The sequence below is a fragment of the Squalius cephalus genome (assembly GCF_949319135.1).
Source record: "Squalius cephalus genome assembly, chromosome: 12".
NCBI lineage: Eukaryota > Metazoa > Chordata > Actinopteri > Cypriniformes > Leuciscidae > Squalius > Squalius cephalus.
The window spans coordinates 19044594-19116682 of record NC_137133.1 but is presented as its reverse complement, the minus strand read 5'-3'; positions in this window follow the sequence as shown (position 1 = coordinate 19116682).

The window sequence follows — 72089 nt, the reverse complement described above, 5'->3', positions numbered from 1 at the left end:
AGTACAAAAAGAATACGTAACAAGACCAATGGGGTTAAACATAAATAGCAAAGAAAATGGAAAGGAAATACAGAAAGAAAGGACTAAATTATGTAGAAAAAAGATCATCTACTGGTCTTGATATCTGGTATAGGTTGTCTTTATGAAACAAGTGGAATTTTGGGGGCCTAAAAAAGCAAGCTTTTGAAAACGGGTTTTAAAGTGCAAGTTTTTGAAATTGAAACTGTGAATTACAAAAACGTGAATTTCTGAAAATGGTGACGCGTATGCGTATTACGTGTTCAGTCTATAGGTCCGTAGTGTTTCTTTACAAAGTGACAGCGCCAACTACTGGCCTGGCATGAATAATACTGTGTTTTTAATTGTTTTCATGGATTCTTGTGAACTGGGATTGTTTTTACAACATTGCCGTCTGTACATGAAAAACACAAAGGAAGATTTCATTTTTTGCCAAAATGCAAAAACTAAACACACACACACAAAATAGTAATAGTAATAATATATAGTCTATACTTGAGATTTGTAGACATGTCTCTGCAAAGTTACTTATTTAGTAGAATGTCTAATGTGGACCATCAAAATAAAGTGTAACATTTCATTTAATTTCCATTACGTAAAAACAATACAAATGGTGAAAAAAAGAAATGAAAGAAATTTACATTCAATCTTTTGCTTTAATAAAAGCATGATCATGTTATCCAGCATGATTTAATGTTTCAGAGAGCATTTTCAATGGAGGCAAGAAAATCAGAGCATTTGTACAAACAAATCATTGTCAGAAATTTGATTACATTTAATTATTAGAAGTGTGGTCTCTATCTTTTGGGTCTCTCTTCATAAAAGGGAAAAGAAGCAGAAATTATATTAAAATGAGAGTGATGTAAACCATATGGCGAAGCGTCCTTAGTTCTTATATCCGCCGGTACTTGACTGCCTCTCATTGTATCGACAGCCTCGAAAGCCTCTATAGAAATCTCAACACTCTGACTGTGACGACAAATCTTTTGCTAATTTTTCAAAAGTGTTAGACTACAAGAATATGGAAACTTCACAGCCCTGAGAGGCCAAACGAGCAATGCAAAGTGAGAATTGATTTGTTTTGGGGCTCGTCACATTCATCAGTCATCCTTGAAATGATGAGATGAGCATCACGGCACAACAGATGCCTTATGTGGTCTACAGCGTTTGGCAGACCTTGATGTGCGTCAACACGAAAAAGCAGAGCGCTTGAATTTCCTGCGTCCCTCTTGTTTGGAGATATATGAGTGTAATGTGCGGATTGAGTTCAGCGTGTGAACTAGGAGCCAGACCACATCTGAAGCGCTCTGCTGTGCAGGCGGACTGAGCGAAAGCATCTTCCTTTCTCTGACGCTCTGCCCATAAGCCTGTTGATTCAATTGTGATAATTTATGCTCATTGTGATGACTTTGGGTTTCACATGTGGAATAGCATGACCTCCCCTAATGAGAGCTGGAAAATTTGGGATGTGTATACAGCATTTGCAAAAATTTGCCGTCTCAGATAATACATGTCAGATGTCTTGGAAAAGGTGTTAATGTGTGATGAGAATGTGAAGGGCACTTTATACGGCCCCTAAAAAAACAGTTAGATCAATTGTTAACCCTCATGGTGTTTATTCAGGAAGTGTGACAGTTATATTTCCCAACATTCTAAGGCCAACTTTGGAATGCTTGAAATGCTGGTTTTCATAGTTCATCCAAATATGAAAATTATGTCATCATCGCAACTAACTGTAACACTTAAATCCCCTCTGTAGTCAATAATTCCATCCCTTAAAACTAATTTGTGTTCACCAAAATGACATATTTAAACGTTTGTTAATTCTTCATGCCTTAAAGGGGTGGTATAATGCCCTTTTCACAAGCTGTAAAATAAGTCTCTGATGTCCCCAGAGTGTGTGTGTGTGAAGTTTTAGCTCAAAATACCCCACAGATATTTTTATGTAGCATGTTAAAATTGTCTATTTTTGAGAGTGAGCAAAAACACACCTTTTTGTGTCTGTTCCTTTAAATGCAAATGAGCTGCTGCTCCCGGCACAGGGGGGCAGAGCTTCAACAGCTTGCACTCACACACACATACACTGAACATTTCAAAAACTTTCAGCCTTTTATGTTCAAACCGGAGTCAGACAATGATGGGAGACTCAAGAAGAAGTGACAACATGTAGAAGCAAGAGGACATTTATGAATGGTTAGTTGATGAATTTATGAAGCTTATGTGTAGTTATCTTCTAGTCATTGATTAGCATATTCTGTCTTGATAATCTATAAATCGTGTTCAGGGGGGCGGGGTTTATGTAAATTCTAGGGTTAATGATGACACTAACCCGGGAGGAATGTGGTGTAGTCTCTACCAGCCGTTTGTTGTAGTCCTTAAAAAGCGATTTCTTTAAAAGCAAATATCTCCCTTTGCTTTGAACTTTGAGTGTTGTATCTTTGCAGATGTTGTTTATGCTCAAACAGCAACATTACACACTAACTAAAGTTAGAAAAGTGAAATCATAATCAACCACCCCTTTAAAATAGCTTGAAAGCAACTCTACACCCTTGCCTTATTTAGTATATGCAGGTCTATGGATCGGTCAGATTACTATTCATTAACATCACAACAAGTGTGCCAATTTTCATAATTTTAGGGATGCCATAGACTCCCATTTGTGAAAAATATTAATAAAATAAACAATTCCTATTGGGGCTACATTCCCTTCAGGGTTTGGCCCCTAAAAATGTATGTTGTAAAGGTATTTATAATGTACATTATAATTAATTATATCTATTTAAATAATTGGAGCCAAACATAAAATGTATTGTAATATTTGCAGATTTCTGGTTACATCTGAAATTGGTTGTGTGTCATGTGTTTTAATGCATTATATATTCTAAAGGTGTGACAAGGAATAGATAAGTATTGTAATGTAAGATAACTGTGGTTACAATTATTAATAAGGACTTGCAATGCATTACAAGGTGCATTAAAAGGCATAGTTAATGCATAAAATACTTTTATAATGCATTACAGGGTAAAGAGTACATCTCTCTCTCTCTCTCTGTTTTTAAGACTTTGGTTCACTGCAGTTTTAAGGAGAAAATACTCAGCAATGGTGTTGACTTATGAATTTACACATGGTTTGTCTTAAGCTTATTAAAAACACCACATAGACATAAACAACATTAAGAGTTTGATTTTCACCACAGAGGGTCTTTAATAGAGCACCCAAGAGTCTAATGTCACTCCCTGAACATTTTAAAAGTGCTCTGATCGGTTTACATGAAAAACAATATTTAAGCAATTTTATGGCTATTGCTTCACACTCCTGTCCAGTAGGTGGCAGAAATATATGTTGACAATAAATGACAACACAATTTTCATTTTTGGGTGAACTATCCCTAAGACTAAAGGCGAGCCTGCAACATGAATGTTTGAGCCTCATTTATAATGATGTGCGTAGAATGATCCTAAATTTGAACTTATGCCAATTTCCAAAATGTTCCTACATATAATTTATCAAATATCCATATGCACTTAAAAAGTTCCTAAATGCATCTACAATTTAAATTGTAGTTCATACTAGTTTTTTTTATTTGTTTTTTATTTGTTTTAAGGGAATCATCCCAGCAAGCATTAGCTGTCATTTCACCATTTATGTTAACTATAGACCCGATATAGTCCGGCTATGAATAACCCACTTCTAGCCAAAATAAACTTGAATTTGGTTACATGTCGTTTTCGCCAAAATAACTTGCGAGATGTAAGATATTCCGTCATGTAAGCAAAGTAAACAGTGATTACAGGGTGTTTGGTTTCATTTCTTCACTCATTTCATTTCTTTGTTATCTAATTAATGACTAGTCTATTCTTGGGCTATGGTTAGATGTCTATTAAATTTTCACTGACAGCCTTGTTATTATTAATAATTTTGCCTTGTTTCAGGGCTGTGTTTGGACGGCTATTAGACGTCTTTTAAACGCAAAATTGCTTGCTGGGATATATGATTAATTAATACATTTCAGTGACATAATTATCACAAAGCAGTTGCTCATTTGCACATATAACAATATTAATGCATATTGTATTGTATGTATGAGCATAAACAATTTGTATGAATGCTCTTCAGTTGTTGCACGCTGGTGTTTTTCACGTCAGTTTTTACCTTTATAAAGCCTGAGTTGCTCCTCACTTTTGGTGTAGGATCAAATCCGACGTTTTATAAATTAGGCCCCTTGTGTTATGAAATCATTTTCCAGGCACTATTATCTCTGCAGTTGACCAATCACATCACCAGTCGTTTTTCCATTGCACGAGGCAGTATTCGGTACTACTTCAATAGCTCACACCTACAAAACTCAACCAATGAATTTGTGTTTAATCACCATGGCTGGATTTACAACCGTAAATCGTAATGTTCAGATGCAATCATGATGACAATACAAATTTCATGCACTGAAATGATTTATCCCTTCCCCCTCATTCCCTCACACGGTGCTGGGGTCGGTCTTCGGCAGATCTGCTTTGAAAGCTAAGCTCTCATTTGGGCAGAGTGGATTCAGATGGCTTGGCCTCAGCTCAAAGGCGGCCTGCTCTCTGGGTCAGCTCATTACTTCAAGAGAAGCAAGGGTCTGATGCTCTCAAGTGTGGCGGCTTTCAATCACTATCCAACAGCTCTAGTCCCTGGGTCATGACATGTGAGATACATGGGACAAAGATGACACAGTCCTGTTGTGTTTCAACGGGCTCTCTATGTCAATGGCTGGCCATCAAACTGTACGTTTTGGCATTTTCTGTGAATTGGTTACAATTTGGTGTCCCATTACTATATTCTAAAGTCTTAGAACTGCACTTGTGTTAGATATAATTATTATATTATTATCTAAAATTTAAATGAAGTCAATAAATATCTGTGTTTTGGACATCCCACACTCTCTTGAAAGGTCCCACCTCAGAGGTCTTGACCTTCTCAGCTGTATCTAAGCACTAAAATCATTCGAAAATGTCATTACATGATCTTTTGATGTGATCTTTAATTCATTGTAGAAAAATGTAAATATACATTTGTTAAATTTTGTCAAATTCGCAAACCTGTTATCCAATTTTAGCATGATTCTTTATTTTATTTATATTATTCTATACATTGTCTATAAATTATTTTATTAATTCACATTTATTTATATAGCACTTTATACAATACAGTATGGAAGCTTGTATCCACCACAGAATAAATTTAAATAGTTGCAACAAAGTAATAATTATGCGATGTATAAAGTTAGAATTGCGGGGAAAAAAGTCACAATTGCAGGATATAGAACTAGTCTCTCAATTTTTCCCAGAATTATGAGATATAAACATGCAATTGTGATTTGAGGGAAAAAAAGACACTTTATAACTCGCAATTCTGACTTCTGAGTTTATATAACGCAGTTCTGAGAGATTTTTTTTATGACATCTGATAGTATCAGTGCAGTTTAATTGATAATATTACTGAATATCAGTCTTGAATATTGTTTTTTAAACCTCTCAAGTCAAGTCACCTTTATTTATATAGCGCTTTTTACAATACAGATTGTTTCAAGGCAGCTGTACAGTGATAACAGGAAAATAATGCAACAAATATTGTTTTGGCTGGACAGCAGATCTAGAAGAAAGTAATTTAAGTAAGTTTTTAATTGCAATAATCTGAGCAATGCTTATTTATTAGAAGAAAACAAAATCATGCAAAAGGTGAATGTCATTGATCAACTGAAGTTGATCAACATCCATGAAGGTAAAGCATCTCCTTTTAATAAAAAATCTACATTTACTTTTTAGCTGCATGAAATCTTGCAGATTTGAACTGATTACTTGAATGAAGTATGCTGAACAATTATTTTCCTGCTATGTTTTAAAATTGTTTTGAAAATCTACTCATCAGAAACAAGAAGAACACAATTCAACTGCTTAAGTCCTGGAAATCATCTGTCGCTTGCTTTGCCCTCATCTCTATAAGCACATTTATATTTATAGCTTTAATTTGGAACAATGCCTCCAGTAAACTATTGTATCCATATGTATTCCACACTTGCACATCCACAAAACACTCAAATGGCCGTTCAAATGTTGATATGTTTGCTTAAAAATATGTATGGCTGTCGGTTACAGAATCTCTAGTCTCTAATTTTCATATTGATATAAACCTAATTGGTTGTTGTAAACATTTGCTGTCTGCAGGAATACATCTTGTGGCCCTACAGTTGTGTAATTCAAATCAAGCAAAACACGCCGTTCCCTTCCACGGTCTGGTGCCCACTCTTGCAACCCCTCAATTGGTTAATGTGGGGTTTAATGACGACCAATTAAAGCGGATCAGTGAGCAGGACGCACAAACAGCGCCATGTCACAGTCAGCTTGGACCTCTGGACACAGTCCTGGAGCGAGCCCAATTACCCCTTCAGACCACACACATCTTACCCCAAATGACTGAAAGCAGCCCTCTGTCTTTTATCCAATCTGGAGATCTTCCTATAGATTCATATCTGCGATTTTACAGGCTAATCCAATTTTGTGAGCTATCATCCTCTGGTCTGGTGACCACATGTGCAGTGGTGCTGGAGCGTGCGTTTAGAGGAATAACCTCAAGCACATCAAGTCGATGGTACGATCTGATGGCCAGTGGCTGAACCAAAATATAAAACAGCAAAAGTAAATAATCCTGACACAAGCCGCAGAGCAAACTCCAGCATATGAATAAACTTGGTTTTGTAGTCAATGTTTTAGAGACAATCTAGCACATTATCTAAAAGAAAGGAATGGTCAAACAAGGCTAATTTCATCTAATGCATGCTCTGTGGGGACTGATCGTGACAGCGAATCTGACGTGATACATTGCAGTACAATATGCTACAAGCGCCTGTGGTTATGTAGGGTAACTGTGCAGATTATCGTGAAATCTTTTATCCAAGGATATGCGAGATTGTATGTCAGAGATAATGCATGCGGCGGCTTTTCCTGATGAAATTATTAAGTCATAACATTGTAGAGATATTCAGACAGACGAAAGATAACAGGAAAAGTCTTTTTAGACATCACTTTATTGGAGTCGCTGCCAGTAGCAATAGTCCAAGATCAGAGGCAATATTAGCAATTGTATAACATTGGATGTTTCTTAAAACAAGTCAATTTCTCAAGCTTTTTCTGCATGGTATTTAACTGAATTTTATTTCAACGTGGACAATTGCTGCCTTTAAGTCATGTTGGAATGATTGTATGTATGAGTTGAGTGAATGACACCACAGTGTATTACCATTGAGGGAATCTTTGGATTTTCTTTAACCCCCAACTTTTTTGTGTTCAGAATAATAGTGGAAACAAACTGGTATAGTTTATAACCCCCCTTGAATATCCTTGGATATACCAATAGAATCTGGCTACAAAAAGCATATTTTTTTTTTACAAAACTACATTTTTCAGTATTCTTTGTGAAATAACAAGAACTCGAAACATGCTTTGTTCTTAATTGTGCTGCACCAGCACTGCAAAGTATCCAGTCTTTATGAGGTATGAGAAATATGAAAACTAATAATGGCCTAATTTGCCCAGCAAATTACCTCAAATGATTGCTTTGTGAAAATGTGGAGTCATACATGTGATTTCATACTTTTTTCTGCTGAATACAAAATACGATATATATATATATATATAAACAGTTGACAGTAGCCATTGACTTCCATAGAAAGAAAGAAAAAAAAAATACTATAGTCTATGGCTACCGTCAACATTCTTTAAAATATCTTCTTTTGTGTTCAACAGAAGAAAAAAACTCATACAGGTTTGGAACAACTTTAGGGTGAGTAAATGATGACAACATTTTTGGGTGAACTATCCATTTAAAGAAAGTACACTTAAGTACAATTTTAAAAAGTGCACTTTGTAATAATGTCAAATTAACTGTTCTCTATTTGTCAGTCACTTTGACATGGTGTTGATGACTGATACTAGAGGTTGCACTTAGGGCCCTCAAACTGTCAGGGTTGGGTTAAGGGATAAGGCAAGGAATCAAGATGCAGAAACAATGCAAAACCGATGCAATTTTTTTTTAATTTAATAATAAAATAAAACAAAAACTACCCCATGGGGGAAACATGACTGGCAGCAGGACTGGGCAGGCAAGGCAGGGCTGGAAACTGCAATTCAAGTCTTCACAGGGCTAGATACAATGGGTAAATTCGGCAACGATCTGGCACAGAACTGAAAACACAAGGAGAATAACAAAGCAGGTAACGAGGACAGGTGGGGCAAATGAACCAATAATCAGATATCATGAAGGGTGGGGCTAGACAATAGACAGGAGAGCACATGGCACAGAGAAGCAAACATGACAAGCCATGTGCTCACACCAAAATGACAAAAAACAAGAACACATGGCCATTGAACACATTCACAAGCCATGTGCTCAAACAAAACATGACACAAACACGCAGCCAATGAGAGCTCTCACGGACTACGTGTCCACACAGAACACGACAAAATGAAAGCACGCTGCCGAAATAAACACAAACCACATGCTACATCGAACACAGCACAAACGGAGCTGTACCGCAAGCTCTCACAACGAGACATGATCAGAGATGAATGCTCATCCTGTGTGCTCACAACAGAAGACAAACACACAAATCATGAATGTCCGAATCCTGACACAGAACCAAAACCAACAAGACCGAAGTGCTGAGATCCGAAAACCACGCCCCGCACACAAAACAACTCACATGGACAGAAGAGTGCACTCGGAACTGCACGCTCACCATGACAAGACAAGGCAAGACAATAGGAGTGTCAGAGCTCTGCACCAAACCAAGAATAAACAGAACCCTGACACAAACACCTCTGATACTTTGAGAAAAGGCTAATGAGAATTGGCGAGTGGAATTTGCATGCCACTCCCCCGACATAATGGGTTTAAATGAGGTGGCTTGCTCCACTCATTCAGATTTGTTTTTCAGAGCTGAGCGGTTGTGTATGCAGTCACTCTACACAAGGGAACCTTCTATTGAAGCTGGTGTACATGGCACATTTCAGTGTCTCTCTCCCCTCTCTAAAGTACAGATAAGTGCAGAGAGTTCCCCTGGGCGCCTCAGCAATAAAAGAGTAGGTTTCCCTAAAAGAGCAAAGACAGACGGAGAAGTCTTTTTAAAGATGCCTTTCCACCTGTGTGTTTCTGGGTGCGGTTGATATTTCTTGTCCTCGGATGGCCACAATCTCTGCCTTTTGGGTTTGGGTCATACCCTAGCAGAGGCAGTGTTCGTAGATGGTTCATGTTCTCATTGCAAGAATATGGCCATGGCAACATTGTGGTCGCGACTCTCTTTTCTGGCTCACTTCAGTCACTCCCCATACCTGTCCTTCTGCTATGCACAAGGTCACAGCGTCAAGTGCTGAGGGTGACATGAGGATAACAATAGGATATTTTGCACTGAGTAAATCCCCACGGATCTCCCTTTCCTCGTTTTGCACGTTGCACTTAGTGGAGGTCCTGGATGAGTTAGGCGGCTTGTTTCATTGTGTGTCAAATTTCTCATTCAGGGCTCCAGATGAGGACGAACTGTCGATTGCAGAATTGGAGGGCGGGCTTATGCCTTCCAATGCTGAAGACCTGGCTGGGCTTCCACTTGGGTGTGACAGTTCAGTCTGAGATTGACATAGAGTTGGCAGCCATGCTTTCCCTGGCTGCTGTGAGCATTGGGCTGGAGTGGAATCCCCCACCCTGTCCCGAGCATTCGCAGCTGGATGATTGGTATCTGTGTTCGGAGAGTGACTCACAGCCGCACCCCGCCCCAGTACCTTTCTTCCCGGAGGTACATGAAGAGCTCACAAAGTCATGGAAGGCACCTTTTACTCTCAGGTCCTGCTTCACAAACTTTTTCGCCCTCACTACCCTCGACAGTGTGGCAGCCAAGGGGTACAAGGAGGTTCCACAGATTGCGGTACATGTATACCCGCAAGACACTGCCGCCTGTCGGAATCGTCCCAGACTCCCGTCTCTAGCGGCGAAGGCTTGCAGCTCTGCTGGGCAGGCTGCCTCCGCCCTGCGTGCCATGGCCACCCTGCAAGCCAAAACATTAAAAAAAAGATCTGCACATGGATAGTTCTGAGCCGAGATTAATGCAGGAGCTGCACTCAGCCTCCGACTTTGCTCTACAAGCGACAAAGGTGCAGTGTGGGCTCTCGGCCTGTCGATGTCTCCTATGGTGGTCCAGGAATAGCATCTGTGGCTCAACCTTGCTGAGATGAGGGAAGCCAACAAGGTTCGCTTTCTTGATGCCCCCCATCTCACAAGGTGTTAAGAAGCAGACGTACATCTGGCCTCGGTGTGATTCCCGCAGAGGTCCCACGGTCCGTCTGCTCTTCACCGAAGGTGTCCACCTCTGTCCGCAAACAACACCAGGAAAGTGACGTAGCCTGTTCGTCAGGCGAGCGCTAAGAACCCCAAGAAGGCAGCTTCCTCACTCCCTGGTTTACACAGTCTGCAGCTCGGACATTTTGGACATAAGTTTATTGTCTCCTCGTGCCTGGTCGCGACACACCTGGGCGCCCTGCCTCCTTACCCGTCACCAGCCGGTTCCAGTTGGGGTTCACGGAGCAAGGTAGGTGTTCCAGTACACCCACTGCCACAGTTTCGATTTGCGATGCGATGCTTCCCGACATGCTTCGCTACACCACCCCACTGCAGATGTGTCAAACATGATTGCTCCTCTGATGCCACGAGTGCGGCACTCGTGCAGAGTTTGGAAGCCTGGCTAGTGATTTCCAACCCATCGCGCTGGCTCATCAGGAAAATCAGATTCGGCTATGTGACCCAATCATATGTTCAGCCCTTGGACAGACCTTACATTTCTATGGGCAGGAGTTCCCCTAGAACAAGTGTCCAGGAACGTTGTTGTCACAACAGATGCGTCCAAGTCAGGCTAGGGTGCCATATGCATTGGGTACGCAGCCTCGGGCTACTGGACAGGATCTCGTCTGTGCTGGCATTACAAAGTGGCTTGAGTTGCTAGCGGTGTTGCTGGCCATGCGGAGGTTTTGGCAAATCCCTCTGAGGAAGGTCCATCTTTCTTAGGGACAAGAATATCCATGTTCCTCTGGAAAATCTATGTATGGACAGGACGTGAACAGGACAGGATGTGGAATACTTGAGTGGGCTATCATCACCGGTGATAGACACTACCACTCAGGCTAGAGCCCCCTTTATGAGGCGGGTCTATTGCTTTGAAGTGGAGTCTGTACGCTAATTGGTGTTCTTCCTGAGGGGAAGACCCACAGAGATGCACAGTTGGGATGGTGCTTTCCATCCTGTAGGAGAGGTTGGAGGGACAGCTGTCCCCCTCCACCTTGAAGGTGCATGTGACTGCCATAACGGTTTTTCACTTATGTTGACTAACATACTAAAGCACATGTAAAGTACTTGATTTTTAATTTTATATTTCAAAGGCAATAGAAGTACTTCTGAAATTAAATATAAATAATTTCATATTAAGTGCTACTTAAGTGGGTCAAACAATTCTCTAAATTTGAGTTTATTTAATTTAATATACATTTAAACTATAATACATTTTCATTTAATTGCAAATAACATTTAAGTGTCCAAAAACATTACATTGAATTCACACTTAAGTATATTCTTTTTTTAATTTTATTTCTGTTATAAGTATTCTTTTTAAAAGTATGCTAAAGTGCACTAATTTTTTATAAGGGAAATTACTGAGATTGCTGTCTTTTGAATCTTCCATGACATTCCAAGGGACGTCACAGAACACCATGGGAGCACCATAATACACGTCCGAAAATTATGATAATATCAAGGACAGGTATACATTTTTGCATTTATGTTAATGTAAAACAGTATGATCCTCTCATTTCAATGTTGCATCTGGGTCTGCAGGCCCATGCAGAGATCTGTGGTTCAGTGCCTTGGAGAGGAGAGAATGACTTTTAATAAACAAACTAATGGATCCCATACGCAGCCCCTCACTTCTCTCTTTTTATTGCTCTCTCAGTACAAGCAGAAAAGCTGCATTCAGAGCATCATAATTAGAGAAAGGGAGAGAGAGATGGAGAGAGATAAAGAGAAAGGCTGAGAGAGATGGAGAGAGAGAGAAAAACCAACAATTAACTGGCGTCACAGTGTTTATAGCTAAAGTTTGTTTAAGGGCGATGGCTTTCATAACTGGGCCCTGACCTTTCAAAAGCATGTTCTAAATTAGCTTTTGATGCTGCGATACCACCAGGCCACTTGCATCAGCTATAAAGCATGTGATCTGCATTGGGCAATACAGCCTATTACTTTTAAAGTTTAGTCATTAATTATTTGTTAGAAGATAAATACAAAAGTCATGCACGCTACACCTTATAGCCCACCTTCTTCAGAAACACATTAATGATGACCTCAAAACAAATAATGAAGTTAACTGAATAAAAAAACAAATACTTGTTAGACTCAAAAATAACATCACTTGTCATCACCTAGTAGAGGAAGATGTAAATTAATCTTTTTCCATTTAGTTTTGACACACTTCTGGTTTTAGCCACATCTATTCTGATTATACTGGAATACAGACACAGGTCTATATAAATGACTGAATTGCCCATTGCGCTCTAAACTGCCAGCGGGCGGTAAAGCCACAGGAAGTGTTCAAGTGGCCATATTGGTATTCCCTACTGACACAGAGGGTATCATTGACTTACAGCCAAAACCTTGACCTAAAATCACACAATTTGCAGTGAATCAGTGGGACAGGATTAGTTTTTATGATATATATTTGTAAATGAATTGTTACTTTGGATGTTATCTGTAATGTTTATGGTCTTTTCGGGCAGGATAAGCCCGATATTTCTATTTCTATATAATATAAAGAAATAGTTAGGATGGGTGTGTCTACTGCACACTGCCGACACAGATAACTAGACTAAAACATAATATGTTAAATCAAATATACAATAATTATTGCAATACTGTCAAGGTTTGAGTCTGTTTGTCATGTTTTGAGTTTGTTTCTGATCTGGTTTTCGTTTCTGTGAATGTCTGTTTCTTAGTTAGCTTTCTAGGTTGCTAATTAGTTCTGTCCTTTGCCTGTTTGTTTCTTTGGTAACTGATTTGATTTGAGTTTCAGTAAAGTTAAAGCTGCTGCACTTAGATCCTGTTTCATCTATGCTGCAACCAACGCTGACAAATACATACAAGTCCTTATTATATGGCACTATATTGAATTAAAATCCAAGGTTTACCATGCATTCTCTTGCTCGGAGCGACCATATAAAAATTTGGAAGTAAAGCTTCATGATCAATGGTCTAAAATCCACACGCAGTCAGCTTTATTTCTCTGAATAAGTTGTGAAGTGTGTATATTATTTCCTGATTTCCTTTTTGTTGACCAACATCCACTTCAGACTCTTGGAAACCTTTAAAAAGCTGCAGGTCAAGGTAAATTTTATGGCCTTTTACCTTGCATGACATGAAATACAATAATGCAAAAAAGTTTGTTTCCAAAAGAAAATAGCATCACAGTCCAGCTTAAGTAAGTTCACTGATGTTTCATTTTTGTTTTAAAAAAGTTATTAATTTAGTTAATTTATATATATAGCCACTCTGGAGTAAACCATCCTAGGGCGTCATATACTGACGCTTTTGACATTTCGTCTACATTGAACGCACATGGCACCCTTTAGCGTCAATATGACACGCACAGAGCTTTGTTCGGTTATGGGTAGGTTTAGGTCTGGGGTAGGGTTAGGGTTAGACCGCTAGGAGGCGCCTTCTGGCCCATATCTATCTGCGTCTCATATTGACGCTAAAGGGTGCCATGTGCGTTCGATGTAGACGAAATGTCAAAAGCGTCAGTATATGACGCCGTAGGATGAGAATGCATTGCATCGTCCAGCTCAGTTCAGTTCTTGTATAACAGTGTCAATGCAGGCAGATCAATATTATTGTTGAATATTAAATTAAATGTTAAATTTAATGTCCCCAACTAAGCAAGCCAAGCCAATGGCAACAAAGGTGGAAAAAGGTAACAGTGGCAAGGAACCAAAACTCAATCAGGTGGGAGAATGGAGGAAAAAACCTTGGCAGAACCCAGGCTCAGTCAGGGGGCCAGTTCTCCTCTGGCCAATGAACGAACAGTGTATGATTATGATTCAGGCAGCATTATAGGTCAGAATTCAGATTGGCTTGGAACAATCAGAATATTATCCAGTTCCATGCTATTTTGGAACTGGATGAAGATCGGAGTCATCATGCCGGCATGGGACGAGGTGGTTGAGGATCAGTGTCGATGGCTGTTGTGTCGATGAGGCCTTCACAGGGGAGAGTCTAGTTGACAAAATCTCTGCTAACATTTCAGGGATGCATTGTGGTCGTGTATAGGTGCAGGTCCTCCATCTGGTCTGGATACGGCCCGGATCCGGCTGACTACATCATGTGTTGTGGTCATGTCTAGGCGCAGGTCCTCCATCTGATCTGGATATGGCCTGGATCCAGCTGATTACAGTAAACCTCGGGATAAACAGAAAGACTAACATTAGCGTAGATGCCATTCTTCTTATGATGTAACGGGTACATCGGGTGTTATAGGAAGCGTTCCCGGCTGACCTAATTTATGCAGCCTAATAATCATTTAACTGATTTGAATAATAGGAATGAATAATTTTCTATGTGTATGCCAGGTTAAAGAGATGTGTTTTTAGTCTAGATTTAAACTGACAGAGTGTGTCTGCTTCCCGGACAATGTTAGTAAGACTTTTCCAGAATTTGGGTGCTAAATAGGAAAAGCTGTAGTTGGACCAGCTGTAGTTTGTTTATTATGCGTGCAGGGCAACCACCCATAAAAGCTTTACAATAATCTAGCCTTGAGGTCATGAACGCATGAACTAACTGTTCGCGATTTTTCATTGAAAGCATATGTCATAATTTAGATATATTTTTAGTTATATAAAAAATTTAGTTATAAGTGTTATTTGTATATATTGTTGAGCTAATTATTACTGAAAACCCTGTTGAATCATTTCTACCAGAAAGACTCGGGAGAATAAATACTGTGACAATTGTACATTTATTAACAGCCCAGCAAGCAATAAAGTTCTTTGGCGTAGGCCCCATCCGTAGCTCGCAATCTGAGGGTCCGGACTCTGCATATCCTGCCTGAAGACAAAGGCAGGGGCGCAGCCGACCCCCTGTGAGGTATAGGAAGGGACCATCCTGGTGGTGGTGGTGGTGGGGAGGATGGAGGGAGGGATCCATCTTGGAGGTGGTGGGGAGGTTGGAGGTGAATGGAAGCGTCAGCATCTGCGAACTCAAACATGTGTAAGTACCAATCTTTTATACCACAAGTATTAGAATGTGACTGGATAGATGAGAAGGTAAAGTGATGTAACAATTGAGTCTTCCCAGCAGAACTTTTGCTAAAGCTTTCATTTACAATTACTATGAATAAAAACAATATTACATAACACAACATAATTACATAACCACAGTAAATAACTGTACATGGCAAATTAAGTTGTATGTGCAGTTTTGTGAGGTGTTCATAAAATGGGACTTTGACGGTAGATGATAACACTTCTTACCAGTAATTACAACAGAAAAGTTATTTTTAATCTTGTCAAATTGTCTTTCATTTTGAATTGTTTAAAGGTGCATTGTGTAATATTTAGGAGGATCTGTAGACAGAAATGCAATATAATATACATAACTATGTTTTCAGTGGGGTATAAAGACCTTACATAATGGACCGTTATGTTTTTATGATGTTTTATTAACAAAGTTCGGGAGGAGCACGTTCAAATAATCAAGCAATCAATCAATCAATCAACTCATCAAACAATTACCATGTCTACCCTATCAGCATGAGAGGAAGCATATATATATATTCACTCTGTCAACTCACCTAACTTCCTTGACAGTTTTCAGCATCCCTCCACCACCCCGACTCCTCACTCTTGGCTTGTTCTTCACAGCCAGGAATACGGGGGGAGTACTCTGGGTTCGGGCCAAATACCGAGCCCGGAGCCCTCTCCTCGGACAGCACGCCAAATACGCATTTATTCTATCTGACTTATTTGTAAGTGTGAACTCGTGAAATTACATTAGAATGAGCCATTTCTATCTACATACACTGCGGGTCCCCCTTACATTAAAATAGCCATTTTGCGCCTACATGTTTCTACAGTAGCCCTAAACGGACAAACGCGTTTCGTCACTATTGTTGCTTCTTCATGCAAAGAAGCTAGCTAAAGTCAGCGAATAAAACACTGATACAATGATGAACAAGTAACAATAATATTCGCAATAACATCGTTTTACTGAATAATAAAGTAAACAACATTTCTTAATTTATCTTAGTAAAGAAACCTCATTGCTTAAATGGCTACTCTCTGCTGTCTCAGACGATGACACCTTTTCCTGTCGGCCACCGTAACTTTTGTTGGTTGCAATTCGCAACCTCACCACTAGATGCCGCTAAAAATCACACACTGCACTTTTAAACGCTTCACTTACTATATCATCCCAGTGTTTACTTAACAGTCGCATGTATAACTGTCATGTCCTGTTTTATTCAGGTACTCTTATTTTGATATTCATTTAGTTCCATTTTCTAGTTTCCTGTGTTTAGTTTCCTTGGTTGCCTTGGTTTCTGAATGTGTCCGGATATAGCAACTGAAAATGCATGAGATTATTTATATAAATATCAGGTTTCTGTCACGCCGGTTGGACTTTTTCTTAGTTTGGTGACAGAACCCTGACACTCATGCATCACATTGTCGTTGTGTAAGCGTGTGGCTTTGACTGTGATTGGGCCGTGCGCTCTATTGTATGCTTTATGTGTTGTGTGCAAAGGTTGGTGTCTGAATTCTTCCACTCCTGTCTAGTTTGGTTTCGGTTCAGTGTCAGGGGGCTGGACATTCATGCTACATGTTTTGTATGGCGTTATTTTTAAGTCAAAAGTTATGAGCGTGTAAGACATGCTCACGAGCACATTATGTTATTTCACACGCGCAAAAATGAACCTTCAGCTGGCATGATAAAAGTACTCGCGCACAAATTCAACAACCGAGAGGTGTACAGGTAGCTGCGAGCGAGCGCCTGGCATACTCTCATAGGTTAACTCTGCTTGTACAGTGGAATCCTGCTCGCGCGCAGCGGGCTTCTGCTCGCAGAAATCTGTTTTGCTCGCGCAGTGGATTTCTGCTCGCTCAGCTGATTTCTGCTCCCTCGAGTCTACAGGACTTTTGACAATTTGGGGGCGGAAACCAAGGAGGGCACTGACCCTATTATGATTGGTCACTTTCATCATGGAAAATCTTGGGAAATCTTAACCCCGCCCACCTTCTGACGCAGCGCGCGTCACTCAGCTCGCTCTGCTACTCCGGTTATCTCTGTGTATATTTTAGGCAACGAAATATGTGATAAAACACCATACTAACTATTTTCGTTTTCATTTAAAGAAATCTTAAACATGATAGCCACACAAATGTGGTTCATGCAACGCGTATTGATTATATTCACTGCACATAACGTTTGCCTATTTATAACAAAATATATAAAAACATATTAAAACAAAATATAAAACACAAACCTGCCTCTTTTCATTTTAAATATATTATAAAAACATTAAACATTTTAATATGGTCCAGGCAATATGTGCATTTGTACTAAACAACAGATTTTGCAGTAAACAACATTACATATATTTATAATATAAAAACATATAAAAACAAAATATAAAACACAAACCTGCCTCTTTTCGTTTTAAATATAATATAAAAACATTAAACATTTTAATATGGTCCAGGCAATATGTGCATTTGTTCTAAACAACAGATTTTGCAGTAAACAACATTAGGCTACAGTTTTTAAATTTTTAAATACAAGTATTACAATTTAAAATGACAAAACTCAACCCAGTCTCTTTTTGTTAAATTTCAGTTTTATCAATATTAGCCATGATAAAAGTATAAGTAAAAGGTATAAGAAGCTATACAAATAAAGCAAACAATTCAGTCAAACATACAAAGTCAGCGCTCTAGTCTAACCATACAACGATGACCGGGCGCTCGGTGCTCATGTACCCCGCCTGGAACAGCCTTTCCTCGGCTATAGTCGTTCTGACGTTCGTCGCTTTCTCTGGCGTCTCTGTAGTGGTTAAACATGAGATATAATTCGTCTTGTGTATATCTAACGGGCGATTTTTGGTCTCGTGAATCTATAATTTATTCCCTGGCCAATCGTTTTGGCTGAGGGGAAGTTTCATAACTTTATAAGCTATTTAACTTTACCGTTGTATGGTTAGACTAGAGCGCTGACTTTGTGTGTTTGACGGAATTGTTTGCTTTATTTGTATAGCTTCTTATAGATTTTACTTATACTTTTATAATGGCTAATATTGATAAAACTAAAATTTAACAAAAAGAGACTGGGTTGAGTTTTGTCATTTTAAATTGTAATAATTGTATTTAAAATTTTAAAAACTGTAATGTTGTTTACTGCAAAATCTGTTGTTTAGTACAAATGCACATATTGCCTGGACCATATTAAAATGTTTAATGTTTTTATATTATATTTAAAACGAAAAGAGGCAGGTTTGTGTTTTATATTTTGTTTTTATATGTTTTTATATTATAAATATATGTAATGTTGTTTACTGCAAAATCTGTTGTTTAGTACAAATGCACATATTGCCTGGACCATATTAAAATGTTTAATGTTTTTATAATATATTTAAAACGAAAAGAGGCAGGTTTGTGTTTTATATTTTGTTTTTATATGTTTTTATATATTTTGTTATAAATAGGTAAACGTTATGTGCAGTGAATATAATCAATACGCGTTGCATGAACCACATTTGTGTGGCTATCATGTTTAAGATTTCTTTAAATGAAAACGAAAATAGTTATGGTGTTTTATCACATATTTCTTTGCCTAAAATATACACAGAGATAACCGGAGTAGCAGAGCGAGCTGAGTGACGCGCGCTGCGTCAGAAGGTGGGCGGGGTTAAGATTTCCCAAGATTTTCCATGATGAAAGTGACCAATCATAAGAGGGTCAGTGCCCTCCTTGGTTTCCGCCCCCAAATTGTCAAAAGTCCTGTAGACTCGAGGGAGCAGAAATCAGCTGAGCGAGCAGAAATCCACTGCGCGAGCAAAACAGACTTCTGCGAGCAGAAGCCCGCTGCGCGCGAGCAGGATTCCACTGTACAAGCAGAGTTAACCTATGAGAGTATGCCAGGCGCTCGCTCGCAGCTACCTGTACACCTCTCGGTTGTTGAATTTGTGCGCGAGTACTTTTATCATGCCAGCTGAAGGTTCATTTTTGCGCGTGTGAAATAACTTAATGTGCTCGTGAGCATGTCTTACACGCTCATAACTTTTGACTAAAAAATAACGCCATAGTTTTGTCTCTCCTCAATAAAGTGGGTTCTGAAAATAAAAATCCCATTCATTTTCTCCATAGCAAAATTGATTTTTATTTACTACAGTGAGAAACATGTGAGAGACCTTTTCTTTTCTCTGACTTTCAAATACTTTTTTCCCCTTGCATAAATCAAATGTGTTCTAAGAGCTGGTTGTTTTGGGTTATGGCTTAGAACTCTTTATTGAATCCCTCTGGAGGAAATGAATGGGAAACTCAAATCAAGGTCCAAGATCTCTATTCTGACAGACATGCAGCCTTTTGTTTTCTTTAGTATTCTGTAGCATTGTAAACTATAGCCTTGTCAAATATAAGTTACTGCACAGCATGCCTGTGTGTGCTTCACACATATGCCACAAGTAACCAAACATTCTCACACAATTCTAAAAATGCTTAGTAGACTCGGGATTACATGGAAAATAGACTTATGTGACAGCACATCACTCATAGTACAATAACATAATTCCCATCTGAACTGACTAACTAACTGTTACGAATGACCACAGCTTTATTGCTGTAAAGCCACGGCGTAACCGGCTGATGTGACTCCCAGCTGCTCAGACATGAGGACAGCCATGCATTTCTGTTATTGCTATGAGATTATTATCTCCATTTATCCTTGCCAACTGTGACTTTCCAGTAAATTGTTTCATGATAAACCGATATGTTTGTTACTAGAAAGCTACATTTGTGGACTTAACAAAAACAAGTAAACTATGCATTGATTGTGTTACTTAATTTCATTTACTTTACTTGCTCTTTAATCTGCATTGTGTTTCTTTAAATTGAGTAGGTATTTCCCTCCTTCGCCACTGTTACCTCAGGGTTTGGCCAGACACTCTGATACTCTTATTAAGTGATTAGAACATTGCATGGTCCTCGTGCCAGAACATGCCGGAGGTCCAAACCGTATTTGCTCACTTCACAGGAATGCATCAGTCATGATATCCTGGCCATCACTGCAAATAATTCAATATGACAATATAATGAAGACTGTGTAACATCATACGTGACATGCTCAATATACCAAGTAAAGACACATAAAGTGTCAAATCTTGCCCTTGTTTATTTTCAGTAGTGTTAGCATGTGATTGTTTAAGGGCAGTGGCTATTTGCACTAAAAATAGCATATTTCCTTGCAGTCAGAGTAAATAGTTAGATGCTATTTATACTTTTAAATGGTGGCAGATACTATTTGCACCTCAGTGTTGTTGTACATTACAAGGTATGCAATAATAACATTTAATTAACATTTAATAAATTATTCTATTTATTAAAATTATTAAATGGATGCTTCCTTATTGGGACAATAAAGCCCTCCCACACCCACCCCTAAACACTTTATCAGTTAAAGGAACACTCCACCGTTTTTTCAGGAGTGATGATATTACTGCGCCGAGTTGAAGTGCTCCCAAGTGCTATTCCGCCATACATTATAGTTATCCTTTTTACCCGCTTAAGGCGGGCGTACACGGTGCGAGTTCGGACCAGGATCGGACACTCGGGAGGTCGTGAGATATTGCACACGTTGCGAGTCAGTTTAACTCATAATCGCGTCAAAGCAGCTGGTACACGGCACGACTGTCCTGCACGAATTTTATCCCGAGCCGTCAGCAATCACGTGGGCTTTCGCGCTAAACACAGAGACGTCAATGTTGCATGCAGGCAAAGCTTCAGATAGAAAAAAATGACAGAAATGTGTGTGCAAATGTTTTTTTGTGAAGCAGAGAACAGTAGCCTTTCAACATACAAACTTGAGAGAGAGAGAGAGAGAGAGAGAGAGAGAGAGAGAGGTGTGTGTGTGTGTGTGTGTGTGTGTGGAGAGAGAGAGAGAGAGAGAGAGAGAGAGAGAGAGAGAGAGAGAGAGAGAGAGAGAGAGTGTGTATGCGCACGCTGTATGGTTGCTGCCACTGAGGTATAGCGTGGTATAGTGTGTATGATTTGGTAATAAGGGACAGCTGGTGAAAATCGGGCCGACTCCCCGAATTTTTTAAACATGTTTAAAAATGATCGGGAGGTCGGGGAGGTGCTCATAACGTGCTCGGCGCGGCTCGTAATTCCTCTCACACGCTGCGAGCCGCGACCATGCGAGCATCACCGATTCCACTCGATTTCTCCCGAGTGAAAAAAATCATCTGCGAGCTCGTAAAAACAGCAAAAATCGCACCGTGTACGCCCGCCTTTAGAAAAGCACCACGTTTTATTTTGTGTCACCATACTTGGTCATGTAACTACTCGTGTAACTGTATTTAAATAGGAAAAACGTGGAGGTGTTTGGTTGCTTCTAGCTTCATCTCTGTTTGGATCCTAATGAATGAACTGGGCTAAGCTAAGTGCTATCAAAGTGTCGCTGCGCGCCAGAGCGACGAGAAAGGTATGTATCAACTCGTCTTAGTTAAGGGAATAACATAGTTTAATATGAAAAAAACGGTGGAGTGTTCCTTTAAACACACGCTAGACACTTTATTTCCACTTTTCAAATATTTTCTTAATTTTTATTGAAAATACATGCCTTTCCGATCTGATACGTGATGGGAAAAGGGAGTAGAGCGAGTTCGGCAAAATGCGGAACAGAACTTCGATTTGCGTCAAAACATTCTGCCACACGTCTTACCCCTTCACTATTGACACGGTTTGTTTTGTAACATGTTTTGTTAACAATTCATCATTTTGTCTGTCCCAACCAGACTTCAGTGGGAGGAGTTGGTGTAAATAGCCTCTATATAGAAAAAATATATAGAAAAATATGAGGACTATAAAATATAAATTTAAGGAAAGAAACCAAAATAATGTGTAAGTTTGATTTATTTGTGTGGATGACAGTCACAATTTTAAACTTGATAAACAGATTAATTTCGTGGTTAAATTGAGTTTTTATCAGTTAAGGCTTTTATCTAAAGTCAAGTCTTTTTTGTCATATAATGATTTTGAAAGGGTTATACATGTCTTTATTTCATTTTGTTTAGACTATTGTAATGCCCTCTATATTGGAGTCAGCTAGGCCTCTCTCTCACGGTTGCAATTACTGCAGCTCAACTTTTAACGCGCAAGCGGGAACACATTTCCCCCATATTGGCTTTCCTGCATTGGCTTCCATTGCGTTTTAGTAGTGCAGTGCCTTTTGATTTTAAGGTTTTAGTTTTTGCTTATAAATCCTTAAATGGTTTAGCCTCAACCTACCTTTCTGACCTTATATAGGCTGTAGCCGCAAAATCGAGCCAAGGCTGATCACTTTACAATCATTAAAACACTGTTGCTTTGTCAGTTCAGCGCAATCTCACAAAGTTCTGTTATAATCAATGAAGCTGCCAACAATGCACAATGAATCTCTTACTTACAGTACATTGTGTCTACAATTTGTTTGTAAATGAGAGGTTTTGCAAGCCTGCATAACTCAGCACTGAATAAAAACTCTGGCGATTCCGACTAACTTAAACACCTCTGATTGGCCATTGCATTCAAGAGATCAACAACTAAGTCTGTGATTGGCTACATTGCTCTCCGCTGCAAAAACACGTTGTAAATGGAGACTTTTGACATTTGCGCAAACACAAATATGCACTGGAGCATTTGCCAAATCTGTTTTGCCAAATATATTATTACAGTATCAACTGAGGGTGCTCTTGCTTACGTTTGAGGGAGACAAAGGATTCAATGATGCAAACAGAATACAATTCTTCTGTAAAGCAACTAAAAAGACAATAGTGTCATTATTCTGCTTAAGTCCGTTCAGTGTTAATTCAGTTCTTTTCAGTAACTGTGTGTAGTTCATCAATTTTAGACTGAGTTTAATTCAGCTGTAAATCAGCTCTGGAGAAGACAGTTATGTCATCATACAGGGCTGCATTTCTCAAAAGCATTGTGAGCTAATTTGATCGTAGAGACCATTCGCTGCAATGGTTCTACGATCTACTTGGGCTTATGATGCTTTTGGGAAATGCAGCCCAGCTCAGTTCAGTTAACAACAATACTATAATCTTCCCACACTTCTATAATGGTGTCCCCTAACAAATGCCAATTCAAACTAAAACAGAAGATTTTATATTTCTCACACTATTTGATAGTGTGATATTGTGGTATCTTGTTCAATTGTTTTAGTTTAAAAGTGAATCTTTCTAATGATTGCCATTTTAATATTAATGTTGAATGATAATTAATGATTTAATTATATCCAGTATAATACAAGTCAAAAGGAGCATAAAAGTTTTTTTGGTTTAAATGACAGAACTTGGACCTTACTGATTTGGCTGTGGAGGTAAATAAGAATAAATTGAGAAACTCTGCGGTAATCCATAAAAACATAAATAATAATAATAATATAAAACTTAGTGACCTGTCTATTTGACCACATCTACCCTCAACACACTTTTTGGTCAAGTCACCTTTTTATTTTGCACTTTATACTATACAGATTGTTTTAACAGCGATCTAATTTCCCCAGGCTTTAAAACCACAGCAGTCAAGAGTTTTCCTCTGATCAAAATCCACTCCAACCACACCTCAAGATTTGAGTATTGTATGAGCTTAAATGAATTCACTTCCTCCCTGAAGATCTGTGCGGGGGTGGGGGAACGGGGCATCGCCTTTCTGAAGACGGTGGATTAATTAGTGAAACTCCTCTCGGGGGAAGCATTAGACAGAGCATCCACGGTCAAACGGGAAGCATTAGCTCCTGAGCCCCCTGGCACACCCGGGCTTCAACGCAGCCTGGGTAATTAATAGGGCCTCAGTGTAAGTGGAGGAACACTCATTCACTACTCACTGCCGCAAATAGTCTGTAGTTCAACTGAGCAGAACTGGGATAAAACCTAATTTTGCCACTTGCCAAGTTAATGGAGTTCTAACTTGAAAAGCACACCATCTTGGGAGTTATATTCTTTGGTGTTTAATGCAGCAATGAGGCGTGGGTACGTTGTATTAAGGCTCCTTTAAAGTCAACATGAAATGGCTTTCGCATCCCACTTCCGTAATAGGCCATATTTCTGCATCTACTATGCTCACTGCTGTGGTAGTCCAGGACCAGGATCTATAGTTCATTAAGGTCCTTTACAGCTGTGAGGGTTTAAGAAATGTCAGAATGGAAGAGTTAGTACCTTGTTCCCTTGGTTTGACTATCAGATACAGTGGCTATATAAAGGTCTGGGACTTATCATTAAAATACTAAATTTAAGGAACAATTTCACAATACATTAATTCTGCCTGAAATCAGAGAAGTTACTAATTGAAATTAAAGCCATTCCTTGTTTCTAAACATTGTTGCCTAATTGCCTGATAAATCCTGCTAATGCTTCTCCTGAATCAGTTCAAGTTACATTTATTTGTATAGCGTTTTATACAATACAGATTATTTCAAAGCTGCTTCACAGAAGTAAACGGGATAATAACAGTTACAAAATTCATCAACTATGAAATAACTATCATTTCAGCTGTAAATGAGCTCTACTGAAGACAATTGTCACTATTCAGCTCAATGTTGATTGGATTTAGTTCAATAACAGTGTCAATGTTGCAAAGATAATCAATTATCATTAGTTCATCGTCAGTTCATCACCTCTTGTTAGGTCTGCTTTACAAACTTTACAAATGATAATTTTTTTAACTTTAACAAAGGTCTTCTCCTCGCCAAGAACTGAGGAACCACTATCTCTATCACTCTCATCCTCTTCCATCAAAATTATCCCCTCTGATCTTCTGCCTTACCTATTCGATTCTGTCAACTTATTCTTACCTAGCGAAGCTGTCGTCTCAGACTAAAGCATTCACATCAGACAACATATCCTTGCTTAACTCCATACTAATTATTATGCATTTGTCTATACTGTCAACCACAAACTATTGATGTCTACAGAGAAGGGCATTTCCAAGTCAGCGCTTGCCTGGTTTACATTCATCCTGGATGACAAGAGGCTATTTCTCCACACCCTGTACCCTCATGCCTGCAGTTCCAAAGGGACGAATGCTTGGACCCCTGGTCTTCTCCATCACTTAAAGTAATCAAGGTATCTCATGGCTTCTCACTGCTTTGTATCATCCTAGCTAGACATTCCAAATGTCTTGTTTGTGACTATTAGAATTAAATCAAGTACACTGTTCCTGGTATACACTACTGCAAGTGGCTCCATGTACTTTGACTACTCCCACTTTATCTGGGCCACTTCTTGCCATCAAACCCATCCATCTCTAAACATGAAGATTCCCATTTGACCGGGCCCAGAAACTTCTCAACTACAATTGACCAGTTGTACTTTAGTTCAGTTGTATTTTAGTAGTGAAGTTCAATGTATTTACAATTACTGTTGACATTTGAAGATTAAAATTGCATGCACCATTTATTTACAGATCCTGTTCCAAATGGTGCACTTGATAAAGACTTGTGTCCATCACTCCACCGCTGTGGCACTTGAATTAGGCCTTTAATGTAAAGTCAGCTTAACTACACCACAAATCTGAATCCTTTCCAGTTTTCTCCATCATTTAATCAGCCTTTGATCAGTTACTGTTGCCATGACCATGAACAAAACGAGTTCTCAAGTAGTATTAAAACAGATTTTTTATTAAAATTTATTACAACTTTTTTTTTTTTTTTTTTACAGGTTGTGATGACTTTCCATTTTTTTGTTGGCTTTATTTCATTGGACAATGGATATGTGATATTAAAACGCAGGGAAAGATAAGAAAAAGAAAAACAAGAACATGACATGACACGACCCAGTACTCAAACCCATGTCCCCACAACCAAAACAGCTCTTTATATGTCAGTATCAGGCCATTCCTCTTTTTGGCCATCTGAGTTAACAGCCAATCAAATGATGCTTGGTTATAAACTCAACTCTTACACTTCCAAAATCCAATATAGTGTAACATGTAATTGGTCCTGTGATGGACTGGCCAACCATCCAAGGTATTTCCCTGCCTAAGTCCTGAAATGCAGTGACCCTACATGGGACAAACGGTTTGGAGAATGGATGGATGTAATTGGCCATCCTGGTAGTACTGCTTTAAAAAATGTGTGTTCGTAGTTTTTACTCCTCTTGGATGTTAGTTAATAATACATGCAAAAGTGGTGTAACCATGTAATCACTGAATGTGAATTCTCCCTAAGGTTACATGTTAAAACAATGATTGGACTTTGAGTCATGTGACAGAAAAGAGAACTATCATTGATTAGAAGTATTGTAATACTGTCACATCTGTTACTAGATGGGAATGTCTAATGGCGAGAGAGTAATATCGCTCTCTGTTTCTTGCACAGGAGTTGTCACTAAGACCACTGAGGTCAATCTTGCCCTGTTGTCAATTTTACATTACAAAGCTTTAGAGCTAATCTACCCTATACGTGAATTCAGCAATGAACTTCGTACTTCACTCTCTCTTTCTCACCCATTATGGGCTCAATGCAACCTGCTGAACATATGCTTGGGGAGGCCTTTATACGCACCCATTTGCTTTCATTTGTGTTTGTGTGGTCAAATTTAATCAAGGAAGCATCTGGGCTTCTTTAATGGGAGTAATAGTCTTTTCTGCACGCCTGTGTGTGTGAGCAGACAGAGAGAGTGTGTAAAGCAGATTGCGGTGACACTGTATGTGCATGCATGGACGGTGCAAGAGCATGTTTCAGCATCTATCTAAGAGGCCATTGTACTCGGCCACATGAAGAACATTCCTCTGAGGTTTACTAATTATGCTGTGGCTTAACTTGGCACCAATGCGAGAGATCCTGGCTGAAGCTTTTAAATCTGTCCACAAAGTCTCGTCCTAAGACTAATAAGTACCCTGTGCACCAGACCTCCCAGGGGGGCAAACAGCCTGGTCCATCATAACAACAGTTGCTTTCCTGTACAGCTCGAATCACAGTCCCCCTGATACTTATAAGTGACAATTCCATCCTAAATGACTCTTCAACTATTGCAATAGTGAAGACACCAAACTGCATAATATCAATGATGTCAACAATTCATACACAATTATGGTATTTATGATTCTTCATGTGAACAGGGGACAGTATTGTAACTTTTGGGTGAACTACAGTATACCTTTGAAGTGGCACAGCTGTATGGGCTACTTTTATATTACTGCTTTCCCTCAGATTCCCTATTTTGCAATAGACCATTTCATTCTGTTATAATTTCAGATACCTTGATGAGGAAATCACTTTTTTTACATTTTGTATAAACTTCTTTTAATTAGGGAACCAAATATATGGAATCATGTCATTGTTTAAATATTATAATTGCTTTTCTTAAGTCAGATTTGTTTCATCCAGATCTATTTCACCTGCAGCTATCGTGAAGTTTTTCGTGAACTTTCACACCCACCTCTTAACACATACACTATTTCACCTCCTCCTCAGGAAACAGAAAGGGTGAAAGATGACTTGAAGCAATTCACCCCCTGCCTGTCTTTTGTCTATGCTGTGTGGCAGCTGGAGTGTTGACACCTTCACTGCGTTTATAGTCACGACAAGATTCACTTGCCACATGCTTGAAGGTATGAGGGCATAACTGCATACAGTCATCCATGCCCCAAAACACTGTCCTCTCTATTCACATCACTCCGGAGCATACTCCTACTTCTTTATCCCTCTGAAGAGAGACCCAGAAGCTTCACACCCATTCAAACATGCCCTCTCAGATCTCTGAACCAAGTGGATTTTGAATGAAAGTTGCAGAAAAACACTATTTTAATATTTGATAATAATGTTGCATGGTTATTGTATGTGTAATAAGTGATTATTTAAGAGTTTATGTCTAACCTTCGGCTTTCTGTTCATAAATGAAAGCTGTATCACAACACTAATGCAGCATACATATATTGTGCATTGCATAAGAACAACTAAAAGTACAATTAGTAAATTCTGCAACGTTTTCTTGTCATGGTACTCAGAACACATAATAGCTGTTCGTTCACAGTGACCCTGGTTTGAGTCTGACCTTGGTCAGATGCTGATCTAATTTCCCTCTCTCAACCTTTTCTTGTCTCCATCCCATACAAAAGACAAAAAAAACAAAAAAAACATGGTTGACCAGGACCATTGAGAGGGTCCTCTAAAGGCTTATTAAGGGTTCACCCAAAAATGAAAATTCATTTACTCACCCTCATGCCGTTCCAAATCCGTAAGACTTTCGTTCATCTTCGGAATACAAATGAAGATATTTTAATGAAATCTGAAAGATTTCTGTCCCTCCATTGACAGCTATGCAACTACCACTTTGTCGCTTCAAAAAGTTCATAAAGAGATTGTGAAACTAATCCATATGAATTGAGCGGTTTAGTAAAAGTTTTCTGAAGAGATTCGATCGCTTTATATGATGAATAGATTTAAGCTCATGTTCGTTGATCAATGTTTATATGTGAATAAAATTCTAAATTCAATCCGTTTGTCATATAAAGCGATTGAGTCTCTTCAGAAAATTTTAACTAAACCGCTCAATTCAAATGGATTAGTTTTACGATCTCTTTATGAACTTTTTGATGTGTCAAAGTGGTAGTTACGTAGCTGTCAATGGAGGGACAGAACGATCTCAGATTTTATTTCAAAATACCTTCATTTGTGTTTCGAAGATGATGATGACCATTTTTTGGGGTGAACTAATGCTTTAAGGTCCTCTGTAGTATAGCATGCAAGATATTGTTAATTTGCATTTCATATTATATTGCATATCATATAAACAATCTAGTATAAATATTGGTAACTGAATATCTCACCCTCTCTCTGTAATATTCTTGCTCTATCTCTCACAAACACGTGTCACAAATTGCTTTGCTCCTATTTCTATATTTGGGTCTTCTTTAGAAAGCTATCTTACAAGGTTAGGATTCATTGCAAAGGCAATTAACCAGCGATCAAAGACAGAAAATTTTGTCCTACAACGAAATAAATCTTTTATGACACCTGAAATTTGTCTCAAACTGCACATCTTGGCCAAAATTGTACAGCCTGCACCCGGCCTTACATCAACATAGTATCATACTTAGCCAACCAAGTGAGCCAGGACTGCTTATAAAATGAGGTGCATGACACCCCCTGGAGAGATCTGTCTATTTCCCCTTTGCACTCTTCATTTTCTCCACATTTATCATTCTCATGTTCTCCTTCCCTTTCGCTCATCTAGGTGGGCTGATTCCTTTCCATCTGCATATGCAGTACAAATGCAGTCGCAGCCCACAGAGGTCGATTAATATTAATGTCAGGCCCACGTGAGGTGTCGGGGTCTAATTAGGAGGATCTTGTTACTGTAACGTGCTCACCGGCCTGCTGGGATGTGAGAGGGGACAGGACACCCACCCACCTCTGCGCCAACCCCCGCAGCACTGTGCGTTTAGCGGGGCTCTGCGTGTTCCAGATCATTAATGCAAAAAAATGGTCCACATGCGCTCAGTGCTATATCAACTCTGCGGAACTTTCCCGCTGTTCCGTTAATTAGAGATTCCGTTACATGGCTGACTCTAGCGCCCTCTACATGGCTGAGAAATCCTGGTTGCCTCTTCTTTCTGTGACACAACTTGGTCTCAAACTTACGGGACCTCCTCGGGAATGTTTTAAGACTGTTTTATTTGAACGCCTCCACATTCCTGCTCTTCTGCATGAACTTTGTGATTACAGAGCTGCGGCGACCTCCTCCCACCGCCTGAGTAAAGCTCCAGGCTCCTGCTGCTAGGAGGGGGTATCTCTCGGCTCCACGCATCGTCCCCTGCCTCGCCAACTCCGGTGGGAATTTTCTTCATGTGCTCGGTCTCTGATGCTATTCCCCATGGTTTCCTCCTCTCAGCACCTGCCTTGCCTCTACCTCTCTTCCCTTCTCCTTGTTGTGCATATGCAAAGAGAGGCAGGCGCTCTCCTTAAATGAGCAGGGTCTCTGACAGCCTCATCAATGGCGTTGACAGAATAAGGACGAGGGGATGATGATCTGAGGAGAGCTTGGTGTTGAGGTGCAGCCTCCCTGCGGATTCATCAAGCCACCTGACACGCCTTAACTGTGGCGCCAATTGCGGGAGTTATCCCGGGAGAGCTTTAGCCCTTTATCTGTGTGTCTCCTTACCTTCCTAAGTGAATTTACATTTCAAAACAGCAGATTTTCAATCACACAGGATCAGTACAGGGTCCCCCTTTATCATTAAGTTTACCATCAGTTAAAGGAGAGAGTTACTTGACAGAATGGACGTGAAGTTTAGCGGGAGGAGGATTCCGCTGTTTGATGACTGAGCGCATTGCGTTTCCTCTCTCAAATGAGCGAGTCAAATGGTCAAAAGTATCTACTGCAGAACTGTGCTAACGACAACCAGTGCAAGGTTTTATCTTCAAATTCCCAAAACATTACAAAAATATGTTTCTGCATACGGTGCCTAAGGAATGCCAACAACGTTTCCCGAACTCTTGCATGCTAAGCCCTTCATGCGGCAAACTCTGGTGTTTCACTGCATGTCTTAGTAGAACCGACAGCCTGTGGGGTGGTGAGATTTCCCTCAGCAAGACCGGCTCTTATCTGATCATCCTGACAGACCCTCGATGAGATTATCAGCTCGGCCATTCATCACTCATGATCTGCCGATCAGCTGATCCTTATCCCCGTCCGTCCGTGCTGTGACGGAGGCAAGGCTACACGCTCTCAGCTGAGCGCTCAGTCATCTTAACGCCGTATATTATTTAAACACTACAGAAAGCAAAAGACAGCACAATCATTAGGCCAAATATTAGCAAAAGTGCCAGAACAGGTGTGTCTGAATCTACTCCAATGGGATCTCTATATAAGACAGATCTGCATCCATCCAATCAACAACTGTTTCACTTTGACAATACAGAAGAAAAGATCTGTCACTACATCCGTTACACTGCGACTTTCATTTTTTGTTGACAAAGTAGCTAGCTACTTTATCTTTTACTCTAGCTTTTTAATTATAGAACTATCAGATACAACATCAATTACACGATCGAAGTCTGAGGATTGCAATTAATATTATTCAATAAACTCTGGTCTTTTAAATATCATCACTTGTCTCCTGCATTTGCTCTTCTCTGGCTTTCTCAGTAAAACTCTCAGGCTGTTAATAGAGTTTTGACAAGACTTGCTGTTGACAGGTTTTACTGGTTTTGGACACCAGAATGGTTATCTTTTGACAGGATCTGGCATCAGATCTGAAATTTCCGACATGGAGATCCATCCGATCTAACATCCAATAACATCCAATAACATGCTTTAACTTTTACAAATCAAAAATAGTGATGAACAGAAGCATTTAACTAACTGTTACTAACTTGTCAAATTATTGTGAAATATGATCACATTTTTATTTTGTGCATTGCTACAAGGTACAAGGTACAAGGTGTAATTAATTTATGTAATTACATTTGTAATTACACTGTTGACCCTTCCCTTACACCTTAATCCACCCTTAAACCTACCCATACCAGCACACCTGTCCCTAACCTTACCCGTATCACTCCTCAATAGGCTCGATGGTGTTTTACGCCCCCAATGGCTCCTTAGAGGCAGCTAACCCTACCCTCAACCTTAAACCTACCCATCCCCTCACTGCCTGGAAGGCGACGTTGGGGGCATAAAACACCAAAGACCCCTCAATAGCAGCAACAGTGTTTTACAATACAACATGAACACAACAAGTACATTTTACTTATGTTTGATGTAAGTACATAGTATAGTTAAAGACACCTAATATAGCGTGTAACCATAGCTTGTTAATGGAAAAGCTACTTTGTTATGAAAAAGTTACTGTCATAAAATAGTGGCATCGCTGCTTTCGGTTAGTTATTTAACTACAATGCATCAGACCAGCAGACTTTAAATCAATAAAGTGTTGTTACAAATGCACTGAGAAAACAAGTCATTCGGAAGCATCAAAGAATACATCACCTTTGACAGAAAAGTAGGAATATTTTACGCCCTCCTTTTTTGTTTTTAAGAGTGCACTCTTAAGTGTCACTCAAGCAGAGCAAATTTACATCTATTAATACTAACGCTAGACTGATCAAACCCACCAAACACAATATATTAAAGCTACCATATGTGAACTATTTGGAGTGACAGTAACAGTTGACTCAAGTGGTGTGCACTAATGTCCTCCTGAAGAGAGGAGCAAGAGCGAGAAAAAACAACGATTCGGCACAGCTGGAGACGCGTCAAGCATCATTTGCTTTTTCACATGATTAATTTGATTTTAATATCTCAAATCGAGGGCTGATTAATTTTGATCATATGTTAAAAACGAAACACACTCCATTAATTAAAAGTTTTCTTTGAGTTGTTGGTGCAAAGTTTCGACCGTGTAGATCAGTGTCAACCATGTGAGACGCCTGCATGTTACTTCGTTCTGCATGCACAGTCGAGTTCAGAGCTGTATTGAGGCTTCAGTGTCACTTAGGGGACACCATTTTAAGAGTGAAAGCTGACCTGAGGTGCTCTCTTACTTCCCCTCTTACTTTAAGACCTAAATCTAAATTTAAAAGCCAAGGAAAGTGGAGCACTGTCAACATTGCAGGTTATCCTTCACTAAAGTTTTGGGTTTGAGTTGTCTATGATGTTCTATTGGGGCATGAAAAAGTAACCTTAGAGGATATATGGCAGGAATGCATGATGAGTGACATCCTTATTGCAGATCAGAATGAAAAGGGCAGGCTTTGGGTCATTGTGCTCTGAGCCTGAGGCCTCAAATGTGGGTCTGACACAGTCAGTAAAGAGCCAGAGAGGTTTTCTTTAAGAAAACAAAGCATTTGCACATTAATAACTAGTAATTATTAAGTTGTTTGATCTGTGTATTTAATCATTTGAAACACAGTGCTGTTTACAATGAGAAGGAGTGATACAAATGAAGACAGAAAGTTGTTAAAAGTTGTTAGGCAAGGCAATATATAGCACATTTCATACACTATGGTAATTCAAAGTGCTTTACACAGAAATGAATTAAAACAAGCACAAAATAAAAGCAAGGACAATTAAAACAGTTATAAAAGGAATATAAAAAGATGATACAACTTCTCATCTGACAAAACACCGGTGTCTCATATTTTTCACAGCTGCTTGTTTTACTGTGAGATTTAATGCTTGTTGATTGTACTGTGTCTGTGGTGTTCTTTCAGTGCGCCTAAGTAATCTATTGGACGTCTCCAATAGATCTGATTTTTCTCAAATCGGACAGGAAGAGCTCTAGGAAAGGAATCGATCCAATCCATGCCAAACACTCAGTCAACTGCTACATAGTCATAATTTCCGTTGTTACCAACATAGTTCAACGATTCAGTGTTTCCCGAAACCTGCAAACAACATCACAATGTGTGGTTGGAACTAAAGCTATTGACATAAAGCATAGTTTCTTGTTAGTATGAACTGTGTCTTGAGCAAAATAAGTAAGCTAACGTGTTCTAGTAGCTAGAATATGACATTAAAGGGAATCTGCGATTGGCTCAAAGAACTGGAAATAAAGCAAAAACAACAGAAAACAAAAATAGCGAAGTAGTCCTCAGATGCCATGCTCATTATTTACAGCAATAATCTGACATTAATTTGATCTCAAACCGATTAATTAGAAGCTATTACTCCACCACCTGCATGGCGTCATTCAATTCTATATTGTTGAACCAATGTGGTTCAATCTATTTGCAACAAAGGTAATACAAAGTTCTGTCATGAAACTCTAGGCTGATAGGTCTTTAGCTCAATCTTGCAACTCAACTCATCTTGCAAACAGCAACTCATTGGCTGCTGATACAGCAGGAACCAATCATCATTCTCTGTAGGGCACTGCTGATTGGTTCCTGCTGTATCAGCAGCCAATGAGTTTGCTGCTTATCTTTAAAATACTTGGTCAGCATCTTCACTGTAGTTGCAGCACACTTTCAGAAACCCTCTACCTCCCAAGCTCCACCTGTATAGATGTGCTGCGGCATATGCAATAATAAACAGCATCAGCAACAGAAGTTTAGCAGATCTATTCTGCCAAAACCAAACATATCAACATTGTCATATCCAATACCATGCCAAACACTCAGAGAGTTGTCATGACAAATGCTGCTAGTAAGCTGAGCTTTTTTATTACTATACTCACACAACTGTTCAAAAGTTTGGGCTCAGTCATTTTTTAAAAGAAATTAATGCTTTTATTCAGCATAGATGCAGTAAAGAGGTAATGACATGGATTTTTTTAATTATGTGAATTCCTTTTATTATTTGAATTCAATTTTTAATTATTAATTAATTGCACAACATTGACTTGACTTGACTTCTACCGTCATTCTGATCTTTCGGTATGATCTTTTTTTTAAGGTGCTGCTAAAAGTTTCTCTCCATTACACTGTGCATCGCATCAAAACAAATGCTCCGAACAAGCATATAATCCTCCGACACGATCCGGAACGGCAATAAAATAAACCATTAACTTGTTTCTAATGCTGGGATTCTTCTGAAGTCTCTACAGAGATGCAAACAAGTTGTTTAAACTGGACGCGTCACAGCGAATGTTCGTTCACTCTTCCATTTGTACTGTTGTCGACAGACTCAAGCATGTGGAGTATGTCAGAAACTGAACGCATATCTGTATACTGTATCCATTGTAGACGGTGATTATAATGGGCTTTATTTGCTTTTGACATGAAGCTCATATCCAGTGTAGGCAAATATTAGCCGTTAAGTGACTGAACGCCATTGGGCGGGGCCTATGGTGCGACGATGTATTGCTATTGGTCGATGCAAATGAAGTCACTGATCCTGCAATATCCAAACGAGCTGTTTTTGGAGCTTGATTAAATAAACGCTTTATAATGCAGAGGACATTTTAAGCTATGAAACTGTCAGGATGTTTTAATTCTTCAAAGACCACTTATATGTCAAAAGATCAAGGCAAATTTGATTTCTTCCCTTCTTCTCCTATACTAAAGAGCTTGTATTGATGTAAAGAATGTGCAAACTGTGTGTAACATTCTGAATAACTTTTCCATCTAGGCTCAATTTCTGTATTTAACACTGCCCTTGTGATATCTCTGAAGAGCTATATTTTACATAAGCTTACGTAAGTAAGTCCAGTTTGGATAAGGCATGGACATTCAATAGAAGGCCTCAAGGGCAAGTGTAATGCAAAACTGTCACAAGCAATGCTTGTTTTCTTGGCATCTTTAGCAGAAGGGATAATTTCCTACATCATTAATTGCTGAATAGTTTGCCTGTTGAATTCTTAATATGTTGCCAATGTGTGTTTGTCATTACAAGGTTGGCAGAGATTGGTCAGCCTTCAGTCAGTGGCCTTGGTTTACCATCAGTGAAGCAAAAGACAAAGCTTTTCAACATTTGTTTTCAACACCTGGCACCCCTTTTGGTCCTCTTAAACAGCCTTCATAATTGTAGAGATGGCAATGAATGAAGTGGCTTGCACTTGCATTGGTCTTTTAAAATGTTTTGTCCATCCAACAAGCACCATTTAACCAAAGACCCTGATTTGGGTTTACCTGTAGGAGTCGAGCGTTTCAGAATCCATTTTAATGCGTAAGTAGGGGGCTTTAGGTTTAATTCATATTCAGTGACTTTGCATGTTTTAAGCTCTATGCAAATATTATTGGATTTTCAAAGGATTTGATGGATTTTCTCTGGATTTTCTCACACAAATGTTGGCAAAAATAGAGTGAAATATCTGCCTCTTTGTGAGGAAGATTTGCATGCATGAAATATTTTAATGAAAGCTTCCCTCAGTCCTCACAGGAGAATAGGATTTGATTTCAAAATATCATCATTTTGGGGGGCTGGGCATCATACACAGAGGGACCTATGTGCCACCCCACTTTTCAAACACATTAAACACTAACCTTTAGTAGTCTTTAGCACATTTTCCTGTTATTTATACAGAATAGAAGCCCACAGTAAACATTTTAGGCACAAAAGATTGAACAACGGAGTACAGGAAGTATTACAATTTAACATAATGACGTAATATTTCTAATAATGGTTGTGTCCCAATTTGCACTAAAAGTACTTGTGTGGGAGTATACGGAATGCTATATCATTGTTCCTCTATTGGAAATGTCAAACTTCGTCAAACTCTTTCTTTTTTTGTAGCTCAAGGGGTTGAAGGCAATATTAGCCCAAAAAACATGTAGGGAAAGATGGGATGAGATGTCAACCCCATCTTTAATTTTTCTAATTTCAGCACATGTATTTATATTTTCATTTGAACACCAACATTTGTGAGATTTACTATTATTTTTATTATTAAAAATGTTTTATTTTGAAGTGTAAAGGGATAGATATTTGTGCTGGTTTTTGGTCACACTTTAGATTAGGGTCCAATTCTCACTATTAACTAACTAACTATGACTTTTGCCTCAATAAACTCCTAATTACTGCTTAATAATAGTTGTTAAGTTTAGGTATTGGGTTGGATTTAGGGATGTAGAATATGGTCATGCAGAATAAGGCATTAATATGTGCATTATAAGTACTGATAAACAACCATTGTCCTAGTAAAATGCAATAGTAATAAGCAACTAGTTGATAGTGAGAATTGGACCCTAAACTAAAGTGTTACCGGTATTTTTTTTATTTATTTAATTATAATTAGAGTTAATGGATGAGTAATTATATAATAATTCCATGTTATTATTTATTTATTCACAGATTTATGCAGTGTAATTCATATTCGGATCCTGTTGTTTGATTTGTCTGTCATTTTCTCAGTCGCAGCTAAATTGTAAAAATGCATACATTTGCACAGAATATTTAATTTAGTATTTTACATTAATGACACCTTTAAAAAAAGAAACATGGTGTCATATGTATTTTCATGTTCTTTTTTCAGATGACAAAAAATCAGATGACAATTGGAACCTTTACACAAATTTCTATCTTATTAAATGCTACGTATGGATAGTATGAAAACTGAAAGAAAGATAGCGATTCACTTGCACAGCCTCAACCCAGATTGAACAGGGTGATTGAACATTTAGATGTTTTAGTGATGAAAAAAAACTAAAACAGGAAGGAATCTTTAGAAATATGTAACAGTCACGGTGAAAACTAGAGGGCATTCATTGGGCTCTTTCAGTCTGTCAGAACAGGAGACAGTACAGCCAGTGGCAAAGACTGACATACATGGCTATATTTAATGTCTTATATATTTTCTGTCACACTTAAATATGAAGTAACTACTAAGTATGAATTATAAAGACTACTGTCCAGCTCTGCTTTCGTACTGAGGAATAGAAAGAGGGAAACAGATAGACAACACCTTGTCTACTAGTCAGGGACAGTTTCCTCTACATCTTAACGTACACACACTTATCAGGTTATGGCCCTTTAGCTTGTGTTGTGAGAGCAGATAGTAAAAGAGATACAGGACTCTGTTTAGACATGAGAACCAGACTGCCTGCAGACTCAAAAACACAAGACATTCTTCGGGTTCACGTTTACCTGTCTGTGGTAAAGACTAGGCTAACGTACTTTTATGTCAGCTCTCACACTTACACCCCACAATGCAATAAACAGCCTCTCACCAAAAGCTGAAAAGCTGATCAGGTGGAGAACACGGTTTGGGGAAGAGTTTAGAGAAAGGAAGTGATCTGAATCATGTTGAAATCTGGAGCCAAGTGGAGGTTCAAGGAAAAAACCATTGAGTACAGAAAAGCAATCAATATTTTCTCATTATATTATTGAATAATTGTAGTCTAGTCAGTTATTGTTTTTTCTTTGGGAACAACAATGTGCAATAAGCAGAAATTTAAGTAAGAAAAATATAAATGAATATGTTTAGGCATTATTATAACTTTGTTACTGTGTAATTACAACAACAAATTGCACTTAATAAATATGTATGCAGTTGTTTTTAATTACATAATGCCAGGGCTTGACATTAACTTTTTTGCTCACCAGCCACTGTGGCTAGTGGTTTTCCAAAGTTACTAGCCACTCAACATTTATACTGGCCACAATTTTGACCGATATAACGGTGAAAACAGCCATATAGACATTTTTAATATCATCTCATAATTTGGCAGCAGGTGTATTAGGCTGTTGTCACCTGACGCATGGATCCTTTATTCTGTTACCGTGCGTTAACGTTCACTTAAAACATAACTGACTGTGTTTACGTGAACACTTACCAAGACCGGTGAAGTGGCTAATAGGAGTGACTGCGTTACACACCACTGCTGAAATCCAACCACATTTGGAAAGTTGGCGGGTGTTAAAGGCACAATATGTAACTTTTTTGCTTTAAAAATAGCAAAAATCACTATATCTATGTTATATATTTTTTTTAGTTGTGTACTTACATTATCCCGACTGTTTCCAACAACTTTCAAACCAGGAGAAATTTTAATTTAATTCGAAGACACGGCACGTTTCTTTATTTCCGTTTTGTCGCAGTCAATGGCGTCATATCCGCGTTGTCCGCTCGTACTGCCATGGTAACCAGAGCTATGAACCAGAGCCCTCTGATAGTAACCAAGGCGACAGACATGGACAATGTAGTTCGCAATGTCTATTTGCACGCTGTTGTTGTTTCGTTCAAACATTATGGACCATGGCAAGCAGACTTTGGATAAAAAATGAGAACTAAAACGAGAATCAATATCAGCACGGTGTTTTCGAGATGCCTAGAGCTCCCATAGACAGTATATAAACGAGAGCTCCACGTCCGAGACTTCGACCGCTCCTACATGTACTTTATTAAACAGGTGAGCACATTTACATAAAACCAATCAATGTTATATAAGTTAGTTCAACAATGATAAAATGTTATAATATGATCTGTATGTTATTCTAATGTTGATCTAGCTTACTGCTAGTCTCATACAGACAAACTAACACATACATTTCAACACATTGAAATGCAGTTTAGTGTGCTAGTGTAATGTTAGACCAAGTGAAACAGCGCTGCGTTACCTCACAAGTTTAATTTGTCTAATAAACTGACCTGTGAGTAGTAATTCTGCACTCGCGTGTAGTTTGGTAGAATGAAATGTCCATATTCCTTTTATATCCGCGGGACTTGCGTCGCGTGTGGAGCTGATAGCTGTCTCTTAGCAATCCCGAACTGCTTCATATCACAGTCATGATAAAAGCATCGATGTATTCAGTCATCCATAAACATTATTAGATCGGTCGGCTTGACGTTGACGACAAGATCCATAATTCTTAGCAAATGTTGCGTCATCAAACTACGCCTTTGTTATTGTAAGAGGTTAGCGACCCCTAGCGGCAAAAAAAATTACATACTGTACGTTTAATATCAAACCCTGCATAATGCACTGTTTTATTGCTTTTGCAATTACAATACCATAATATGTGCAACACGGACACTGTTATTTACACCAGTGGTTCGCAACAGGTTTTGCTTCTGGATCCAGATTAAAGATTTTTGTGTCCCAACATTACTAATTTACATTTACATTATTAGTATTATTATTTTATTGGCATGTTTTTTTCTTTTTTTTTTGTCAAGTCAAGTCATCTTCATTTATATAGCGCTTTTAACAATTTAGATTGTTTCAAAGCGGCTTTACAGTAACAAACGGATAATTTAAGGTAACAGAGATTGTTTTGGCTTTATAGCGGTCCTTGAATAAAGATATTTTCCAGCTAAAGTTAGTTTTGATTGATTCACTTCCGTCGCAAGGATCATTAGTTATTAAATTAAAGGCCGCTGAGACGACATCGCTCTCTCTACACAGACTTTAAACGCGAACCTGTGAGAGACGCTGATGGCGCTCACGTGCGCATCAAGAATTAATTCTATAGTTATGCACATTTGAATATATGTGCGCAGGTTTGTAATTCCCTACAAACCAAGCCTTAAACTACTTGTCTGGCCTTAACATTTTGATACAGAATTTTATCACTTCGGGGTAGATACACGAAACCGAAATTTTCCTGTAGAGTGGGAAAGGGATCCTTCACAGGGGAGGGACTAGTTGGCACTTCAGCACTGCGTTGTTATCGGGTCCAGGCGAAGGTCCTTCGTCAGATCTGGATATGGCCTGGATCCGGCAGGCTGCGGGAAAACCTCGGGATAAACAAAGACACTAAAATTTGCGTAAATGCCATTCTTCTTATGATGTAACAAGTACATCAGGATTTATGGGAAGTGTTCCCAGTTCCGGCTAACCTAATCTATGCAGCCTAATGTAACGACAGAGTACGAATCAAACACAAGTGAAGCTTCCAGGTGATTTGTTCAAACATAATTTCACACAGAACTCAACATTCCAGACCCCAAATCACCATTCCAGAGCCAGAGCCATAAAATCAGGCTCCAGACAGTCTCCGCTAACCAACGAAAACCCCCAGCTAAGAACTTTATGGCCATGCAAGCTTTGAAGAGATGAGCCCAACTAATGGAAGAACGTCTCGGGTTACGACTGTAACCCTCGTTCCCTGAGAAGGGAACGAGACGCTGCGTCGAGAATCGACACATTGGGGAACGCCTTCAGCGTGACGCGTCTGAAGCCTGTATGGAACTAGTCCAATCTTGATTGGTGTTACGTGATGACGTCACCCGTGACGTCGCATGTGACGGTGAAGCGGAAGCTATAAAAAGGACACCGGAACATAACAGCGCTAGCTTTCAATTGGTCGAAGCAAGTCGTTCTCAGGAGCGCGAAAAGTGTGGCCGAGGGACGCAGCGTCTCGTTCCCTTCTCAGGGAACGAGGGTTACAGTCGTAACCCGAGACGTTCCCTTTCGAGGGAACTCGCGCTGCGTCGAGAATCGACACATTGGGGAACGAAATGCCCACTGTGCCACACTGAGAGAATACGCCCTGGTATGAAGCAATCTGGCATACTCAAAACGAGAGAACCCGTGAACCCGGTGTAGAGGGCAGATCCAAACTGTAGTGTTTTATAAAAGTGTGAGGGGAAGCCCAGCCTGCAGCATCACAGACCTCTTGGAGGGAAACTCCTGCTAGCAGAGCTTTAGAGGAAGCCACCCCTCTAGTGGAGTGGGCTTTTAACGCTAGAGGTGAAGGCAAACCACGCACCTCGTAAGCTGAAGAAATTGTTTCCACTATCCATCTGCTAATAGTTTGTTTTGAAGCAGGTGACCCCTTCCTTGGGGACCCAAAGCACACAAGTAGTTGATCCGATTTCCTCCAGCCCGAAGTTCTTTGCACATAGATTTCCAGGGCCCGGATCGGGCATAGTAGATGTAATTTAGCTTGCTCATCCGACACATGCGGTGGAGGATGAAAGGCCTGGAGAATTATGGACCGTGCCACATTAGACGGCACCTTAGGCACATAGCCAGGTCTAGGGTGGAGAATAGCCTTTACTCTGCCGGGAGCGAACTCGAGGCAGGAAGGAGCGACAGATAGAGCCTGCAGGTCCCCTACTCTTTTTAGGGACGTGATGGGAACGCTACTTTAGCAGACATAAATTTCTCAGTCACCTCATCCAAAGGTTTAAAGGGTGCCACAGATAACCCCTCAAGAACCACTGTCAGGTCCCACGTGGGGACCCTAGACTGGATGACAGGCCTCATCCTCCTAACTCCACGAAGGAAACGTACTATAAGTGGGTGTCTCCCCAAAGTGCCCACCCCTAAAGGCGTGTGGAAGGCAGCTAAGGCCGCCACATAGACCTTAAGCGTGGACGGGGAGAGCCCGTCCGAGAAACGACTCTGAAGGAACTCCAGCACTCAAGCCACCAGGCAGTTAACTGGGTCCACTTGGTGTTCTCTGCACCATAAAGTGAATACATTCCATTTTAACGCATACAGTTTCCTCGTGGAGGGGGCTCTAGAGTTTAAAATGGTCTCGACAACCTCGGTTGAGAGACCGACATTTAAGAGTTGGTCCCCCTCAGGGGCCAAACCCACAGCTTCCATAGCTCTGGTCGAGGGTGGAAAATTGTGCCCTCGGCCTGAGACAGAAGGTCTCTCCTGATCGGAATTTGCCACGGAGGACCTGCTAGGAGAACCATAATGTCCGAAAACCACACTCGGGCCGGCCAGTACGGGGCTACTAGGAGCAGGCTGATCCCGTACCGCCGGACTCTCTCTAGAACCCCTGGGAGCAGAGCAACCGGGGGAAATGCGTACAGACGAAGCCTCGGCCACGTCTGCACCATGGCATCCAGTCCGAGAGGAGCTGGAAGTGTGAGGGAGTACCAGAGCGGACAGTGGGTGTTCTCTTGAGAGGCGAACAGGTCCACTTCCGCCTGACCAAATTCCCTCCATATCAACTCCACCACCTCGGGGTGGAGTCTCCATTCCCCGGGCCTCAGCCCCTGCCTCGACAGGATGTCTGCCCCCACATTGCTGTCCCCAGGGATAAACATTGCCCTGAGTGAAAGAAGTTTCCCCTGGGCCCATAGAAGAACCTGATGCGCCAGTCTGCACAGAGGGCGCGATCTCAGGCCCCCCTGTCGATTTATATATGACACCACCGACATATTGTCTGTTCGCACTAGAACATGATGGCCTCTGAGATCCGGAAGGAAATGTCTGAGGGCCAGACACACTGCCATCATCTCCAAGCAATTGATGTGCCAAGAAAGATGATGGTCCTTCCAAGTACCCCTGGTGTAGCGGCCTTCCATAACCGCACCCCAGCCTGTGAGGGAGGCATCCGTGGTTAGAATCTTTCTCTGACATGGTGCCCCCAACACAGGACCTAGGGACAGGAACCCTGGTTTCTTCCACATGACCAAAGAACGAAGGCATCTGCGCGTTACTTTGATCGTGCGAAAAGGGTTGCCCCTCGGGGAAAACCCTCTGGTCCTGAGCCACCACTGCAGGGCCCTCATGTACAGCAGGCCAAAAGGAATCACGTTGGACGCTGCTGCCATAAGGCCCAACACCCTCTGAAAGTGTTTGACAGTGATGGCCTGGCCTAGCTTGAGACTCGTTACTGTGTTCAAGATAGTATCTACCCGAGCATGAGACAACTGTGCCCGCATCGTGATAGAATCCCACACTACCCCCAGGAAAGTGGTTCTCTGTAGAGGAATTAAGGAACTTTTCTTGGCATTGAGTCTTAACCCTAAGCACCTTAGATGGTTCAGAACAACATCTCGATGTTGAACCGCCATCTCTACTGACTGTGCCAAAATGAGCCAGTCGTCGATATAATTGAGGATGCGAATGCCTTGAAGTCTCAGAGGAGCAAGGGCCGCATCCATGCATTTCCTGAAGGTGCGAGGAGACAGTGCTAGGCCGAATGGAAGAACTCTGTACTGATACGCCTTTCCCCCGAAAGCGAATCTTAGGAACTTCCTGTGTTGGGGAAGGATGGAAATATGGAAGTAAGCATCTTTCAGATCTATCATGACAAACCAGTCCTCGGACCTGATCTGACTCACGATAAGAGGTATAGTCAACATTTTGAACCTGTATCTCCTCAGAGACCGGTTCAATACCCTTAGATCTATTATAGGTCGTAACCCCCCATCCTTTTTGGGAACTATAAAATACCGACTGTAGAACCCGGCTTCCCTTTCCTGAAGAGGAACTTGCTCTATGGCCTCCTTTGCTAAGAGGGACTGAACCTCTTGCTTCATAACCTGACCCTGCTCTGGGCTGACCAGTGTGTGAACCACCCCACTGAATCTTGGTGGACGATACTCGAACTGAATTCTGTACCCCTTTTCCACTGTGCGCAGGACCCACTGAGATATATTTCGAAGACCCTTCCAGGTGTCTAGATAATCTACTAGGGGGATCAGTCTCTCGGGACTGACCTCGGGTGTTGTAATTGAAATATCGGTGGCCTGAAGCATTCGTTTGGCAGGAACTAACCGACATAATTTTATTGCAGGCCTCGTGAGAGGGAACGCAATCGACAGAGCCGCATCGTTTTCGAGCGGACACTGCGATTTGCGTTCGCTGAAAACCGATGTGTCCCGAAGCGCACGTAGCGGCGGGGAGCACACATCGATTTCCTGAGGGCTCCGTGAAGGAGCTTGATGTTGTTGCTCTATCACGGGGGGGACCACCCTCAGAGGCCTGCGCAACGCGTCAGGACCTCTTCGCCGAAGCCTTCCTCGCCTGAATGACAGTCCTCAGATCTGTCCTAGGCCCAGACGACTTCGGCTGAGAGTGTTGCCCTCGGACCCAGACCTTCCTCGGGGGGGCACGAGAAGCAACACTCTCCTTATGCTGCTGCAGATGTGAGGAGCTGGCGGCTGCCTCCTGGGACTGCCCCCTGGCAGCAGACCCATGAGACTTGGAACGACGGCGGGGAATGAGATGCTTTAGAGCGGCTGATTGTCGTTTCGTCTCCTGAAACCGATCGACGACAGTGTTGACTGCGTCGCCGAAAAGGCCAGAAGACGAAATCGGGGCATCGAGGAGGAAAGCCCTGTCCTTCTCCCCGATGCCCGACAGATTTAACCATAGGTGTCTCTCCGTGGCTACCAGTGCTGCCATAGAGCGGCCAATGGCGCGGGCCGTCTCTTTGGTAGCACGGAGAGACAAATCGACCGCTCGACGCATTTCTCGAATCTCATCGAACGAAACCTCCCCGCCTTCGTCCACCTCTTTTAGGAGGTCGGCCTGGTACGCCTGCAAAAGCCCCATAGTGTGCAGGCATGCACCAGCCCGACCTACCGCCATATATGCCTTCCCAACAAGCGCCGAAGTGGTACGGCAGGGCTTGGAGGGAAGCGCCGGAGCTCTCAGGGACGATGCAGCATCGGGCGAGAGATGAGATGCAAAATTCTCTTCAACCCGGGGCATCGTCCCATAGCCCTTCTCTTTCGACCCCACAATACTGGAATATATATGTACATTGGGGCTGGAGAGACGAGAAGAGAAGGGCTTATTCCACGATCTCGACACCTCGGTGTGGAGATCGGGAAAAAACGGGAGAGACCGGCGCGAAGGTTGTGGCCGGGCTTGCAGGAAGCGCTCATCAAGCATACTTTTTTTCGTCGCTTCCTGCTTATCTGGGGGCCATTCTATTTTTAATTTACCCACAGCCCGGGTTACAACCTCCAGCAACTCCTCAAAGGCAGGAGAATGTGATGATGGAGCTTCACTTTCTCCTGCCTCGATGTTCAAACTATCTGACCCCTCAGAGCCAGACAATTCGAACATCGGGTCCTCCTCGCGGGCGGAAGAAGCCGCTGGGCGGGCTTCCACCTCGCGAGCAGGACCGTGGGAACTGGCCGATGAATGTTGGGAAAGGGCCGCGGCCGTCTCAACATTATCAGCCAGATCCTTTTGCGATCCCCATGAATGCAAGCGCCGCGCTGCCTCGACAGACGCGGGACCTGATCCATGGGGAGCACGTGCCTGGCCTGATTTATCGAACAGACCGAGGCGGGAGCGGAGCGTTCTCAGGGGCATTAGATCACAGTTTGCACAGACAGCGCCCTCGAGCGCTGCCCGTGCATGCTCCACTCCGAGACAAACAACACAGAGCACGTGTGTGTCACCCTCGCTCAAATAGCGCGGGCAAGGGGACACACACTGTCTGAAATGCTTCTCTTTCTCCATCAAAATACCTTTTACCGAACAAACAACACCAAATAAGACACACAGTCACATATAACGCTTGCTGAAGAACAGAAAGCTAGCGCTGTTATGTTCCGGTGTCCTTTTTATAGCTTCCGCTTCACCGTCACATGCGATGTCACGGGTGACGTCATCACGTAACACCAATCAAGATTGGACTAGTTCCATACAGGCTTCAGACGCGTCACGCTGAAGGCGTTCCCCAATGTGTCGATTCTCGACGCAGCGCGAGTTCCCTCGAAAGGGAACTTGTCAATGTGAGATGGTTTGGAAAAGAATGATTGGTTCAGAGAGGGCACAACTCAGTGCTCGATCAAGATAACAGCAGAAGCTGCTCGAGCCCACGACAGAGATACAAAACAGACCATCTTCTCCTTAAGGACCTCTGAATGACCAAACCAGAGTTCTCTTCTCTTCAAACCAGAGAACTGAGATTTTACCTTATCAGTACATAAAATCATCCCAGAACGATGGACTTATAATCAAACATCATGCAACTACATAATTCTATGTTGTTTCTACCACTTATATGCATGTTTAATAAGCTTAGATCCCATGTAAGTCATTTAATGGTTATAACTGTTAGATGTTTGAATGAAAGTGTGTTGTGATTCATATCAGTATGATCGTATGCTCGTGATTCAAAAGATGGCTTGATTGAAATCTGTGTGAAATGTTTCGTATTCTTATAATAGTAATAATGTCTAAACTGTGGCCTCTTGTTCTCTCTGCTAGTGCTGGAGAGCAAGGAGATCACAGATAACGCATGATTTACGATAAGAAGAGAATAGAGCAACCTCCTAAATTAAGTCAGTGTCTAATTGGTCCGATCTCTTCAGGAGGTTGGACAAACTTTTGAGTTTAAAATCTTAGACCCGAAACAAAGCTCTCTCTCTCTCAAGAAACTGTCTCTCTCTCTCAAGAAAAAGTAACCATGTAGACGCGCAGAGATAAAGAACCCAAATCAAGATCAGAAGAACATGGGTTAACCGCTTCATTCAAGCCATCTAACTACTCTCGTCTCAATTTTCTTTCTTTTCTAAGTTTTCCTTTCTTTTACGTTGTGAGTCTCGGTTCTAAGTTAAGTTTTGCAGCAAAGTTTCATTCCACGATTCGACAAAACCAGCTTCAGACAAAGACTTTCAATCCGTCCGCCAGCACACCACGTGATTGGCCGCCCCAGACACCCATCCCAGCACGAGGACACCAGCCAACGGACCGGGAAAACCCCTTTCACGCAACAAAGGGAATCCCCAAAAGCAAAGACGCAAGTAATCTCCAGACTAAAAGCTGAACTGGTGTATGATATAAATTTAATAACCTGCCTAAAACGATAGAAGGGTTAAATTAATGCTTGATGGTTCCTTCAGGTCATGTCTTATAAGTGCATAGAATCTTGAGATTGTCATCTCTTAAACTCACTCTTTCCTCACTCTCTTCCTTTCTGCAACTCATATGAATGTGTGTGCGTGTGTTTGTGTTAGATATTAGTTTTAGCATATGTGTTAGAATAATCAATAAAGTCTTATTTGTATTTTAAAGAGAAGTGTTACTTGTGTTATGTGCTTACGAATTTAATGTCTTAAACTGCTGATCTAAGTTACCTTGCTAATAAATAGTGTTTCACTATAGTTTTGGATATTTATATTCGCTGCAGAGCTGAGAATTACAGCCAGTTCAAATGAACCGCGAACGAGTCATTTGCTCGGTTGTAATAATTAATTCTTTCGAATTCCCTATAAATTAATTAATAATTCCTTTGAGCTAAATTAAATTGTCAGAATCACTCTATTAACGCTACACTAACATTGGATTATAGAAGTCTATAATGTATTATGTGAATGCTAAGTCAAAGAGATGTGTCTTTAATCTGGCTTTGAACTGACAGAGTGTGTCTGCTTCCCGGACAATGTTAGAAAGACTGTTCCAAAGTTTTGGTGCTAAATAGGAAAAAGATCTACCGCCAGCAGTCGATTTTGATATTCTAGGTATTATTAACTGGCCGGAATTTTGAGATCGCAATAGACGTGAAGGACTATAATGCGTTAAGAGATCGCTTAAGTACTGCGGAGCTAAACCATTTAGTGCTTTGTAAGTAATCAGCAATATTTTAAAATTTATACGATGTTTAATAGGGAGCCAATGCAGTGTTGACAGAACAGGGCTAATATGGTCATACTTCCTGGTTCTGGTAAGAACTCGAGCTGCTGCGTTTTGAACTAGCTGTAGTTTGTTTATTAAGCATGCAGGGCAACCACCCAGTAGAGCATTACAATAATCTAGCCTTGAGGTCATGAACGCATGAACTAATTGTTCTGCATTTGTCAATGAGAGCATATGGCATAATTTAGATATATTTTTAAGATGGAAAAATGCGGTTTTACAGATACTAGACACGTGACTTTCAAATGAAAGATTGGTATCAAGAGCACACCCAGGTTCCTAACCGACGACGAAGACTTAACAGAGCAGCCATCAAGTGTTAGACAGTATTCTAGGTTATTACATGTGGAAGTTTTTTGTCCAATAATTAGAATCTCTGTTTTTTCAGAATTTAGTAGTAGGAAATTACTAGTCATCCAGTTTTTTTATATCAGCTATGCATTCCGTTAATTTTGTGAATTGGTAGGTTTCGTTAGGTTTTGAAGAAATATACAGCTGAGTATCGTCAGCATAACAGTGAAAGCTAATTCCATGTTTCCTAATGATATCTCCTAATGGTAGCATGTATAGTACTGAGCCTTGTGGTACGCCAAACTGAACTTTACTGACAACAAATTATATATTCTTCTGTTATATATTTATATGTTCTTCTGTTTTCTTAAAGATAATTGTGTTACCTTTTAGTCATACACAAGCATATATTTGACCTCAAAGCTAATAGACAACAATTACAAGCCACAAAGCACCTATTTTGATTATTTTTGGGTTCTTAATGGGGAAGCGTGTCGTGGTTTGACTGCACCAGAAGTTTGAAATGAAACTACGATAGTATATAGTTGTCTCTGCATATTAAGCAGGAATAGGGGAATATACAGTGCCTTGCGAAAGTATTCGGCCCCCTTGAACTTTTCGACCTTTTGCCACATTTCAGGCTTCAAACATAAAGATATAAAACTGTAATTTTTTTGTGAAGAATCAACAACAAGTGGGACACAATCATGAAGTGGAACGAAATTTATTGGATATTTCAAACTTTTTTAACAAATAAAAAACTGAAAAATTGGGCGTGCAAAATTATTCAGCCCCCTTAAGTTAATACTTTGTAGTGCCACCTTTTGCTGCGATTACAGCTGTAAGTCGCTTGGGGTATGTCTCTATCAGTTTTGCACATCGAGAGACTGAAATTTTTGCCCATTCCTCCTTGCAAAACAGCTCGAGCTCAGTGAGGTTGGATGGAGAGCGTTTGTGAACAGCAGTTTTCAGTTCTTTCCACAGATTCTCGATTGGATTCAGGTCTGGACTTTGACTTGGCCATTCTAACACCTGGATATGTTTATTTCTGAACCATTCCATTGTAGATTTTGCTTTATGTTTTGGATCATTGTCTTGTTGGAAGACAAATCTCCGTCCCAGTCTCAGGTCTTTTGCAGACTCCATCAGGTTTTCTTCCAGAATGGTCCTGTATTTGGCTCCATCCATCTTCCCATCAATTTTAACCATCTTCCCTGTCCCTGCTGAAGAAAAGCAGGCCCAAACCATGATGCTGCCACCACCATGTTTGACAGTGGGGATGGTGTGTTCAGGGTGATGAGCTGTGTTGCTTTTACTCCAAACATAACGTTTTGCATTGTTGCCAAAAAGTTCGATTTTGGTTTCATCTGACCAGAGCACCTTCTTCCACATTTTTGGTGTGTCTCCCAGGTGGCTTGTGGCAAACTTTAAACGACACTTTTTATGGATATCTTTAAGAAATGGCTTTCTTCTTGCCACTCTTCCATAAAGGCCAGATTTGTGCAGTATACGACTGATTGTTGTCCTATGGACAGAGTCTCCCACCTCAGCTGTAGATCTCTGCAGTTCATCCAGAGTGATCATGGGCCTCTTGGCTGCATCTCTGATCAGTCTTCTCCTTGTATGAGCTGAAAGTTTAGAGGGACGGCCGGGTCTTGGTAGATTTGCAGTGGTCTGATACTCCTTCCATTTCAATATTATCGCTTGCACAGTGCTCCTTGGGATGTTTAAAGCTTGGGAAATCTTTCTGTATCCAAATCCGGCTTTAAACTTCTCCACAACAGTATCTCGGACCTGCCTGGTGTGTTCCTTGTTCTTCATGATGCTCTCTGTGCTTTAAACGGACCTCTGAGACTATCACAGAGCAGGTGCATTTATACGGAGACTTGATTACACACAGGTGGATTCTATTTATCATCATTAGTCATTTAGGTCAACATTGGATCATTCAGAGATCCTCACTGAACTTCTGGAGAGAGTTTGCTGCACTGAAAGTAAAGGGGCTAAATAATTTTGCACGCCCAATTTTTCAGTTTTTTATTTGTTAAAAAAGTTTGAAATATCCAATAAATTTCGTTCGACTTCATGATTGTGTCCCACTTGTTGTTGATTCTTCACAACAAATTACAGTTTTATATCTTTATGTTTGAAGCCTGAAATGTGGCAAAAGGTCGAAAAGTTCAAGGGGGCTGAATACTTTCGCAAGGCACTGTATATATATATATATATATATATATATATATATATATATATATATATATATATATAAATAAACACCTTTAATGCCTTGTAATCTTGTAATCTAAAACCACTTCATCACACCAGTGCAGTTGCCCAAATCTGAGTAAAAGTGCAATGTAGCATTATTAGAGGCTGTCAGAATTCATCTTCATGTTATGACTCTTCTTTGAAGAGTCCTCTGTCGCTGTACACAAGGCAGGAGAGGAGGAATAGAAAAGTCATTGTGCTGAGTTGAAGTGTGTTTACCCTCTTCTAGAGATCATCTCAAACAGCCTAACTTGTGTTTTCATGTCTCCAAAAAGCCCCTCCTGAAGTGGAGGTGAACTCTGAGAATTATGTGCTCAGTTGTGAGAAGCACAGGTTGTTAAAGTAAGATGATGGTTTGGATGAGCTGTGAGTGCCATATGGTGAAGACAGTGAGAGGAATGCTTAAGAAACATTCTTGCAGATATCAGCATAGTAGAAGATACTAGTCAACATACTATACTATACAGCAAGCAGATATATTTAATACCACAACTTGCTTTTTAGTCCAACTGAATTTTTTTTGTTCAGAAGTTACTCTTAACAGATCAGAGAAGATCAGAGGTTTCTATTTTTGCTTCTCACAAAGAGGACATTGTCACAAACAAAAACATCAATTAGTAAATGGAGTTTTCTTTTTTAAATATAACTTTACAGATGTGTTGCTCCAAATATTTTCTTCTTTCTTTTCTTTTAAATAGCACCTAGGTTTCAGAGTATGCAGCATGTATACAATTGACAATCTTTGACCTATTACATGTGTAGTATACTATACCAATGCACATTGCATGGGATTATGTATCCAATAATGCTGTGCAATTTGCTCAACATTTTTAGTGTGACAAATTAAATCAAAGCAACAACCAACCACTTGTAACCACTTTATTATTTTTTTATTCAAGCTGCCAAAAGTAAAATTTTCAGAATTATTTTAGAAATGCAGACAGCAATGTGGCATACTACTGTTTGAAACCGTATAATTACATATGCATACTACTTCATGTATTATTAAGCAGTGTTGGGGGGTAACACATTACAAGCAATGCGAGTTACGTAATCAGATTACTTTTTCAAGTAACTAACAAAGCATACTTTTAAATTTACAAGAAACTATCCAAGTTGCTTTTTCAAATAAGTAACGCAAGTTACTTTATTTCCTCATTTATTGACTGACCTCGTGTTGAGAGAAATCGTAAGTGCAGAGGCATTGTGTGCGCTGTGTAAACAGATGGTTAAATGTGAGTACGCATTTGAATGTGAAAAGCAAACCTGCAATAATTAAATAGTTAAATTACAATCATACTTTATGTATTTAATCTCACTTTATTAACTAATGTCTTTGCTGCTGACCTTCGATGATCCAATCCAACCAAACTAATAAGCAAAAAAAGAATGTTGAACTTTATTCTCCTGTGTCCTGTAATGGCAGCTCAGCTGAAAGCTTTGTTTGACCTGTGCCCTCTACTGTACAGAAGTGAATTTGCATTTCCATCATCCTGAGGCTTGTTCATTTCACTTTTGGTGTGAAGGGGCCTTTACATTTGCCAAAAATAGATTTTTAAAAAAATAAAAAAACAAACAAACAAACAAACAAACAAACAAACAAACAAACAAACAAACAAACAAGCACAGCCCAGGTGAGAACAAATATTGCAAAAGTAATGTATTGCATTACTTTCCATAAAAAGTAACTAAGTCACACAATAAGTTTATTTTTAGGGAGTAGCGCAATATTGTAATGCATTACTTTTAAAAGTTACTTTCCCCAACACAGTATGCAGTACACTAAGATGCTTGAAAAATAAATAAATAATTTCTTTCTTTCTTTCTTTCTCTCTTTCTTTCTTTCTTTCTTTCTTTCTTTCTTTCTTTCTTTCTTTCTTTCTTTCTTTGAGTGGCATACTTTCTGTATATTTAGGAAAAAGAAAAGAAAAGAAAAAAGTAGCATGTAATGCAATACCCTGATAAAATTTGCCAAAATCTGCAGCACAGCCAGTGAACAATGTGTGAAATGCTAAATCCCACAATTCAACGTGCTCAATCAGACTTTTCATTGTCAGAGTGACGAATCAAACAGAGGCAATATCAATGACAATCTTTTTTTTTACTCGTAATTTGACCAGATTGCCAAAAGTGAACTTTTTTTTTTTTTTTTTTTTTTTACAGAAATTTCAATTAAAATTTATTGGAAAAAAATAATACTATCCAGTCTGACCAAATATCACCAAGTCCTGGAGGATTTCCAAGGATTATCATTGCAGATCGCAGAGTCAGACTACTTAATGAGCTGTAGCCTATAACAGATTCACTCCAAACAATCCTTTCTTTCTTTCTTTCTTTCTTTCTTTTTCTTTCTTTCTTTCTTTCTTTCTTTCTTTCTTTCTTTCTTTCTTTCTTTCTTTCTTTCTTTCTTTCTTTCTTTCTTTCTTTCTTTCTCTTTGTCTCACAGTTGGCTAAATGTCTTTTCCTCCCTTTGTGCTGTCAGTCTATCTTTGAATCAAAAGTCTTCACTCTGGCTGTGGTTATTTACAACTGGCAAATCTGCATTTCTCATATAGATCTGTCTGCCACTGATTTTAATATCAGTGATGTTTCCCACGACACCTTTTGTTTTATTATGCATTATGAATTTCTCCTTCTCGCCCTTCATCTTCTCAAATCCCTATCCCCACGCCGAGGATTATGAGGCCAACTATTTTATCAGGAGGGGCGAGATTTATCATTTCAATCTCATTTCAATAAATAAAATAATCTCTCTTCTCTTAGAAGTGACAGCAGCTAATGCTATTTTGTCATCATTAGACTGAAACTTCGCAGACAGAGCTTGAGTGATTTCAGAGCCGTGGTGTAACTTTGATCTCGTGGCCATCGTCACTTATGTGATGACATTATCCATTCTGTTGGTGTTAAAATACACTCCAAACGAATTCACTTTGCAAAGCACTTCAATCGCATCAGACTTTTTTGTATTTAGGTGATTCTAATGGTCCGTGGCAAATCACCACAATAAAAGGTGATATGATGACCTTGTTTCAATGCTTGTTCCCTTAATGATCTTCCATGCATGTGCATGTATTCTGTTATCTCCCTGTCGGAACGGCTTCACAAAAACGAAGCTGTCAAAATCCGCTGCTCGCGAGCGCATTGAGAAACAAGGGCCGACCATCAAAACGGCATTTTTTATTTTAATTGCTATCTCCTTTCCTCCCATTTCTTCGTTTTTCACCCCCAGAGCAAATCAAGGGAAAACGGGGGGCAAGCTGACAGGAAAACAATTGCGTTTCAAATTGAAGTCCCAGCAGAGTATGTTCAGTTCCTTAACCTGACATCCGTTTTTCCCACACACATCCTGTAAAAAAAAAAAAAAGAAAGACAGATAGAGAGAGAGAGAGAGAGAGAGAGAGAGAGAGAGAGTAAGAGCTACAAAAAAAACAAAAAAAAGACAGACGTCTCTAAGAAAGAGGGACCGTCCTTTTGAATATGTGTTTTCTGTTTATCATTAGCTGACTGGGTGCTTCATCATTCTGTGAAAATCCCTATCTGCTGAACATAAGGCTGCGAGACAGCAGGGAATCAATCTTTTGTGCTTGGGCAGATAAACACAGGACGCAATCAGGGGGGAGACGGAGGCATGAAGCCGGGCGCAGGACTCACGCCGCTGGTGATGGATGGAGGAAGTAAAAGTGTCAGGATGGCATTATGCAAATAGGGGAGGCATCCGAGCATCGCCCTGGTGATTATGGGAGATGGGGAGAGCAGCCCGTGGTCCCCCTGGCATCGCTACTGCCCGCGTTTGCTTCCTCGCTTTCTTTTTTCCCCTCCTTTACTCATTAGCTGTGCTTTTATTGCTCTTTTTAACTGGCTCTGTCATTGTTTGTCAGTAAGAGCCACAGTGGGATCAGCAAATGCGAGGATTATTTGCTTACGGAGGAGTGGGTTTCACCAAGCACTTGAACTTGACACCAGCACTCTGTGTTTCAGGTAGGTCAGAGGTCATGATAGTGGAACGTGGTGTCAAAGTTGATTAGCTTAAGTGTTTGACCTCTATTGCCATTAAGACACTATTATCCCAGACAGCAACATAGTGTCGGCCCAGATCTGGGCCATGTCTGGTACATGTGGATTCCACTTGCACCAGATTTGGGCCGGATCTGGGCGACACTATGTTGCTGTCTGGGATGTGGCCAAAAGCGTTTTTACTAAATAAAATATTTAGCAATTAACATTTAAACATTCAAACATTTTGATCTTATTCTTCTTCTTCTTAGAACAAATTTAGTAACAGTAACTGGTCTTTCCATCTAGTTCTATCTAGAGCTTTCCAACTATGGCCACCAAACTCAGCAGAGACCTTTAGGATGTTTTGATTCTGTATTCTATATCTTTTCTAACTGATCAGACTTACAGTTTTCCTAAACCGATGATGATCAAATCTACAAAAAAAAAAACATAGATTTTCATTGAGGGGGTCAAAACTTTCAAACAGTAGCTGTGTCCCAATTCAGAGGCTGCATCCTTCGAAGGCTGCGATGGTCGGACTGAGCGTTGTTAAATGGGACGGTCTAGCCTAAAGAGGATTGTTCTTGTCGCCTAGCTACTGTTGACGAGCGGCAGTAACGTTTGTACTGGACTTTTTTGAAAGTTATATTAAACAGCCTGGAAACAAAACAGGGTTCACAAACTGTCACCAGAGTCCATTTCTGTACATAATAAAGAGTATATATATATATATATATATAATCACATCTTAGGAAGATATGTCAACATTTGAACTGCTTTTTAAAAAAAGTTTTTTTTTTTTTATTTGTACAATTGCATCATTAGATATTTGAGTAAGCTGAAACCTAATACTTAAGTTTAAAAGTGTAATTCGCAATTTCTCTCAACAAAATCCTGTCATCACTGGCGAGCAATGAATTCTGGGGGAGGCGAGGCCGCGAAGGATCCATCTGTTGTATCCTTCATTTCATGGGAAACGAAAAAGGCATTTGAAGGAGTTTTCGAATTGAGACAGCCTTCGTCGCACTGCTATGACGCAAATTTGTCTTCGAATGTGCCCTTGGAAGGTTGCAGCCTCTGAATTGGGACGCAGCTTATCTATCTTATAAAGTATTTAAGCTACATCCACCATGTCCATTCTATACCGTAAAATTTTCATCCATCCATCCGTCCTTAGCAAAGCCTAGAAACTTGTTTGAACATGTGCTGAAACATGGTAGCAAAATGCTAAAGATGCTACCAAAGTGCTAAAACATCCAAGTAAAATGTTAAATTATGCTAACAACGTGCTAAACATGACAGAAACATGCTAACAACATGTTAATCATGTTAGCAACATGTTAAAACTTAATAGCAACATTCTAAAACATGCCAGCAATGTGCACAAAACAAATACAGTCTAACACAAACACAAATACAGTCTAATTTGATGGCCAACAGGTTAACATTTGGCATACAGTCAGTAACAGATCTTATCTCTATGATACTGCAATGGCAAGACATGGCTGAAAAAAAAAACTTCTGAAATGGGACCGCCACAATTTCTCTTCGAAACGTAATTTCCTGCTGGTGTCATTGTGAGGTGTAGCCCGAGGGAAAGAAGAAATGACACAACTTCTTCTCCTGCAGCACAGTTAGTATAAGCGTCAAACACCCACCACAGCGGAGGATGCTGCCATATGGCTTCCTCTGCTCATCTCCTCTAAACTCTTTTCCCGGGAAAACACTTTGAAGACTGGTTAAATTGGTTTTATGGTTATCTCGTTTCTGAATAGCACAGACCTTCTTTCTTCTGGTTTTAATGTATACTGTTTTGTTACAGAAATGGCTGGCTGTAACTAGTCGTTACTTACTAGCCCAAGTTTCTTAATTACTAGCCCAAGTCTAAAAATCCCACAATGAACATTTGGAGTTTGTGGACCTTTATGCAGCTAATAACTAAATAAAACAGGCTGCCTGACTATGAGGAAGGATCATTGTCATACTGTAGGTATTCGGAAATGCAGATGTGACATTTCCAAAAGTCCCTCACATTTCTAAAATAAACAGCTAAATAAAATAAATTAATTTAATACATATCAATCCTTTTTTTGTATTCCCCTATGATTCATACATTGGAATTCCTATTACCATATCGCTAACATTTCCTTAGCTACGGTAACAGTGTTAAAATAGCAAGAAGTAAGAGAAGAATCAAATATGAGTGTTTAAATGTATGCTACTGTTCAAAAGTTTGGGGCTCAACAAGACTGTTTAAAAAGAAATTAATCATTTTATTCAGTAAGGATGTATTAAATTGATCAAAAGTGACAGTAAAGACACAAACTTTCTATTTCAAATAAATGCTGTTCTTTTGAATGTTCTATTTATTAAACAATCCTAAAACAAAATAATTTTCAACTGTGATAATAATAATTCATGTTTTTTTGAGCAGCAAATGCTGAATGAATATATTAGATATTAGAATGATTTCTGAAGGATCATGTGACACTGAAGACTGGGATGCTGACACTAATGATGCTGGAATATATAAAACAGTTCTTTCAACTTGTAATAGTTCACAATAATACAGTTTTTACTGTATTTTTTATCTAAAAAAAAATGCAGCCTTGGTGCAGCCTTGCAAAAACATAAAAAAAAAAAAAACTAACCGACCCCAAACTTTGAAGTAGAAGTGTAGGTCAGATGACTGAATATTATATACGTATTTGGTTTAAAATGACATTTAAAAGTCCACACAAATTGAATGCCAAAACATCTGCTCTCATATGTTTATGCTTCTTTACCAGAGAACATTTTGGAATTGACTGATTATGTAAATAGTTTCTTTTTGATATTCTGGTCCCTGTCCGTCCACAAGACAAAACTTAATAACATGAGGTGATACTCTCATCAAGGTGGATCTTTCAATTCCAAAGCACAAAAGCTATGGAGTAAAGGTCAGGGGTTTGTTCAAAATATGAGCATGAGCAATAATAATAATGTCGCTTGCCTTAGCAAACACCACTAATGATAAAATAAGCATTTGCCTTTTCCCCATCAGAGAGATCTGAGAGGAAGGACCGGCCCTCTACGCCCGTTCCAGCAGAGTTACTGTAACATCTTGCCCTTTCTGTGCACAGGAGAATTTCGGCATAATTAACATAGTGGAAAGCCCACCCCTCAAACAATGAATCCCATCAGATGTAATAGTTTTTCCATTAACACAGAACAACCTCGGATAGCACCACTGAGCTGTTTCCAGCCACGAGCCTGAAGCTGCCAATCGCGCTCCCTCCAGCTTTGGCTCTCTCCATAACACACAGACAATACTACTCTGTTTCGGCAGATTGGATCCATTTGCATCGGACAACTCCTCTGCATATAGATTGATGGGTTTAATCAGCGAATCAGGGAGAGCGCTCAGACATCAATCATTGTCAGCCCTGTCTTTTATTCGTTGCCTGCGTTTCCTTGCTCCGACTCATCAGCGGGAGCAGGTTCAGGCGGAGGAACCCAACCTGGGATGAGAACAATAGCTCCTCCGGCGCTCCGGGGGGAATTTCTACGGCCCATGCAGATGAGGAGAGGACAAATCACCAGAGAGGACTCAGCCAGCCATTAAACAAAAGGAGCAAGTCCTGAAACTGGGAGAATCAGAGAGCCGAAGGTGATACACATCAGAATGGAGTTGAGAGAGTGTGCCTGTATATGACGTATACAAATTCAGCAGGCTCGGATATTAAAATGATTAATTAGAATCCGATCGCTTTTAATGGGTACGACAATGACTCCTATCACATCCGAATTCTCCCACACATTAGGTTATGACACAGTCTTTTGCAATTAAAATTAATTTCTGCTGATTTGCATTGTGTCAAACAGAAAAGTGTTAAAGGCTCATTTTAAAATACCTGTGAGAAAGTGACAAAATCCTCTCCTTGACGTTCTCACATGCGTTCCAGACATTGTGTTGATTGAGGTCTTGTTTTTTTTTTCGTGGTTTTTTTTTTGCCCTCCCTTGATGTGACATGTATATATAGCAGGTGATAATTAAGTTGTGATGGCATTGTGTTCTGAACCAGATCCCATGATCCAGACCTTCCCTACGGTGTCAAAGTATAAGCTCACCTGTCACACTTCCAGTGGGGCGACACCCTCAACGCTTCGCATTTCTCTCCAATGCCAATTAGTACCAGTTCAATTAAGACACAAACAAGTTGAACATTATTGCTGAACTCAAATGACAATAGAAATGACTTTTCTTACCTACTGATCCTAGCTTAGGCATTTGAACACACCTATAACCCTGAGTGTTAAACTTCAATGTGTAACTAATCCTGCACGGTTTATTCTATGGACTTTGGACTATGGACTTCAGATAATAAGCAATCAAAACCCAAAACACCTGCCAACTACCCACAGCATTGTGGCAATGAGTTTTGCATGGGCAATCACCATATATTTTAATCCAGTATTATAGTGTACAGAGTTCATTTTCAACCAGTATGAGGCTATTACAGTAACCTCGGTGTCCAGCAGTGTATTCTGTCTGTTGAAGTAGGAGCAAGTCCTCTTAGATTTTTGAGTCGTGTATTTTGAATGCAACTTCCAAATCTTTGTTACACTGCAGAATGACTTCTTTTGACTTGTTTTCCAATAACAAATGACTACAAATCCTTAAAACAAGAGTGCAGTAAGACAAAATACACTTCAAGTAATACTGTATCTTATGGAGACTCTAAAGGTATAGAAAAATGAGATGGGAAGAAAAAATATACTTGTATCAAAGTTCATAAATGTTAAAAATATCAAATATGGCTTTTTTTTTGTTCACCTTTTTCAGCAGCACTGGTTCTGGAAGTATTTTTTTTTTATTCATTTTTCCCATTGGGATTTTAAAATAATCTTCGTTAAAGGGTACATAACATGCACAGTTTCACCTAATCTCATGTTAATCTTGATTACCTATAGAGTAGTAGTGCATCCTTAATATCTCCAAAAAGTGTTTAGTTATATTATATTTATAAAAGAAAAATACAGCTTTCCGATTCTCTCCGGAAAAAGCCGAGCTCCTGGAGGCGGAGCTATAGAGTCAAGCGGTAGCTTTCCAGCAAAAGACAGAAATCCGATCCAGTTGGACTTACATGAATGGGGTCTTTTATCACTGGGACCGCTCCACGTTTTAATAGCAAACGATTTGCAAATCCAGCGTTGACCTGGGCCTTGTTAATAAAACATTCGTCACTGAAATGACCAGAACACATAACCGCACTTCCTACACTCCGTTGCTGCCCCGGAAAAACAAACTGCATCCACTGTTCTTGTAACACTGGGTTCTTTGGAAAGCTGAACACGGTAAGCTTTCCCTCACATCCAAATACACACTTTCTTGGAGACATTCTTGAACAAATCCTATGCAGCGCTGCCGATGATTTCCTGTTGAAGCGCGTTGATGTGCGCGGTCTCGCTCTCCTCTGGTCGACGTGTGCGCGGGCGCGCTTTCCGAGAGAAATGCTCATATAAGGAGTTCCACTCTGGTCTACGTCATTAGATTCACGATCGAAAAAAAACAGCCGAAACTTGTACCAACCCGGAAGTAAGATTTTCAGCACAGAAATTCTCCATTATTCGTCCAAAATATTTTTTTAAAACTTTGCCCATGTTTAGCATGAGAATCCATCTCTTTAACAGTGTAAACAACTCTGAATACATGAAACACCATTGTACCCCCCCTTTAAAGCGTTATACAAGGTGAATCACAACATTACAAACTTTGATTTGAAGCAAAAAAGATTTTGAAAATCAGACAAAAAGACAAAGGTACAGGACTGTGTACTTACAGTAACGGTTTTGGTGAGGTAAAGAACTACAATCCCATGAAGCATAGCGAACAACATAATTGAATTAAAAACGATGAAGAAATATAAAACTACTCATTTAATTGATTATATGTATAAAAACAATATATTTTAAGTTTATTGCAAAATATGCATATATATTAGCCTGGGAAAATCCAGACAACTTCCGGCAAATTTAGATTTGCTCTACAAGTAGTCTGGCAAAGAGCTGATTCAAGCCCATTTCAAATCCGTCGAAATCGCGGCACCAGTCAGAAACGTTGAGGCGGGCTTTACACAATGACGATCGCTCTGATTGGTTTTAAGTCTATCCAATTGTGCCCAGAGGCATTTGAGCGGCGTCTGTTGGTGAAGCGCATCAACTTTTAAATGCATTATTATATTCAAATTGCAAACACATGAGGACAGTCTCCATGAAAGACCCACTGGCAGATGAGCGTGCTACTACATTTCTCTCCGAAACGGTAGAGAATAGAGGATTTTAACTGTGACAAGATGATTGACAGGGCAGTTTAAGTGACAGGATGCACGCGACAGATCCGTCCGATAAAGATGACGAAGTAGTATGTCCCAATGCTTGCCTACTTTTTTGCTACACATTCAAAAGTAAATACCTTTTCTTCACAAAAAGAGTACATACTTTTATGGCGTAGTGTAACTTAGGACGCAGCATATGGCTTTACACGATGACGATCGCTCTGATTGGTTTTAGGTCTATCCAATTGCGCCCAAAAAGGCATTTGAGCGACGTCCGTTGGAGACGCCCCTTTGGAAATTTGGAGACGCCCCTTTGGAGTTATTAATGTAGCTTTGCCAGACCATAACTCAGTTACTACTGAGAATTGTTTGGTTTTAACCAGGCTACATATATATACAAACATTTCAGAATTTTGAGAGTGTAGCGAGACCGACTCGATTACATCAATCACAGTGCTTCATGGGATGGGACGGAGCTAAATAAATCTTTTGGAGCTTGTCTCTGATTGGTGAAACTTTCTGTACAGCATCATGGGTAATGTAGTTCTTCACTAGGAATTCCACTGTTAAGCATGATTATTTAAAGAATTTGCTGAAATAATGCAAGAAAATACCATGGATTAACAACCTCATAGCACACAGTTGGTCTGTCTTTAAAAGTTTTTACTTCCGCAACCCGACTATTGCACTCTATTGCATTCTCCCCAGATAAACTTTGGTTTTTCCCCCATTACCGTGTCCCAACATCAGGCGCTCCGTAGTAGTTTTGTCTCTTAGGTAAATTTATCTTGTTTCAAGGATTTTTAGATATTTTAAATAAAATTAAGACAAAAATACTCAAAAAAATTTGCAAAAAAAAGGGTTATTGTAGCTTAAAAATTTAGAATGGCAGAATTGGGGAGTCAGTGGAGTCACACTTAAGATAAGTATGTAGATACTTTTCTTAAAACATTTTCTTAAAGATTCTGTAATCATCTTCACACCCTCATGTGTCCCACTGCACATTACAATAAGTTAAATTGAGTCAGGAGCACCACTAACACCCCCTCAAAAAGTAGGTGCATGATACTCCTAGCAAAACTCAAAACATCTTGCTTTGTCACAATCTCTTTATAGGGCTAAAACAAGTCATCTGTTCTATATTACAAAAACTCACTCATCCCACCAGGAGCTATGATGCAATAAGAAGATGGTGGTCTCCATTTCTCCACCACATCTCTCAGGATCTGAGTACTGCTGAGGAACTACTGTATTTTATGACATGGCTATATTGGCTTTAAAAAACGTCCTTCTTGAAGTTGCTTTGATAAGAGGAACACAAGTCCACTATAAAAAATCCACAAACCTATTACTATAGGAAGAAACTTTAATACCGAATATCTCTTAATGACAGCGTTCCAATTAGACCTACTGCATTTTTCCTCTTGCCGCAAGTCAAAAAAGAAAACAAATAAAGAAGACTGATTTAGAAACCTTATTAGCCTTGCAGTCCCAAAGCAATTAAATCATTACAGCATTATGGCTTCTGTGAGCACGAGTCGGAAAACATTTAGGTGGTCCTGAGTTTAGTGGTCGTCTGGTTTCCTTTTGTTTGTGTTTTTGTTTTACATTTTCAACATCTGATGCAAAAACATCTGCTGTAATTCTCAGTGTTGTGCATGTCTGTTCTAATCTAAATCTTAATTAAAATCTAAATATCTTTAAAAGGGCTATATGTAGAATTCAGAAAACCTTGTTTTTAGTGACACCGGTGGCCGTTAAGTGAGCTGCAGCCTGCAACTTAATGCTCACAAGAGACTGATTGAATGTCCCCCGTCCTTTGCTTAGAAGTAAAAAGAAGTTTACAATGTAATGTGAGACTATAGTTTGAATTAACAAATTTTATTTGCATGAAATCTACAATACAGTACAGAATGGCTCTTTCGGCATTATCCTGAACATTGTATAAGCATTCCTTTCTTGTTGAACGGAGGAGAGGATCTCGGGAGCGTGTGTAAACGCTACATCCTTTTGATTTTCTCTGTAAAAATGACCTGTCCTTCACACAAAAATGAATCTACAGGCTTTCATAGACAACCTAGGAATTCGGGGAAGGTCTTGTTTTTTAAGTTTTGTTAAAAGCTGTTCACACATTGGAATTCTTATATACAGCCACTTTAACAAACAAAATGTACTTGAAATTTTAATTGCATACAAATTTTAATTGCATACAAAAATGAAAACGCCACAAATATTTAGGCATAAAAAGTGGCAAAACATACTGTCTGAATTTAATTTACACAGTTTTAACTTCCATCAAATGCTGTGCAAACTTTGTAAATGTGTTGTGAATGTACAGGATATCTCTGAACTGTATGAGCTCAGGGCCAGTAGGGGGGGACAGTACTACTTATGTTGTAAGTCTGGACACAAACTTACTCTCTCTCACTCTCTCTCTCTCTCTCTCTCTCTCTCTCTCTCTCTCTCTCTCTCTCTCTCTCACACACACACACACACCTATTACTGGTAGACAGATATTCATCATTTTAAAGCTTTTACGTCCACTATCGCTTAACTTTTTGCATAGGTTAACAAAGCATTTTAACAGCCACTGTTGCAAAATATCACTTTTGAGTCACTGAGTAATTTTGAGCACGTTTACACACACATTTCACAGACATGACCTCAGCTTAAACTGAGTGTGTGTGCTCAGCACTGCTGAGATCTTCAGGGTCCTTCCGTAATTACACAGCAATATGCTATCAATGCCTGACAGAGGTGGTGGGTTTACAGATGATGGGGAAATGCACTGAGGATCAGAGTCGGTCTCGGCATGTTCACTTGGCCGCCGTCCAACCGGAGGACAGGTTTGCTCTTGTGCAAGAGTAGAAAAGACACTCTCTCAAATGAAATCAAAACCAGAAGCGGCTTCATCCAGTTTGTCTTTTTAACTCTCACTGACTGACCAAGCCGGTTTCATGCTCCAAATGCAGTCCAAACAGAGTGGAGTTTTCGCTGTGGTCTAGTGACTATTGTCTTAGTGAAGACACAAACACATACACAAAAACTTAGTCATGTTGCTCCAATGGAAAGTGCGCCTTTATCTGCGGCAATTGAAGCACTTTTTGTTTAGTTTGTCCTCCAAAACTAAGCAATTTGTAATGTTTTTCAATGCAATAGGTCTTCCAAATCTGTCTTGGAGGACACGCAGAAATGATTTCCTGACTGGAAGAGTTTGGTTCATGTTGAGAAGACGCTGTTTTCAGCGCTGCAAATCCACTTTGCTGCACTTCAAAAGGATGAGGACTCACGCTGGAATTGATATGAAAAAAACAACACTGAGTATCAAGCGCTGAGGAAGCCTCCGGAGCTGAAATTCAGATATGGTAATAGACATTTTGTTTCCAACACAGGCAGTAGGTAGACCAATCACAACAGAGTAGGCCGTCTGACCAATCAAAGCAGAGTAGACCGTCTGACCAATCAAAGCAGAGTAGACCAATCACAACAGATTGAGCCATCTGACCAATTAAAGCAGAGCAAGCTCCCGGAAAGGGGTATAGAGAGATGAAATTTCGAACAAACTGTTTTCAGACTCTTCGAGAAATAAGGTGAAAAGTTTTTTATTTATTTTTATATATATTTTTTACCTTTAATGCACGTAAACCTATTGCAGGAACCTTTAAAATAGCATAATGGGGATTGTCCTTTTTTTCTTACTTACTTTATAAGTTAGTTATTTTACATGAAAACCAAGCTAAATAACTGTCAGATACACTGTTTAAGGCCAACATTGTGTCTTTTAAGACTTTTTCAGCTTGCCAGTACAATTTGCAATATTTTACAAACAGCCCTGTAAAGAGCAATAAAAAAAGAAATCTGACATCAAAGAGAAATTGTGTATATTATTAAAATGTGAAGAAGAATTTCACGACGGGCCCTTGAGATAATATCTCGTCACCACATAGCATATATGTTTATGAAAATCACCTCGTCTAATCATACTCAACATTCACTGCGTGTGTAAACACCATTCTGTTCCTTGTCCAAGTGACACATTTACATTGACTCCAAACGTTTTCTGTGCTCTCGTATTTCAGGGACCCTTTGGTTGTCCTTTGTGCTGCACAACAGCTCGTATCACGTGCGGTTTGCGTGGCGATCTCGCGCCCCGGTTGGTCTGCTAGCTGACTGCAGGCGCTGTGTCGTGTGAAGTATCAGGGCACAGGCATTGCTTTCTGCTGCATAAAAGTGCAGGTGTGTTTTTCACCCTGATCTTTTGTACCTCTATGGGTGGGCAGTGCTGTAAAAAAAGCTATTGGTCAATCTTTTTACACATCCATTGTTCGGCAGGATTTTGACAGAGTAAACCAGCAGTGACACATGTGAACATAAAGGATGTCTGCTGCTTAAATGCGGGTGGGGGTTTTAGGGGTGGATTCCTCACAGCTTGTGGCGAACGGTGGGAATGATAGCGGAGGTGGGGCAGTTTTTTTTTGTTTGTTGTAAAACTGGGATAAAGGGCTCTTTTGAGTGTGCGTGAGTTCAACGCCGGGAGCAGCGTGCCGCTGGACCTCAGAGAGGCAGAGTTACACACTGAGGTGTGCTGAGAGCTGCATGCTCAGGGAACTTCATGGGATCATTTTTCTTGATAGAAAGTAGAAGATTTTTCACTGTGACAAACTTAGATATTCTTCAGAATTGGGGAAGCTATTTCGAAATTATAGCCAACCAGGAATAGTTCACCCAAATATTAAAGGGGCTATATGTGGAATTCAAAAATCCTTGTTTTTAGTGACACTGGTGGCCATTAAGTGAACTACTCGTGCTCGCACTCGTGCACACGTAATGCACAAGGGACTGAATGTGATTCAATGCACCGATATACTCACGGCAGTACTTTTTGGTTCTTCTTCGCTTACAAAGTAAAGAAGTTGGAAATACCTTCACAGTGTTAACGAACATCCTGACACCGTCCACGCTGCTGAGAGTGACATTTAGTGAATATGTAATTATGTGCTGCACGCTTTCATCTCAATAACAAAATAAACACACAACAAAAATGTGATTCAGATCTGGCTCTGTGAGACTATAGTTTGAATTAATCTCTTTCTTTGCATGACAAATTGACATTACAGTACAGAATGCCATTATCCTGAACATTGTATAAGCATTCAGCATTCAGTGTCACTGAACGGAAATGTAAAGATCACATCCTTTTGATTTTCCCTGCATAAACGACCCGAGTCCTTCACATATAAATCAGTCCTCAGGCTTTCAACGACAACAGTTACATTAAAAGTTGTTCACACATTGGCAATAAAAAGTGATTAATACTTAAACAAAGGTCAGTCTGATTATTTAATGAACCATTCTTCAAGACTTTTTTCTGTGTTCCTCAGAAGAAAGAAAATCATATGGGTTTAGAGCAATGATGCATTAAATCATTTTTATTAATTTTTACACAATTCTGCTGCAAAAAAAGTAGTCACAAAATCACTATGTGCATAAAGTTTGCTTTCGTAGAATTAAGTGATGATTCAAATTCATCTTTGATTCATGGAGAATTTACTGCAATAAACTTTCCAATTTAACTTGTTTTCTAAAATGAATCAGACTTCCCAGTGCCACTTGAAAGAGAGAGACTGCTTATTACTGGAAAAACTACACTTTGGAAACATTGAATCTACTTTTTTGTTTTTTGTTTTATTAATGTAGTTAATAGTGTTAAGAGTACTTAGAAAATGGCACACCAGTGGAATCACAAAGTGATCGTCTTAGCAGACAAATTTACACTGCCACACGTTAATACAACAGAGGCAGGATGCAGTGAACACTTCGTTTTTCACTTCTGAATGGCAAGAAGAGAGAATGTGAGAAGCAGATGTGTGAATTGTTGTGACCGGAGTGTTATATCAGTTCAGATTTTAAGACGGGCTCTGTTGATCCAGTGCTCATCCTTGTTTTCAAAGAGACATTCAGTTAAATACCTGCAATTCAAGTCAACCAAGCTGAGTTGTTGATACAAGAAAGATTGACTCCTCTGTGTGGTACACATTTACTTCCAGACGTTTTCATAGTCCATAGAATGCCTTTTCTTTGGGTGCTGAAAATGCTCTGGATGGTAGCCAGCACTTGTCAGTTGTCACCACGGACTGCAAGGATGAGCCAAAGGAGGTGAGTGTTAACAGTAACAGTAGTCAGTGTGAGCATATATTGCCAGTTGGAAAGCTTGACTCACTCTTCATTAGCAACTGTTCTTGTTTCAGTTGTCTTTTCTGCAACCAATAAGAAGCATCTAGGCTTAGTAACCATTAAAGAAAATAACAGTACTCTACAAAAAGCCTTTTTGCTACATTAAGGTCTCCCACATGGAGGCAGCCATTTTGATGTCATGTTGTGAAATTTGACCTGAGTTAATACAACAAAAATGTAAAAATTTTTCAACATTTTTACTGATAGAACATCATGTAATTGTTGCTTCAGAGCTAGTATAGGGACAGGAGAGACGTTAATGTAGTCATATTGGTTCTTTGCAAAAGTGAATAAAAATATAATTAAAAAAAATTGCTTAGTTCATCATTAGCTAGTTTACACTAGGTGTTAGCATCTATTTTGCGTGATTTGTTTAAAGTGCTCAGCCAAGACGTTTCCGTTTACAACAGGTTTTTATTTATTGTGCATGTCTTAAAGGGATAGTTCACCCAAAAATGAAAATTCTGTCATCATTTTCTCATTACTTTACAAATGAATTACAAAACAAGATATTTTGAAGAATAGGGGTAACAAAACAGTAGCCATTGACTTCCATAGAATGGAGGGGAAAAAATACTATGGAAGTCAATGGGGACCAGAAACTTTTTGGTTATCCACATTCTTCAAAATATCTTCTTTTGTGTTTGGAACAACTTGAGGTTGAACTATCCCTTTAAGAGATGTCTATTCTGGGTTGTATTTCATTGAGAGGAGGGACTATCACTTAGTTAATCAGTTTAGAAATAATAACAATCATTGTATACCTGCACATAACCGACAGTTTAAAACCATTGTTTTAATGCAGCAGATGATATGCTCTCACTGACTCTGCTATGTTTAATATGCATGTTTGACTGCAATCCAAAAAATCCTATGGACATATATTTTTTAAATGTATTCTGCACCTTTTTAGCTCACCCAAAACTATGGAAGCTTTTTTCCGCCACAGAATGAAAAATAAAAAAGGTAATTATGACTTTTTATCTGACTTTTCTGACTTTTTTTCTCACACTTGTGAGTTTGCATCTCGCAATTCTGACTTGCGTGATATGTCGCAATTACGTGTTATAAAGTCAGAATTGCAAGATATAAACTCACAATTGCGTTTTATGAAGTCAGAATTGTGAGATAAAAAGTCGCAAATATCTTTTAAAATGTTTAATTCTGTGGCAGAAACAAGCTTCCATACAAAACAGATGCTAATACCAGATGTAAACATGCAGGCTCATGAATAAAGAATGAGACCTAAACTTGACCTTTTGGCATATGAACTTGCAAGAGAAGAGGTCATTGTCCTTTTAACAGCCATTAGAACCATGAGCTCACTTCACCTGTCCTTAACGGCACCTGTCGTCTTTGAATACCTGACACGTTACTGCTTGTCCCAAGGGTTCAGGTATGTTGTTACACACCGCTGCAGAATGCAGCCAGGACAAAATAAATGCTAGAGTTTCATTGCAAGTCATTCAGTGGAGTGACCATATCACCTAACTGAGAGTGCAAGCATCTCGGTCATCGCTATAGTGAGAAGTGATAGCATGTCTTCCTCAATGGCCCCTCGTTTCGAGATGTGTCACCTTATCTCCAGAGATGACAAAGAAACACACAAGATGAATCGGACAGAGAAGCTGACAGTAAATGATGAGCTCAGATAACAAGCAGAGATGGGAAGATTTGGGTTCTTTTGCATTTTTCCATTTTACACAATATAGGTGTGAATCATGTAAACCAGTACTCAGAGTGTATTTGGTTATAACAAAGCCAAGATCCAACATAATCAGTCACTGTTTAGGGTGATCAAACTGGGGTCCGAAAGGGGGTTCTGTGAAAAAGTTCAGGGGGAAATTATGCAAAGAATATAAAATATCATTTATAAATAACAAATAGCTGCTCTACAGAATATAATCATGCTATCATTCATTCAACCGCTATTAAACTACTCAAGCGCGGCAAGATGCAAAAAAAGAACTAAAATCTTTCAGACAGAGTTGTCTTTCGCTCTTGAAAGGTAAAAAAAAATGGTCAAAATGCCTGTTTTGTCGAATATCCTCGTAAGCACTGTCTTAAATGTGTTAAAAAATGTTAAATGAATGTAAAGAGTTAAGAAAAAATAGGATGTGTGTCAGATCTGTCATGCACGGCAGGTCTTAAAGTGACAGCAGCCTAATAAACCTGCTGCTCTCTTTCATTAATGTAACTCAACGAACAAAAGACAAAGAGAAAATCACACACTGCTCTTGATTAAATAATTTTTGTAGCTAATAAGGATTAATCTATATTCAATTTATTATTGCAGTGAAGACTGCAGTTTTATTACTGTGAAAGTGAAGAGCGTGAGTTAAAGCCATGCAGCTCACACCGGTAACTATAACGATAATGATAAAGATATAGTTCTAAAAATCCTTCTAAATATTAAAGAATAGCAGAGTCCACACCACAGCTATAACGATAACGCCAAAGAGAAATTATACGAATTATACTCGCTGGTGTGGACACTGATATAGGTATAGCTGATATAGTTATCATTCTTGGTGTGAACGAGCTTTAAGTCTGAGCTCTGGCTGCTAGTAAGCAGTCTCTTCTCAAACGAAGAGCACTGCTCTCTCATTAGGCTAAACGTTGCTAATGTATTCCCAGAACTAGCTATTAATCAAACAGAAATTAGATTCTGACAGTGTGATGTAAGCTATGAGCAGTGACAATGATAACTATAACAATAATTACATGACGCCTGCTGCATTCATCATGGTCAGCTATGGTTACTTAAACTCCCACACAATAAATTAAGGACTGTTAGGTGGGTGAGAGGGCGTTCCTTTCAAAGGCACAGGTCTCTCAATTCAACTAACCCCTTAAAATAATGTGCAGAAATATCCCTGACTTCAAAACCCCAGGTTTGGTGCTCAATTGGTGCCTGCACATGCAATATGACCATAACGATAATAGCGATGATTGCTTTAGCATGCACCTCTAATTAGATCTTGTTCAATAGGAACACACTATAATGTTGTGTACCTGTGACACTTGTGCTATTGATTATAGCTTAATAAAGAAAGGACATAATTACTATAAAATATAAATACATAAATATTATAAAGTAGTTAGTAATTTTTTTGTCTTTTTAGACCTGAAGTTCCTCTACTGTTATTTGTCTGACGCGAGGATCAGACGGCTGTGCACTTGACCTTTGGCCTGACTGGCAGCTCCTAAACACTTCCTCTATAGGTTAATGGCTGTGTAAACAGGCTCAGACTTTGACCCTTTGACCTTTGAGGGTGTGTGACTAAAAGTCTAAATGTCTTTGGGGTTGTGATATCTGTAACTCAGCAAGCATCATAAGGGCTTTTTCATTAGAAAACATGTTGGGAAGATTTATTTACCTTATTATCTTCACATCTAACCAATCGTGTTCTAATACTCGCATAATAAAAGATCGGAACTTACACACATCTCAGTTCGCAGATGCTGATGCCAACATTCACCTCCATCCTCCCCACCACCAGGATGGTCCCTTCCCATACATCCCCGGGGATCGGCTGAGCCCCTGCCTTCGTCTTCCGGCAGGAAATGCAGATTTCGTGAACCTCGGATTACTACGCCAAATAACTTTATAAATACTTGCTTGCTGGGCTGTTAATAAATGTATGCTTTGTTACGCTATTTTACCTCCCGAGTCTTTCTGGTAGAACTCAATGTTATTTTATCCTCCAGCTATTGACAAAAGAGAATTGGTAACAGCCCCCAAAATTTGCTATATACAATTTGCATTTTCCATTACTTGCAGTGTTGTGTCTTAAAAAAAAAAATCAGTTGATAGTGACGTTAATTGTGACAGGCAAATTTTAATACATTTCGCCAATTTAATAAGTTCGCTTACAAGTACACTGAATTATTTTGAACTTTGAACCAATTTATATATACTAAAATACCCTAACCTTGTTTCAGCCAAATGTATTAGTTTTCTAGTTTTTTTCAGTGACAAGTTTTCTATTATATTTATGGTTTGGTTCAAACCTTACATTTTGATTTGATATTAATCAAAAATATTTCTTATCCTAAGACAAAATCTTTCATACAAAGAAAAAAGTTTATTTATTATAAAGACCATATACCATACTAAAAGAATATATTTTCTTTAGACATAAGGCAAAATGTTACTTAATTAAGGCAGATATAATAACTGTTTGACTTTTCAAAGCTTAATTTCACCATAACATTAAATTAGCTATTCTATTAAAAAACAATTTTCACTTAGGATTAAACTAAAAATATTTTGTCCATCAATGTTTTATAATAGTTTACTTCAAAAGACCTTAATGTTTATTGTGATGTCTTTTTAAAATATGCATCATATTTTCTATATACTATAAAAAAAATAAAAAAAAATACAATATTTTTCAGAAAACCTCAACTCTCAAGTGAAAATACTATTCAAACTACCCTTAATTTTTAATTTCAAGACCAGAAACCATGATTTTCAATTGGAGCAATATAAAAAATGCACTTTAAATAATACTAGACAGTCATTTAACTTTTTTCAGTCTTCTCTATTGTTACACTTTTGTGTTATTGCCTCCTTAAGATGAATCGCTTTGTTTTATTCCTCATTCGTAAGTCGCTTTGGATAAAGGTGTCTGCTAAATGAAAACGCAATTGCCATTTTAACTATGTAAATGTTAATATGTATAAGCTTACTATTAGCATTGTGCAAGGAACAGGGTGAAAATAAGACTTTATTGATCAATTGATTGATTGATTTGAGTGAAATAAAAAAAAATTGGTGCATTACTGCCACTTGTGTTCATTTCAGCTGCAAACTGTACATATTTTTTTGGTGTTTTGCAAAATTGTAGGCAAAGTCAAGTTTTTCCAGTGAGACCAGGTTAAACATATTCCATGAACACCAAAGTCATTCGTGTTTCAAA